Genomic DNA, 71,424 nt, shown 5'->3' on the forward strand with positions numbered 1-71,424 from the left:
GTAATGAAAACGATTCTTCACTCTAGGAATCCACTATCTATATTGGTCATACCCCTCTCTCTCTCTCTCTCTCTCTCTCTCTCTCTCTCTCTCTCTCTCTCTCTCTCTCTCTCTCTCCTTTTTAATTTAAAATTTTATAATGTTTATAATTTTTCTTACATATCTATTTTTTTATAAAATTTGTATTTTTGAAATCTATCAAACAATACTAATATCAGATATCAAATTATGTGTAAAAAAGTTTTTGAATTTTTAATCGACACTATTAATTATGAACTTGTACTGCCAATAATTATTGTAACACTATTAATTGTGAATTTACATATTTAATTACAAATTTAATACTATTAATTATTTATTTAACACTATTAATTACCATTTTAGACAAAAACTAACACTGTTATTTGTGAAATTACACTATTAATAATTAATTTAACATTGTTAACTGTTAAATGAATAATGTTAATTGTTTAATTTTAACATTATTAATTTTAAATTTAAACTGTTAATTGTTAATTTCAACACAATTATTATTTAAATAAATACTGTTAATTGTGCATTTATACTACTAATTGTTAATCTTAAATTATTAATTGTTAGATGAACATTATTAATTACTATAAATTAGATCGTTAACTGTAAAATTAGACAAAATAAAACAGACATTAAAAAATAAAAATTTTACTTTTTCATAATTTTATATACAATATTGGTCTTCTCATTAGTTAGATCTTTGTGAGTAGATATGTAAATTTTATAAAAAATAGAGGAAAGTGATTTTATCACTCCCTTTTTTTCTAACGGCACTCCCCACGTATCTCTATTAAGTGATTTATTTTGTGAAAGAATGAGAATACTATTAGAGAAAAAGGGAGGGACAAAATTACTTCCCAAAATAGATATGTAGAAAAAAGTTTAAAACATTTATAAAACTTTAAGCTTTAAAATAAAAGAGAGTAATGGAAGAGAGAGTGAGAGAAATAAGGAAGAGAGGAGGGAGAAATGGTGTAATATGAAAAGAGAGCGAGGAGAGGAGAGGAGAGGAGAGAGAAATAGTGTACGAAATAGAGAGAGAGAGAGAGAGAGAGAGAGAGAGAGAGAGATGAATCGTGGGCCGTAATGCACGTGCAATATATAGAGAGAGGAGAGAAAGATTAGGACTTTGTAGAAAAATACTTGTGTGCATTTGTCTACAAGGACCTAATAGGACAGAATTCAATCACATATGACCGGCCTGGAAGACCCCCCAAAATTTATCGTGGCGTTATCACTTGCCAAAAAAACATGAAAAAGAAAACATCCCGCCTAATCCTTGAAATGACTTTGTGTCGCAGTTCATGACTTGAGGTGTGATGGGTTTGTCACAACACATACAAACACAAGTTTGGATTCTGGATTAACGAACATGTATCCTGAACCTATAATTTCTATCACCAGGTACATAAGTAATAGCCGCAACCATATACATCAGAGTGTTTACCAGTTGGAAATGCTTTATAGATACCGGAAGTTTACATGCATATGCTCGAACTCGAATATGGTGTTCTTCACAATTTGTCGCATATGTTAACTATCAATTTCAAAACCTTGCAATAAGTTTTGAAACATGGTAATATAAACACTTCTTATAATCACGATCGGTACATTGTGATATATACAAATGAGAAAAGGATCAAGTGAGCATTTACATGAAATACGTGTTTGCCCATAGCCAGAACTGAAACTTTGTATTGTGGCAAAAGGGGTTCATGGTTCACTAGAAGATTCTGTTTTTTCTGCAGTCTTCTCTTCAAGCAACGGCGTCATGGGCGTCGTGTGTGACCCCGTGTTCGTGAGTTGATGCTCACTCTCTTCATCAAATCTATCGATACTGGGAAGAAAGATACCTGCCAAAGTATACAAAGATGAAGCATAATTACAGCCAGTTTGATACAGAGATGTCTAAAGAATTTTAGTTCTTTTGGGAAATCAGGTGCAGTTAAAGATTCATCGTCAGCCATGTTTTCACGAATAAGAAAAAAAGAAAATCCTATCACTTTGTAAATTCATGAAAACTTCATTCCAACTTTATGATAATTAATATGAAAGCATTTCATTTTGCTCCTCTTTGATGAAATTTCCATGTTGACGAAACTTGTGTTTAGGAGTGACAAAAATATTACCAATAACCCATATTCCAGCTGCCAGAAACAACACAGATGTCAGAACCAGAGCAGTCTCCCTCCAGTTGTTGACGTAATCCTGACGAATCATCCCAATTAGGCCATCAACTCATCAAATAACAGATGTGGGCATGATAGAGAAGAAAGCAATACCAACATTCATCAACTTGAGTCAAAAAAGAACCACCATTGATTAAGTATTACTCCAGTTTTGCAGCGATGTTATTAACTTTCTAAGTTGTGGTCATTATCAGAACCAAGTTGTAAGTAGTTTGGGCAGGTCAAGATTTATAGTTCCAATTCCTAAATGGAGGGAGATTCCTCAGTTATATATTCAAACAAGTAGAGGATTAAATGCTTTTTGTTTTTTTGAGGCTGCATTCTTTGTGTTATGAATAATCAATTTCGTGACTCTTTGGAACTTCCAAACACTTAGTAATAAGTACAAAGTAACCAAGAAAATAAGTTCATCCGTTTTCAAGATGCACGCCATGAAGTTGTTAAACGCAAACCTGGAAAACCCCAACAAGTGGAGAGGAAGGCACATCACCAAAGATGTGAATTGAGACAGTAGACATAGCCATGGAAATTGGTCTCATACTTGGTTTAACACAGTGAAGACATATATAATTGACAGGACCCTGCAATAGTTCACGGGTAAAATTTCAAAACCAAACAAGTATCCACAATTCCTGCATTGTATAGATGCTTAATTTCTTGATAAATACAACGGATTTAGTTGATCAATGGAAGAACATAGCTCATACAAATAGGCACAGGGCTTGCAACTCCAGTGGGGTAATTAAGTATGATTAATGAGATCAACACCACATACTGCAAGTAAACTAAGCTTGGTTAACTGTAGCTTTCAACGATAATGGGTATTTGACTACAAGGAATCAAAACCCTTTAGTGTTTGGAACAATTTTCTAGAAAGTTTCTCAAATTCCGACATTCCCTTCTCCGTGTATTTGCACTGAGCACAAATTCGGCATTATCATAGGAGGGTGTGAGATGCTTAGTTTGTGGATTTGATTCTTGTTTGTATGGGAAACCAAGAGTTACTTTCCTATGCAGTATGTTCTCAACATTGGAATAAAAAAAAACTTATGATCATATACTCAATACCCATCAGCACTTTGTACCCATGATTATATCTCATTTCCATCGAGATTGTCATCCAAGCTTAGCCTTAATACGATCATAAAATTTCATTTCCTTTCAACTCAATTTTAGTTGAACCCGACCCAATTTTGGACGAGGAAAGGATATTTGTAAATCTAATATTCCCAAAGAGTCTCATGACCACACAGTTTCCATCTCCCCTGTTAATTAGGGTAGTTTCTTTACTTGCATTAATACTTCTAGGCTATATATTTTGCTTTTAAACATTTATTGCATCCATTATTAAACTAGACCTAAAACGAAGACTTTTGGAAGATGATTAGGTACCAGCAATCGAACTGGCAACATTGACACCAAACCCCTTCCCACCTTGTACCATTTACCCTCAAGTTGGATTTCAAGCCAGGGACCGGCTTTACTTGGAGTCAATGTGATACCCCACATTGATTGAGAAAGATAAGATAGTCAAATGTGTAAAGAACCAAGTGGACTAGTTTTAGTAACATGGGCTTGAGCATTTGAACCACGTTGGTAGGCTCTTCATTGGCCAGTAAGGTACTTGAGGCGTGAGTCAATGAAGTTAGTTTCCCAATCGAACAAGGTGGCAACACTAGAAAAGGATATTTATTATAGAGCGATTGCAGTTCACAGTAACTGGGATTTCCAATACGTGAGACATGATGCTGAAGCAATGGCTGAACAAGACAACTTTTTTCTTTTAGAACCAACAAAAATGCATATCTGAATCCCTACACATGCATTGTCGTTGAGTCATGGAACAATTGAGAAAGAGGAAATCAAACACCTCACTCGTTTCAAAAAAATCTAGCAGCGTTTGGAACCACAAAAAAAAAAAATCCTACATGTTACAAACCATACGCGCTACTAAATTCAAATGGATAAAGCCAATGTATCTCTTCTTTAATAGGAAAATTACCTGAGTGGCAAATACAAGTAGTTCACCAATCGCGAAAAAAGCAAGGAAAGCATATAGGCTCTTAAAACAGAAAGCAGTAAAGCAAAATGCAGCCCCCAACAATGTTGTTGCAGAAAGAAGCTGCAAAAGTTCACAAGGACTTCAGTGATACAAATGATACAAACAACAAATATCCTGGTGCTCGTAAAATGAAAGTAATTCAACATAACTACAAGCGGCAAATAACAAATGCAGCAAGCGGGGTTAATGGTAAAACCTAAAAGCCTTTTTCTTCCGGTGGGCATTAATGTTCAGGGCAATACACCCACTGTTAGCAGCTTCGGAGAGCGAAGAATTGTCTTCATTTCTTTTATCTGTATCCCATAGATAAATGACAAGGACCGCAAACTAGAGCTTGGTCAATGGCATCTTGATTATCTTAATAGAATTCGAAGGATTTAAGTGCCATAATGTTTAGTTGAAATTCCCACTTGTAATAAATAGAGCATAGTGCAAGCAGTATCTTACCAATGAACAGTGTTTTCAAATCGGGATACATATCGTGTATCGGTTTTTCAATTATATAGTTCGTATCGAGATACGTATTGAAAGAGTTGGAGTTTCTATTGCGTAGGTGAACAATATTTTTGCAAGAGGATGAATACTAAAGACAAGAGTGGGAAGGAGAGTATTTGCATTGCACTTAAAACTCTTTTTTTTTTGGCTTGATACAAAATGATTAGAACACATCCCTATTTATACTACTCCACGGAAGACTCTAGTATAAAGATATTTTCATATAACATAAACTTTGAGATAATTCTAGAATTACACATGTGACTACTTCTCACCAAAAAAAAACTCTAAATATTTCACAAGGATATTCTAGAGCTTCCTAGAGCTAAATATTTTATAGTTTCTAAAAACTAGATATTTATATCTTTTTCGATAATATCTATCGTATTTGGGTTTTGTCCATTGGAGCTTTGTGAAAATACTAAATTTAATTTATGCTTCAATAGCATTAATCATAATTAATATATAATTAAAAAGTAGATACACTTAATAACACCAACAAACTATGCAGCTTACATTTAAAAACAAATTAAAATGCAAAATTTCAAGTCTGTGCCTAATACATTATGTTCCCTTTGTTAGGAAAAGTAAAGTCAGACAGAACACAATCGAAGTATGGTTCTTTCTTTTATACAAACCCTACATTGAGAATTTCTATCAAATAGTTTGAAAGATGGCACAACTAGATCAAAGGGCTTAGATTAATGCATTTGGGGTTCAGCTTCTTGAAATAAGGTCCGACTTTTTTCGAATAAGTAACCGTAGGATACGTACAGAATTAGGATACGCGTATAAATCATAGGATACGCGGTCGTATCGTATGATTTCTATACAAAAAAGATACATGATGGGATACGTATCATTCTTTGAAGGAGACAATACAAATCGTAGGATATGTATCGTGTATCGTAGGTTTTTAACAACTATGCCAATGAACTAGATTTACTCTTTCACACAGCAGGATTTTACAGCAAGTGCGTGACAAGTACTAGATGAGAATATTCCGGTTGTCATCCAAATCAATGCACATTACCCAATTCATAAAAGCCAGAAAAAGCATATATTTACACAAGTAGGCAAAAAATTTCATGGTTGACAATCAAACTATTTTCTGTTCAGATAAAAATATCATAGTGATCCCAACAATCCCACATGGTCCTCAATCTATTCAAGAACTAATTGGCCATTTAAAATATTATTATGGGGCTTCATTTCCCCATCGTATGTCTAAACAATTAAAAGTGAGGCGAGGACAATTTTAAGAAGACTTAAACTCATACTCCCTCCATCCCAAAATGATAGTCCGGTTCACAAAACGAGGACTTAAGAATTATACTAGTCGGTATTTTTGAAGAAAAATTTCATCAATTGAAAGAACTCAATGATATGTAGTAAATTGTCCAAAAAAAGTTTTAAGTTTCTCTTCAAAACACTGTATGATTTTTTTAAGTCCTCATTTTGCGAACCGGACTACCATTTTGGAGCGGAGGGAGTAGTACACAGGTTCAGTATATCAAAGCAATATAGTACTGATTAAAAAAAAAAAAAGTATATCAAAGTAGTATAGAAAGTGAATGCAAATAAATATGCAAAGAAAAACCAATCAGGAATACTAGCTGCGAAAAGGATAAAGCAAGACTTCAATAAACCAAATAAACATTCAGAAAGGAAACCTAAAGCCTGTCATTATTACTTACCTTAAAAGCATTGGGGATTGTGGCAGTCATTTTATCTAGAACATAACCTCCTGCTAGCGTTCCCAATATTCCACAGACAATTGTAAGTCCTCCAAAAATCAAATCAGCATCGGTCTATCAAAAGGTCCAAATAATAAGAATTATGTAAGTACCTTTACACATCTCTATTATGAAATTTAAACAAAGATGATGAGCACTGTACATATGGTTACATCTTCTTATCATATGAAAAGTACTTCAAAAATTTACCATGTGATAAATGTTATAACCAGCTTTTGGCCCCCAGTATGAATATGCACCTATGACAAAGTTGTACGCTATGTAACCTGCAAGCAGCCATTCAGAATAGAAGAATTAGCACAGACACCACATAGCAACATAGTTACTTCAGTTTCATATGCTAATTTATTGAGTATCTTCAATGACTATTTACTCTGTTTACACTTACCAAGACAACACCATAAAGGGAATAAAATTAGCCATTGAATTTAGGGTTTCATAGACAGTATCAAATAAGTGCTTATCTATGATAAACTATGCAGATAAATTAGCATGAAACTTCCAGGTAAAATGTGGTGAACAATATACCTAGAACATTGACGACATAAACCTTTTCAAGCAAAAGCACTTTAATATCTTTCAAAAATTGTGATAGCTCATCCAGATTAATGTATCCAAATTTTGACCTGCAATAGCAAATTAGATCCAAAAATTTAATCAATCCATACTGAGCTTGCACCATTGCAATTATCAAACTGTGAAATTCTGCAGCTTAAATGGCATTGGCTTTATGCACAAAATTGAGAGATTTGCTTCCAAGACAACATAAATGTATGCCCAACCATATGCAATTTAAAGAATAAAACATGTTCCTCGGAAAAAAAAAAAGAATAGAACATGCGCCAGGAGGGGAGCCCTCACTTGGAAGGTCCATTTGAGCTTTGATCTACGAAATCTGCCTTCATTGATAGCATGCCACCTGTACCGGTTGAATCACCTGTGTTCACACAAGAAAAAATTTATCAAATAATTATGGGGAAAGGAAACTAGAAATATAAATGTAGTCATGGAGAAAAGGTCAAGGCCACTGTCCCGCAATATTGCTAATAAGATATCACATGACTGAGGGAAAATGTTGAAGACTAAAGACAAGGAATTGGACAACCCAATGGGTTCAGATTTAATAATGGCCTGTTCACATATTTCGTAAGCAGTGTTCAACTGCAAAGAGAAAGATATGCAAATTATAATGACAGGATGTCGTTCACAGTGAACATAATAAGCAGCACCTTTAACTTCCGAGACAGCTGTCAGTGCTTTTCGAGATTCAACAGGAGAAAAACCTGTATCGACAAATTGTTCAGAATAGCTAGGAAATGCTAATAAATTGCATCAATGCAATAACTAAATTGCACACACCTTTCAACTGCAAAGGTTTCATAACGAAACCTAGAACAGCAAATGGAAACATCAAGATGGCCTCCCCAAAGAATGCAAAACGCCAATTGGAGTAATCTCCAACCTATACAAAAAGTAAAGCAAATTAAGAAACATCGTCACAAACAAGTGATGGAAACAAACAATTAGCAGTCACACAAACAGTTCACAATGTTATCATGCGTCCCTACTCCCTAGATAAAATGACCTATATAAAAAATATAACAAAAAAACCTTTATAAAAAAAACATGTTAAATTAGTGATGCGGACAAGTGAATGTACTGACCAATCCACCATAAACATAGCCAAGCGCAACTCCAGCTGGTATACACATGTAAAACATTGCAAGCCATGCTGTTTTCTGATACAAGGACAGTGATTAAGTGAGAAAAATATAAGAAAATAACATCCACCTAGCTGCTGACATAAAGCAGCCACCAAGAGGGTCAACATCAAACAGAGCAAGTCAAACATTACATAAGAATTCAATCTCAATGCAAGGTAGGACTACATATGGATCAGGGTACAAAAAAGTAGGGCAATTGGGTCTTCCACGTGTTTCCTTTGTCTTTAAATAAACAAGCTTTTGAAGCCAAAGTTTCAGTTTCCTAAGTGGAGATCCATGTCCAGTAATGTTGTTGCTTATTGGTCTGCACATAGCCATGTACCACTCATATACAAGAAACAAAAACTTTCAATTAACTGTTCCCATAAAATATGCTTCTTTTGAGATTTTGTGATGCAATCAAACACTAGGTAAATAACCAAAGGCTGCTAGGAGTGAACCGAATAAGTTATCTTCAACTTCTCAAGGAATAATGAACTTTTAGTCCTTTTAGTGCAGACGCATATGTATTGCCACTCAAAACCCCATTCTACAAGCCGAAGCCCTTCCTCTTCAGTTCCCCAAACCTCGTGCATACAAACAAGAAAACAGACCATGGTACTGTTCTGGGATACTTTTCAAGGCACCCAAAAAAGTCCCAAATCCATCAGTTTTTCCCCTAATCATAAGCTCTTCTACAACATTAGAAGCTCTAAACCTAATTGTATTACTATTCAAACCAAGCAGTAGTCAGCACCTAAAATTTTCAAAGAGCATATCGTTTTTCTTCGACACATCCACATGTCATCTTGCTTTCGTGTTTTGTCTTTGTGTTGAAATGGATCTCCTCCTCAAGTAACACTAAAAATGCATGTTATGACAGTGCGTTTTCCAGTCACCCCACTTATCTTTAATATTCATGGTTTTCCTTCCCCTAGTTCCTTCCGTTAGTCACCGTGTATACTTGAAAGCTCTGGGATAGAATTGAGAGACAAACCAGAAAGCGCTGCTTACCAATTAATTGTAGGAATAGGTGATCGACTGAATGGGAAGATTTATACTCTGCTCGCTTGGGTGCAGATTTTGCCACAACTGCCGAATACAAACATTCGCATTGGCATTCCCATGTAATTTATATGTCGACACATGCCCAAATTGGCATAGTATAGCATAGGATCACGAGATTTTAAAATCTATACTACCATAGTAAAAGGAAATATACAGCGTGATTCAATGATTTGAGGATGTGCATAGAAACACCCTATGCAAGATTACAGGACATTCTGGTATCATAAACAATTTTTAGCAGAGAGAACAAATATGATGCATAGTACAAATTAGGAAGCGCAAGAACCTGAGCCACTGGAGCATTATCATCAATGAATGGAGCTGCAAGGCTTATAAAAGAAGCTTCACCAACACCAACTAGCCTAAAAAGAACACAAATGGAAAATCACAAGGCATCATAATAAAGGAAGCAAGCCAATGAATTCGTATGTTACGTAACACAATTGGAAGATCATCCAAAGTAATACACCTACATGCGGCAGATAGTGATGGACCAGAAATCAAATGACAAACCACAACCAGCTGCAGCAAAAGTCCAAACAGACAACCCAACTCCAATAAGCCTGAATGGATTAACCCTGGAAAATTGGATTCAAAAAGAAAAAAAGCAAGTAAATTAGTCAGAACATATCTGCATCTAAATTACACTACCAAGGCTAGATAAAAGAAGTAAAGAAAGACATTCGATGCTGAGTTCTAGCAAATCCATAATGCTAGAAGCCAAAGGTTGAGTACTTTCCAGAATGTAAGTTTCAGCATCATCAAGAAAATAAGAAACTAAGCTCCACTCAAATTCATCAAACACAACACACAGCAACAACAACAACATAACATAACCCATCTAGTCCCCAATCATTGGGGGTATGGGCGGGGGATGATCGGAGACAGACCTAACCTTTGGGAATATATGCACAAAGTGGCTGCTCTCAGAATACCACTGAAACACTGGCCCCCCCAAAACCTCCAAGAACCGAGGAGCTACAGGGACATTTTGTTGTAGAACCATGCCCAGAGAGGGCAGACCCAGAGGCCCAAATTAATTTATGCACACATTACCATGCTTCCTTCATTGATAGTCTAGAGCATCGGTATGCACAACAAACACAACACACAGCAATACAAAGAAATCCCAACAGGAAGCTGGTCATCAAAACACGGCCAGTATATTACACTCTTGTTTCAAGCCTCCATACAAACTCAAGAATCAAAATCCTTGTTCCTGTATAAGAAAATTTCGCAGAGCATTGTTGGTTGAAATTGTCCATAATTCGATCGAAGAGTGATAATGGTGATACAATTAACAAGTTGACACTAGATGGCGACATCTAGTATTTCCAAGCAATAATAACATCAGAAACAGATTTAGTGGCTACCCCACTTTATATGAAGACTCGAGAAGAGTAATGCTGCCATTGGATCAGTGGGTAAACTACGTGCGTTTGGAACCTGAGGCCAACCAATCTGTGCATAGTATGCTAAAGGTTAGGTCTACATCAAATCTACCAATCCCAGACACCCACTAATGGATACCAGAACTGAGCGTACACTAATGATAATTCAAGCTTTAGCCAAGACGGGACTTACCTTTACAAATAAATTTGTTACCATCTATAATATTTTCAACAAATCGCAAACATGATTTCAAAATCCATGAAAAGTATAAACCCTTAAATGAATTTCATCCACTCTTATCTTCTTGCTCTGTCGTTCATATAGTTGTTGTTTTGATCCCATCTTGGTTACTTCTTAGTCACATTTGATGTTATTTGACCACTCCATTGACATGAGATCTTGTCAATGCTTACACTACCCAGCAATTTACTCAGTTCTACTGTTTTGAAAGATTGAAACTTGAGCGAGGAAAGAACCCTCATCCTTGAAAACATATGGCCCATGGAATGGTGCCAAGTGTAACCAATGCACAACAATAACTTTCTTACCTCTTCGCTAAGGATGCAAATATTGGAGATGCCACAAGAAGCCCGACCATGAAAGCAGAAGATAGAACGCCATCTTCAAAATTGTTCAAGTTAAAATCTCCCCTATATAAGACAAGACACTGAAAAAGCATCAAAAAGCAAAATTGGGGGAAAATAAACACCAATGAAATTGATAGATCTGGTGAAGAATACAACATTTAGAAGACGACAAAGGAAATAGTACAAGAAACAACCATCTGAAAGATTTGGTGAATAATACACAAAGGGTAATATCATTAAGGATAGATTTATGACAAGCTACAGCCCATGGATGTGAATTTGCCAAAAAAAAGGAATGAATAGAACATGAATGAACTTCACAGCCAAACAAAAAAATATATATCTGTACACACCACAACAGCAGTCTTTAGTACGAATCTTAAATCAAGTGCGATGGATAATGAATCTAAATCTCCAGCACAGACACCAAAAAGCCTTCAACAAATGCTCCAACCAATTAGGAAAAGGTTTAGTATTGGACACTATATCTCTCATAACAACTACTCCTTTGCGGTTTCTAGTATGTCCCCGATTGTCCAGGTTAGGTAAACTTGAACAATGCCAGTTCTGTCTTTAGAGAGGCATCTATAAGGTAAATACGAGAGATGTAGAATAGTTTGGCAGGCCAAAAAGTTTGGGTACGATTCCATGTGATATTTTATGCGAGAAGTATATGCAACAACTTTGACCAATATTCGTGTAAAATTAACAAAAATTATTCACAAATAACACAATTATTTTCGTAACTAGTACTAGCCAAAATAATTCATAACACTTAAGCTCTTACCATTAACATCCATTCACAACTGACTAGACTAATAAGTAACAAACACCATGAAAAGTCATAACAAATGAACACAAAAGTACGGAACAAATCAAACCATAAAAATTGCATAATGCATGAACCACGAAATTCGTACTAACTAACAAGAACTATTTTTAACTTCATCTTTCTACGGTACATACCTATGCAAAAAAAGTAGTATGTAACATTGCTACGGTCCACACCACATGCACCATAGCTGTTTCCTTTTTTTGCCAATATAATAGAATCAGCAACAAATAACTTTAGTCTTTACTTGCACTTGAAGTAAAGTTGCCAAAACAAATAACATAAAATGGCATAGAAGCAAGAATAAAAAGATGAAAATAATAGTACAAACACACTCAAAAACTATTCCAGATAAGACTTACTGAATTCCAGTACCAGATGTGCATGCACCGCTTTGTGTGCAAGTTCCACTACTACCATTTACACCATTACTTGCTATTGCTCCTCGGTCAACATAATTTATCAAGTTAATAACACAGAAGATCCCAAGTAACCTGCAAAGACGAGATTCAGAAAATCCAATCAACTTGTTGAAAACCTGCACACATTATATTAGAAACTTATCCGATATCTAAACAAACAAAAAGGAAATATGCAAAACGTATGGCGCATCAACATACATATACACACCTTAGATTCTTGACTCATTAATCTAAACTACTCAAATTTACATAACTACTCAAATTCAGTTCATACTATGTTAATGTTAGTTAAGACTTGTGGTGAAGTTTTGCTAGATTTTTCGGTAAGCAAGCATGCTTGTCAACCGAAAGAAAAATATTACAATGAAGCTCAAAACATGTACGGGGTACAACACAACCCAAAAGGATACACATCTCTCTGATAGAGAAAATCAATAAAAACACATCTGTTTTAAATGAAAACAAACCAAATAAAACCATAGAAAAGAACTTCAACAACCCCAGGTACCCACTTGGACCATAAAAAGAACTGGCAACAGGGGAACTAGTTGGAAGTCTGTAACACGTAGCAGCGTGCGCCACGTCCTTAATACAACTACACAAACCACTCTCTCCGGCACACCAAAACCATACAGACTCGAACGGTAGTCTCGAGCACAACACTCTGATCTAACTCCCAAGAGCATCCATCGTTGCCAGACAAGGAGTAAAGTCCAGCGCATGCAGGACAACCATTCTGCAGGCCAATCGAAGCCACCACTGAGCTCCAACTAGCTTTATGAAAGCCTGATTAGAGCCCAGAATCTGTTCAACACCCATAAACAAGGTTTCCAAAATTATACTGATTCAACTACTATTGACCTAAGCCATCCACAATGTAGAGTTTGAGGTCCAGACATTCAGCCAAAACTACCCGAAACCTCAAAAATTGAACAATCTCTTCCACGTGTGAGAAAATGGGGATTTCATAACCCTAACTGAATAATCTCCACAATTCACAACCAGCTTGCACGCACTTTGGACGAATCCCTACAGCCCACAGCCATTTCACACGCTTACGCGTGGGGTGAGGTGGCGTCAAAAGTTGCTGCAAGGGGGATCGTCATCGAACCTAACAAACCCTTAAGTCCCTGACCACCAAGCCAGCCCCTTGGGGTTATAACTCCTACTCTACGTCAGTTAAATGTTCCATTCTGTTGACAAACCAGATAAAATCCCTTGGTCAACGTACATCAAACTACCTATTCAAGACACCCAAATCAACAGCGAAATCGAACTAATCTCATCAGCACCAAATTCGCATAAGGGGGAAAAAACGAAGTTAACCGAAACCCGAGAAACGATTCTTTTCTCGTTTTTCTCGGTAACCAAACGGTAATTAACGGCGTACCTTTTGGGCGTGAACCATGAAGGCTGTGGAGATGATAATGCATTGGAGAATATCGCCATGTTTTCTCCGTGGTATCGGCCTGATTAGGGCTTGGTTCTTCGGATGGATTTGGTGATTCTTCTTCTACTGCCATTAAAGTCGAGTATATATATAGTAGGAGTATTGATAATTGAAAATTGCTATTCCCCCCCCTGACACACACACCCCCCCCCCCCCCGGCCCCACCTCCCTTTTCCCATTCTACCCCCTCTCTTCTCTCTCTCTCTCTCTTTTCTTTCTTTCTTTCTTTTTTTCTTTACCGTTTGGTTTTTTTTTTTTCTTTTTCTTTTCAGTTTCAGTTTCGTTTTTTTTTTTTCATTTTATTTTCAGTTTCGTTTTTTTTTTCATTTTATTTCCTTTTCGTTCTTTCCAGTTTGAATTTTTTTCTCTCTCTTTAAGAATAGGTTCAAGTCTAATTCTAGGCTTTGTAAAGTAATTGAGAGAAAAAAAAAGTGTTTTAATTGATCATGTTTATCCGACTGTTTTATTTTTATTTTTTTGACCTTTATAGATTAAAAAATATAGTTACTAAAATAAGTGTTTCAATTTTCAATCTGTTTGAACCGGTGCAAAGTTGTTATTTTTCTGATCATTTCATCCTAAATGGATCTAGTAAATTTTTGGCTCCAAGGCCTTTCAATGGACACCCTAAGAGAGTTTTGAAACTAAATAATGAGTCTTAGGGTATTTGTTGAAAGGCCTTAAACCAAAAAATTCATTATGACCATTTAAAATAAAATAATAATAAAAACGATCTTTGCTCTGATTTAACTGAATTGAAAATTAAAACACTTAATTCTTGAATTATATTTTTAAATATACAAATGGTGTATTTATAGAAATTAAATAAATAAGGTATAAGTAATTAAATAAAAAAATAAATGAAAAAATAGGTGGGACCCGGGGGGCTCAACTGCCCTCATTGGCACAGTAGCCCCTACGAAGCCCCTAAAACGTTTCCGTTTTAGTTATAAAAAAAATAGAAACCAGCCATTTGCAATCCTATGGAGTAGAGACGTGATTTGAAGCAACATACTACTGAATCAGTTAAGAGGATTTATGCTAAATAATAGTTAACAAATTTATTAAATTGTACTATAGTTAAAAAAAAGTAATCCTAAATATAACATTTGTATTTTGGATTAGTATGTCGTTTGCAAAATACATTTCGTAATTAGTTCCCGAACACTAATTGTAATCTTAATTGAAAATAGAATTTGAGTTAACCAAAAAAAAAAAAGAAGGGAGGTAAATGGGAAAAGAAACAAATAAAGAAAATAATTGAAAAAAAAAAAGATTCAAAGTGGAAGGAATAAAAGGAAATAAAGAGAAAAAAAACGAAAAAAAAAAATCCAGCCGAAAAGAAACAAAAAGAAAATAAAGAGGGAAAAAGAAAAAGGAAAAAAAAATAAATGGACGGAGGGGGGAAGCAGGAGAAGAAGAGAGAAAAAAAAAAGTAAATGGGAGGAGGGAGGGGCAGGAGAAGTAAAATGGAGGGAGGGGAGGGGGTAATATGGGAAATGGGGTGTGGGGCCGGGGGGGTGGGGTGTCAGGTGGGGGGAAAAAAAGCAGCCCTCATAATTATAGCGGATATTTTATTTGACCGGTAGCTTGGAAGGGATGTTCTCTGGTAGTGCTAATAACACAGATTTTTTACGCACGGATTTTTTATGCATAGATTGGAATGTGGGGCCCACTAAGAATCTCTCAAAAACGATCCAAGCCTTTCATTAAATTTAAAACATGGTTTGAAGGCACCCCATGAGAAATCAACTCAATCCACTTCCTATAAATACTCGAACCAATCATCCAACTTTTCGTTCAGTTTTTAGGATCTTAAAACTTGAATGAAAAGTTAGATGATTGGATCGAGTTCTTATAAGTAGCGGATCAAGCTGATTTTTTCAAAAAAACCCTTAAAAACATGTTTTAAATTTAATGAACAGCTCAAATTGGACTCTACATCTTAATCTATGCATGATCTGTGCGTGAAAAAACTGTGTGGACAGATTTACTGCTACCTAGCCATCAGCCGTGTTTTGTTGTTCGGTTCGTTGTTGTTGGGTTTCGCCACTTTTCTTTTTGAGTTTTTTGCAAAGGGAGCTGCTAGCACGGAGTCAGATCCTGTCCAGTATGGGGTTACCCTCCGGTCCGGTTCAGTTCGGCTTTTTGTGGGCCCTTTTTGGGTCCATAACAATAATCGGAACCGTTCACATTTTAGAGCTCGTTGAGACCAACGACGATACCAAAAATCACGTTGATCTAATACCGTTTGGTATCATTTCAAAATGTATTAAGTTTCGAAAAAAATTGTTGAAGGGTTGTAATCCTGTGTTTCTCACCTTTTTTTTAGACAACATTAATGCATTTTGAAATGATACCAAACGGTATTTGATCGACGTGATTTTTGGTATGGTCGTTGGTCTCGACGAGCTCTAAAATGTGAACGGTTCTGATCATTATTGTGGGCCCGGAAAGGGCCCACAAAAGGCCAAACTGGACGGGACTGGAAGGTAACATACTGGACGGGATCTGAACCCTGCTAGCACCGTGTGTGGGGCTCACCTCCACACAAAAAGTTGTTTGTAATACAAAAATGATATTTACACAACAATCTAAATACAACACCAAATACAACCTCTCATATACATGTGGGCTTCACACACACTACTATGTGTCGGCCCCACATATAATAGAAGAGTTTTTTATCTTTTTATTCTTTAAACTATAATTATTTTTTTTACTTAGTCCCTAAACTATCAATTTAATGATTTTATCCCCTTAATTAACGAATAGTTACCTACTTAGTCTAATAGATAACGGAAAATGCCACACAAGGCCCTGTTTGGAACCATGTAGAGCAAATACTTGATTATGAGATATTTAGAAATAAAAATTAATTATGACCCTTTTAAGATAAATTGATCAGAAAAATAAAATCTTCGCACCGATTCATACGAATTAAAAATTAGAGCGCTTAATTTTGTAACTCTATTTTTAATATACAAACAATCTAAATTCTATACAAGGAGCTCATCTTTTTGAAAATATATGCATGCGTCAGCCTCCATGAAATGCCACGTGAGGCCCATGATAAGAGCCCTAGGAAATAAAAATTAATTATGATCATTTAGGATAATATGATTAGAAAAGTAAGATTTTTGCACTGTTCAAACGGATTGAAAATTGAATCACTTAATTTTTTTGACAAGGTTTGTAAATTAAAAAATTAAGTGCTCCAATTTTTAATCAGTTTGAACCAGTGCGAAGATATTTTTTTTATTTATCATTTTATCCTAAAGAGTCATAATTAATTTTTATCTCTAGGACTCTCATAATCAAGTATCTGCTTACAAACAGGGCTTTACGTGTCGTTTTTTGTTCAAATTCCTGACTTTCGTTATCTATTAGACAAAGTAGGTAACGGTTTGATAGTTGAGAAGATGAAATTGTTAAATTGATAGTTTAGGGACTAAGTAGAGAAAATGAGCATAGTTTAGGGGATAAAAAGAAAAAAGAACTCTTAATATAATACATTTATTCGAGGATTCCATGAAAAATTAGCTCAATCTAATATATATATATATATATATATATATATATATATATAGATACTCGATCTAATCATTTAACTTTTCATTCATAGTGGAAAATATTTTTTTGAGGGTCCCCGTGAAAAATTTGTTTGTATCAAAAAAAATCCCGTGAAAAATCAAGTCAATCCGATAGCTTGATCCAATTATCTTCTTTTTTTTTTTTATATGCTATTGATTTTTCACGGGTTTTCGTAAAAATCAGTTCAATTCGATAGCTTGATCCAATCATCCTACTTTGTTTTGATATAAAAAGTTCGGTCTTGCTATTGTCTGCCCACTGGGCTGACCATAAACACACTAGAAGATAAGGAAAACACGTATTCATGTGTACTTTATACACCCTTTAATACATATTCACACACTTGCTATTGTTTACCCATTGGGCTGGTTTTAGAATTTTTCTAAAAAGTTAGATGATTAGATTGAGAGGTATCGGATTGAGTTGATTTTGCGATGAGGCGCTCGAAAAAATATTTTACATTTAATAAACAACTCGGATCGTTTGTGTGGGAGTAAGCCCACACCGTGATCTGTCCACAAAATCAGTGCAGTTAGACTTTCTGTGCAAAAGCAAATACAAACCCCCTTCACTTTGTTCATCTTTGGAAAATTAATAATCTTTAAGAAAACACAATTACCGCTCTTAAAATAAAATTATATGACATTCCAAAATATATAAAAACTTCACATTCTAAAAATGATTACTTCGATTTAAAAAATGTGACAAACGAGAAATTGTATATAAGAATTTTAAAAAAAGAGGACAAGCGAGACGGAGCTTGAATTAAGTTAATTAATCTTTAAGCCGGTGAGTATTTTATGTTTAGTGATTTTTTATTTTAATAAAATTACTATTTGGATTAAGCATTCGTCATAACGAAAATATGTGAAAAAATGAGTTGAAGTTGGGAAAAATTGAAAAAGACACACAAACTACTCGTTAAGATTTCTTTTCCTTTTTCCTTAATTATTTTTAGTATTTTGGTCTGAGTTCTTATTTTTAAAATCTTCATGATAAGACCAATGATTAAGTCAAAAAAAAAATACTACATGAAACTTACGAACATTAAAAAACAGTAGAAAAACTAGACCGTTTCTTTAATTTAGGACAAAAGGGCCTTAACTCATCAATTGACTCTTTGATATTGACATAAAATCTCGAACAATTAAAAATTAGGGGTCCAAAGTGTTAATCTAACTCTTCTAACAACACATTGACTTTCGTTAACTACATTTAAAACCTTGAAATGTCAAAAGTGCCGTTTAACAACTCCAGTACACATCCAAAAAGTTCAGTTCAAATTCTTCATAACAAATTCCAGTTTTGAGGGCAAACTTCCTCTCTCACCCAAACAACTCATCACTCATCAGAATAGAAAAACATACAACCGTAGTTTACATATCCGATGAATCATGGCATATTTTTATTTCTTCGACGATGTAGTATCATTCTAAGATATTCCAACACAAAATTGAAAAAAAAGAATCAAACAACCTGATGTGAACGACCGCTTTCTTGGAGCTCACTTTCTTGTTCGGAGCAGATTGACTCGAAATCAGTGACCGGCTTTAACAACTCCAGTACACATCTGAAAAGTTCAGTTCAAATTCTTCATAACAAAATCCATTTTGGTGCTATCTAAACAAACTTGCTCTTTCTCACCCAAACAACTTATCAGAATAGAAAAACATACAACTGTAGTTTACATATCAGATGAATCATGAGAGACTTTATTTCTTCGACGATGCAGTATCATTCTAAGCTATAAATACAAATGAAAAAGGACCCGGAAAAAAAGAAGACAGCAGTATCATTTTCAGATGTACAGATGAAAAAAGACCCATAAACAGCATGGTCGTCATAGGGGACAAATACAAGTCCACAGAACTTGTATGTGTAGTAGTTCAGAGCAGAGTGAAGACGATGAATACTACCCACGGAGCCATGGGTAGTATGTCTTTATTGCGGTTATCCTATGTTAATCTGGAACAAGAAATCAAATTACAAGCCTTCAACTTGAAGAATCTGCAGGAGTAAACTTGAGTGAAACGCTATTGACGCAATGACGTTCATCCGTTGGTGTACGGAAGCCTTCACCTTTAAACACATGGCCGAGATGCCCACCACAAGCTGCGCATGTAATTTCAACCCTCCTTCCATCTGGATCCGGCTGCGGGAAAAAGACAATACCATCTCTTATAAGAATGAAATCACTTGAAATGACAAACCGTAACAGAGGAGGAAACATGAGCTCACGTGACGATTTATGGCTCCGGGAAGACCATCAAAGAAAGCTGGCCATCCACAACCTGAGTCAAATTTAGTTGTGGACTTGTAGAGAGGAGTTCCACACCCAGCACAGGTATAGATTCCCTCGTCATACAACTTGTTGTATTCCCCAGTGCCTGGGTACCTGTGTAGAACTTGATTACATAAAGATTTACACAAATACGTGGTAAAAGAAAACAATTGAGCTCGTTCAGAAATAGTCATTTCAAGCTATTAAAGCTTGCCATATCACATTTTCAGATATCTAGATCAAAGATGAAGTCTAACACCAGCCAACTCAAACCCAACCTTCGTAAGATTCTTATTTTTCATTACTTTTTCCTTGCAATCAAACACAGTTTTGAGAGAACTATACATCCACGATATGATAACATAACCAGATTCAATTGGCCACTGACCTCTGGAAAAGATTCACCCCTTGTTTTAAGAGGAGAGTTTCAGTAAATAGAACTCCCAATATTTGATACAAAAATATACACGAAAACAAAATTAACACAAAATTAAGGGAGTGTAACGTGTATGTAAAAATATTAGGTAGATGTGGCAAACGGGCGGGTTTGGGTGGGTTAAAACGGGTTGTGGGTTGAATATGGGCGAGTCGAATACGGATCAATAATAGACGGGCTAAAACGGGTCGGGTCAAACATGGGTCAAGCCGTGCCCAAACCCATCTGACCTGACCTGTAAATTTTTTAATTTTATTTATTCACACTCTTGGTTAAAATTATTGTTATTTTTTGGATACTACAGTATAGGTATAGGAGAAAATATTTTGGATGCAAATGCTCAGATCCTCTCCAATAATATTTAACGGGGACAATTCTCGGTTTATTTCTCTCTCTCTCTCTCTCTCTCTCTCTCTCTCTCTCTCTCTCTCTCTCTCTCTCTCTCTCTCTGAGAGATCTGTCCTCCATTGAAAAATTCAGCCATGTCGTGGTGAACTTATTTGAGGCGATGAATCAGATGAGTGAAGAACACGATCAACGATCCAATTATCCCATTCTGAGGCGGTGTTGTATCGAGTGTGTTTCCTCTGTTTTCGTAAAAATAAAGTGCTGATTTTGTCCAACAAAACCTTTGCTAGTTTGATACCATAGTCAGTGAATACAGGGTGTAGGAGACACCCATGACCCGTCCAAACTTTCAGAACTATTACACTGATCCACTACTATCATTCTCTCTCCAAAAGCAAGATTTGCAGGGTTGGGTGGGCTGTGAGTGGGTAGAAGATGGATTTTCACTCTGAGATGGAGAAAGCGGTGAGCTTGGATTTTACGAGGAGAGAGAGAGAGAGAGAGAATCTGATCGAATAATGAAGACCGAGAATGTCTGGAGGATGGGGGGGTGAAGAATGGATGGGTTTTTTTAAGTTGGACTCATTTTCAACCCATCTAAACCCATAAAATCAGTTGGTTTATTAAGTTGGCCTAATTAAAACCCATATTTAAATATGGGTGGGTTTGAGCTAATTATAAATGGATGGATTTGGGTGAAACCATATTACTGGAACTAAATTGCCACCTCTAATATTAGGTATCAAAATTTTACTGAATAGGACACATCTAGCTCAGTTGCAATTATTGACACTCCTCATATGCCTGTATAAGGCTTCTTCTTCTGGTTCAAATTGCATATTGTTGGCCAACTAAAATATTCTAACCACCAAATCATTTCCCCAACACCCCAGTCCACATATCCGAATTACTTCTATCTACTATCAAATAACCTAAATTCTTCAATCTCTTTTGTTGGTCTCTGACTTCTTGTGCCTTCTTGTGCCTGTCTCAGCTCATCCTAACTCTCTCCTGCCAGCTATAGGCAGTATAAAAACACTAAAAGTAACATGCCTGACACAGCAAAGCAACAACAACGAGCTCTGGTTATCAGACCTATGCTCCTCAACGATTTGCAAAATTACCCATAAAAACATGCAGAAAACACAATCATCTCAATCAAAAACATCACATGCATATGGTTACCCGCGGTAGTTTCAATGTCTGTTGTACAAGGACCAAGATCCATCAATATCTAAAGTCAGGGGCATGGCTGGAAAAACAAGATCCCAATCACAATTTCTAAAGGCTTCTTTGAGGCTTAATTCTTGATTGTGCAATTTACCTTATGCTTAAAGATCCATGACATCCACATGGGATATGACAAACTAACTCAGACCCAGAAATATTCCATCCACGTATTGGTTTTAAGTAATCACCATTTTATTGTTTCTTTCTTATAAGCACACCAAAACCAAACTAAATCATACTTTGTGTCCTAATCAACTGAAGATAAAGACTTTTTCACCGTTCACCTCTGTCAAGGGCCCTGCGTTATGCTAAGTTTACGAATGTCGAAAATCCTTTTTCTACAAAAATATCCATGCCAATTTATGTCTTCTCCTCCTCTTTTCCTCACCATAGCATTCCCATTACCAGTTAGTTACTAACACTATACTCTTCCTGAAACCTTTACCTCATCATATCATCATTGTTATGCGGTCAACCACCTCAACCTACTTGTTCTCAATATGTCTTCAACTACCTCTACGCTGCCTTTCCCTCGTCATTTTTAATTCCCATACATATCCATCTCTCTCCTAAGCTTCCCATACATCTACCTTAACTGATGTGATATGTGTGAGTCTTGTCAGGTGTGTTAGTTTAGTGTCTACTCGTACACTAGTTGTCCATGAGTTCAGTTGAATCTCTCAGTCAATAAACCAATAATTAGGAGATCTAATAGTTAGCTTTCACAATTTGAACTTTCAAATTTGAGATCTTTCTTCATATTGTATCCACAGATTTGCACTCTCTCTCTACTACATTAAATTCCTTCACTACCTATACAAGAAGAGTGAGCTGAAATCGAACACAACAAACACCACGAATCCACATCAATTCAATAAGTAATTAGCATAAACAAGTATTAAGAGATCTACGAGTTAGCTTTCGACAAATTGCAAGTTCGAGATCTTTCTTCCAATTCTACCCATAGAAAAATGCATTTTCTCTCTCTACTACATTAAATTTCATCCCTTGCGTTTCCTAGTTATAACGGGTGTCCAGCTAGCTTACACGCACCTCAACTAATTGCAGGACAATTCTCACCCATATAGAGCACCCCAGCCTATAATAGTAATATCACCTGAAAATTCTATCATTAGCCATAGACCTCCAAATCCAACTTACAACATTATATAGAAGACTGAGATATAAATTCAATAAGTAATCATACTCGGTTCCTTTCTTCCTCAGAATCCGAAACTGCTCAGGCGACAGAACTGCCCTCCACTCCTCATCCGATTTCTGAACAGACCCAGGTGCAGCCATGGCTGTCACACTTCTCCCGAAGCTCCTCTGGTTCTGAGGGAACACCACGCCAAATCTAGACGCAGAAAATGTGGGCGTGGGGCTGAATCTGGGTTTCGACGAACGAGTTCTGAATTGGGTGTTGAGGGTCCTGCTGGGGGATGACTTTTGTAGGGATCGGGAGAGGTAGGTGGGATTGGAAAAAACTAGGGTTTTGGAATAAGAAAATGGTGGTATTCTGAGGATTTGAGAGCCCATTCGAGTTGTTCAATTTTGGGGGAATACCGATTGAGGATTGGAGATAATGCTAGCATGAGGTCGCGGTTCATCTTAGCCCACGATGTTCTCGAGTTCTTTTTTAGGGTGGAGGAGGGGACAATGTGAGGGTGACGATAGAGACTCTGGGTTAACAACATAGCACCACCACGTGGTGCTCTTTGCTCATATTATTCACTCGATAGGTGCTACGGGCACATCATTTCAATCACACCCTTCTCACGTATAGATGGAGTCTGTTCCAGTGGGATCCACTTGTATGTAAAAATAATGTGATTGAAGTGATGTGTCTCTAACATTTTGTATTCACTATGCAGTTTTATGGGGTCTATAAGTTTATATTGGGCTCCACAATCATGTACAGTGAATAATAATGTTAGAGCACCACGTGACAGAATTGTAAGAGTCAAGACCACCAAATTATTTTTTCTTTAGCGAGCTCAACCTCAATGAAAATTAAACGAGTTGAGCTCATTCACGAATCTTAATGTGTGAAAATATCATAAAATTTATGCTCCGGTACAAGTATGAAAAGAAAGATGTGACTAAAAAGATACTCCCTCCGTCCCATAATGTTTGGCATTTTCAGGAATGCGTGTCATTTTTAAATTGCATATATCTTTCAATCCAAAATGTTTTAGGCAATTTTTTGAACTTTGTATAATAGAATAAATTAAACTCTATCAAACAAGATCCATATTGCTTATAAAAAAATATCATGGATTAAAAGATATTGTTAATTTTTTCATAAAGCTGGAATAGTGAAAGTGCCCAACATTATGGGACGGAGAGAGTATTTTTTGGATTTTTATAGTCACTTTATCATTATATACTCCTTGTTAATAATCATTCAGACAGATACTAACCAAAATGTTTGTCGCATGGACACATCAGACATGACGATATAAAGATTACTCCCTCCATTTCAATTTGATAGTCCACTTTTCCTTTTTTGGGTGTTCCAAAATTAAAGTCCCATTTGGCAAGTCAACACAAAAAAGGATTCAACTTTCTCCTTTTACCCATCTTCAAAAAGAACAAAAATGTGTGTATGAGAGATAAAAAGAGAGTTGTATTCAATTTTGAATTCTTGAACTTAAATCTTGAAGGGAAATGATATTGGCACTTTAAAAATTAATGCAGGCACTTCAAAATTAGTGTAACTCCAAAGTCACTTTACTTTATTTTTTTGAGTACTTGCATCAATTTTTGGAGTGCCAATATCATTTTCCATCTTGAAATACCAGCCAACTTTGCCGCCCAAAACATCTTGAGATTTGTTACAGAGTACTTATTTCTCAGGAAACAACTGGTTTTCCATTTAAAGTGTACAAAAACAATTCCAAAATTGAGGGGCAAAATTGGAAGGCTAAAAATCTGTGCATGTAATAAATATTCTCTCTTAAAAAGTTGGAATCCCGGAGCGGGACTCACAAATTGGAACGGATGGAGTATTATTCAGTACTCCTAGGCCTCATTTAATATAAGTATTAGAGGGGTGGGATTCGTAAAGAGATGAAATTAAAATTGGGATTGGTAATGAGAAGGGATTGGTAAGAAGATGGGATTGGTGATGAGTATGTTTCTTTGAGATGAGATTAGATGATGTGATTATTAATATCATGTTTTGTTTCACATGGGATATGATTGGATTGATAGTATACATTTCCGTTTTTGCACTTTACATGAGATATGATTGGTAAGGAAATGAGATTAGTGAAGGCTATTTTCGTATTTGTGCATTGGCAAGAAGGGGATTTGATTGTTAATACCAAGTCTCCCAAGGTATTGTAATACCCTCCAATGAGGGGATTCACATGCCCATAGGACTAATAGCTCACACCTTCATTGTGAAAACAAACAAATGATTAGTAATCCTTTAACGGCCCGTTTGGATGGAGGATATGATTTTGGGTGGTTATAGAAAGAGTGTGGATATAAGAGTGAATATGTAAGGAGGATAGATATGTAAAGAAGGAGGACCCACCTCCTAAAAATGATGGATTTGTAATCCAGTGTTTGGATGATTTTTTTGGAAGAAGAATTTGGAGGGTGGATATGATGGGATAAGATGTGAAATGACTTTATTGCCCTCATTTTATTAATTTAATAATTTAATGGGTAATATAGGTTAATTTAATTAAAACTAAAATAAAAAAATGGATAAAAATAAATCAATTTAGGTAATTCATGTTTAAACCTTAATATTTTTTTTGAAAGAAAAAACGGATTAAAAGATAAAATATTTGTAAAATAATTCAATTATTAAGAAACTTATATGAAAAAACAGATTTCATTTTTTTTTTTAAATCTTCATAGTTGAAAAATTTGTAAAATAATTCAATTATTAAGAAACTTATATGAAAAACAGATTTCATATATATTTTTTTTAAATCTTCATAGTTGAATGGGAGGTAGATGGTTGTTGGATCATGTGAGTGGTAGTATAACCATGTGAGTAGTAGGTTCAACGAACCAACATATACAAAAAATTTCTATAAATAGATTTCATTTTTTTCTTCATCTTATCCCAAATATCATCCCTATTTTAATTTTTAGTTTGATATTCTCATTTTTTTGTTTTCATTTCAATGGCATGTCAGGAGTGGAGCGAGGAGGAGGAGGAGACGTTGTTAGAAAATCTTAAGAGCCTGGTAGATGGAGGAATTTGGCAAAATGAGAACAGATGGTTCATACTGGCATCCTTCGTAGTTTTGGAAACTCAAATGCGAGCTTTTTTTCCCAAATGTTGTATTACGAAATTTCATATCGAGGCAAAGATGAAGTAATGGAAGGCAAATTGTTTCCGACTACAAGACATGCTTCAGATTTCCGGATTTGGTTGGAATGAAAATGAAAATAGACAGGCGGTGGAGAATGAGGTTTGGAATGAATTTGTCAAAGTAAGTACTTTTGTTTTTAATGAACATTTATATACTCTTATTTATGAATAATTTGTCATATTTTCCATGTGTTATGTTTGTAGGTGAATCGACAATTTAGAAACATGAGGGACATGCAATTCCTCATGTTTAATCGATGGAGTCATTACTTCGTATGTTTCGGAGGTTGACGTTGAATGCTTGAAGAAGATCGTAGTTTGAATAAATGTTTGAAAAATAATTTATTGCTTTTTACCCTTGTAAGGTATCTCAAGTAGTCTAGACCACGTGACAAAATCGTAAGAGTCACGACCACCAAATTATTTTTTCTTTAGCGAGCTTGACCTCAATGAAAATTAAACGAGTTGAGCTCATTCACGAATCTTAATATGTGAAAATATCATAGAATTTATGATCTGGTACAAGTATAAAAAGAAAGATGTGACTAAAAAGATAATTTTTGGATTTTTATAGTCACTTTATCATTATATACTCCTTGTTAATAATCATTCAGACAGATACTAACCAAAATGTTTGTCGCATGGACCAGAGACGGATCTAGAGTTCGGCATACGGGGGCCAAGGCCCCCGCGTAGTTTCGGTTTTTTTTTCTCCAAATTTCAATATCAATATTAGTTGTATTTTGCTTGAACACATAAATATTGTGTTTTGTATCAGGTGTTATTTAAACATTTAAATGCTTTAGAATTAGAATTTGTCCATTTTTTGTCACAAAAACCAACTTCTCCCTCTGCTAGGAACAAAGAAAATTTACCCCGAAAGTACCCCAAAAACAGTAATCAATGGTTAAGATTCACTTTGATATGTGTGACCCAATCATCAAAGTGATTCTCAACCATTGATTACTGTTTTCGGGGTACTTTCGGGGTAAGTTTTTTTTGTATGTAGCATTCCCCTTTCTCATAAGTTATCCCTTCAATTATTAGTCTTATTTCTCTTTTTATCCCTCTCATTCATTACCCAGAAAACTTCTCTCAAAACCCAAATCAAACAAACAATTAAATTCTCAAACCTTGAAATTTTAGAATTTTGTTGTTTATAGTTCGGCCCCTGCGTGTAGGAAATTCTGGTTCCGTCTTTGGCATGAACACATCAGACATGATGATATAAAGATTATTATTCAGTACTCCTAGGCCTCGTTTAATAAAAGTATTAAAGGGGTGTGATTCGTAAAGATATGAGATTAAAATTGGGATTGATAATGAGAAGGGATTGGTGATGAGTATGTTTGTTCGAGATGAGATTAGATTATGTGATTATTAATATCATGTTTTGTTTCACATGGAATATGATTGGATTGATAGTATACATTTCCGTTTTTGCCCTTTACATGAGATAGGATTGGTAAGGAAATGAGATTAGTGAAGGCTATTTTCGTATTTGTGCATTGGCAAGAAGGGAATTGGATTGTTAATACCAAAAATCTCCCAAGGTATTGGTAATATCCTCTAATGAGGAGATTCACATGCCTATGGGACTAATAGCTCACACATTCATTGGGAAAATAAACAAGGGAAAATGACGGCCAATGACATGTTTTGATAATTAATATCCGCCAAAGACATTTTCAGCATTAACAATTGTTCTTAGCATGTTCTTGGAGGGTATTAATTATCAAAACACGTCCTGAACCGTCATTTTCCCAACAAGCAAATGATTAGTAATCCTTTAAAATTATCAGTCCAATCCCAAGGCCAAAAGAGATTAACAAACGGGCCCTAATGTTGCTATTGCCCAGGCCCGTTTTTTATCACACCGGAGTTACGGAGTACTAAGACTTCATTCCAAAAACCTTCTTAAAAAATAAGCAGCTTATTTTACATTTTCAAACTCAAAAATAATGTAAATGAAAAATAATATTTCAATTTTTTTGGCATCATATAAAAGATCTTATCGAGATCTTTCAAATAAAATCTATATTGCATATTTTTAGATTTCAATAAACCCATAATTTTTAGCTTGAAATTGCCTTCTTAAAAAATAAGAATTTTTTTTAAAGTTCCGGAAATGTTTGGGGAAATTGCCTTCTTAAAAAATAAGATCTAAATTTGGGGAAATGTTTTTTTTTTCGAATTTTCCATCCTAACTATGTGGAAGCAATTATATATATATATATATTTTCTCGAGGAATAGTATTCAGAGAAATATTTTCATGTTTTCCGGATTTTCCCCATTCAACTATGTGGAAGGAATTCATTTTTCTCAAGCAATACTATTTGGGAAAATGTTCGCGTTCTTCGGATTTCTCTTATTCTATCTATGTGAAAGGAATTCTTTTTTCTTCGAGGAGTACTATTTGCAAAAATGTTCGCATTTTTTAGGGGGCATTTGATAACCTTTTTGTTTTCAGTTTTTGATTTTCGTTTTTACTTTTTTGAAAAGTAATGAAGAAAACTTGTTTGGTAACAAGTTTCTACTTTGTATTTTTCATAATTTTTTTTAGAGTTTTTGTAAACTATGGAAACTATAAAAAGATGTTTTCCCCAAATTTTTTTTAGAAACATAAATATTACCAAACATGTTTTTTGTTTTTGTTTTTATGAAAACATAATTCTGTTTCTACTTCTAGTTTCTTAAAAATAAAAAAATGACTAGGTTACAAACGCGCCCTCCATTATAAGAGTATCCACAGTGGTATAATCAAAATAAAAAAGTTTATAAAGTTAGCAACATTTGCTCAAAAAGAGTTCAAATTGGAATAACCAAACTTAGAAACATCATAGCAACTCATCAAATTTTGGACATTGGATAATCAAAACTACCAACCTTTTGCCAATAATCAAATTTAATTGTCTTCACATTTCCTCAATCAAGTGCACCATCATCACACAAAAACCTTATTTCTTCCATTTTCAACATGTTTATAACAAAAATACTTTTAAAAACAGTTTTTTTTTTTTTTGCAAAAATAGTTTTTTTTACACTTTTTTTTTATTAAAATTGTTTTTCCCAAAAATTTTTTAAACAGTTTTTTTATTAAAACTTTTTCTATTCAAAAACTATTTTTTTAATCAAAATTTTTAAAAAACTATTTTCTCTTTTTCTAATAACCTATTTTTGTTAGTTTGAAAACTATTTTAAAAAAAAATTATTTTCTATGTCACAATTTTTAGATTTTATAAGTTAAAAATGTGATGTGGCAAGTTTTGGTTATTCAATTTTGATTGTACCATTGTGGATCTCTACATTGCTAACCTTAGCAACCCCTTAAATGGATAACTAAAAGATGATGTAGCAACTTTTGATTATCCATTTTCGATTATTCTACTGTGGATGCTCTAACTATGAGAAAAGAAGTAACCCAAGGTGTTTCTCAGATTTGATTCTCCTTATAAGCAAAATATTGGGGCCACCTCACCCACACATTGTGGGAGAGACTGTAGAGATTAATTCGAGATTCGCACAAGTTGCCCTTGGTTCACCTACATTATAAAAAAAAAACTAATCCGTTTGTTCTTAATTGATGGTCCGCTATTCTATTTTGAGATGTTTAAAAATTTTGGTCCCTTTTAAAAAATTAAATAACCAAAATTGGAAAGTTTCTAAAATTACCCTCATAAATATCTACCATTGTGATTGAAATAAGGGGTAATTTTGGAAAGTTACACGTTGAGATTGAAAGAGTATCCACGATGGCACAACGAAAAATTAAAAAATTTGTAAAGTTAGCAACGTTTGCTTAAAAAAAATGTTCATAATGGTATAATCTAATTTAGCAACCCCTTAACCAATAATCAAATTTTAGCTTTTATAACCAAACCTATCAACATTTTCTCTTTGAACAATCAAAGTTAGTGGGGTCTAATATTTCTCTCTCTCTCTCTCTCCTTCCATCACTATCAATAGACTCCATCCACTTACATTTATTTTCAACTTTCTTCACTAAAAATGACTTTTTGATTGCAATAAAACTAAGGATACCGTCCAAAAGGGACCCCGAACGGTTATTGATGGCGCGCTGGGTCCGCTCCGGCCACTGAACGATTGGGTTTACGCGAGAATCAATGGCATCCGATGTGTGTAGATGCTCGATACAAACGGCATCCGATGGGGTGTTTGGATGAAGCACCTACATATATCAGATGCCGTTTATTCTCACGATGGCCCACGGGGTTTTTTTTTATAGAATTTTTGGACGGTTCGGATCAGTTGTCCGGTAGCCGGAGTGGGCCCAGTGCGCCATCGGTAACCGTTTGGGGTCCCTTTCGGTCGGTGTCCTTAGCATCACTCTTTTGATTACGCACCATTGTGAGACTTTACAATGTTAATATTAACAACTTCTTAAATGAATAACAAAAAAATGAAGTGACAAATTTTAATTATCTAATTTTGATTATGCCAGTGGAGATAATATTTAACAGATGAGGCATGAGGAAGGAATTTTTTTATTTATTTTTATCTCCGGGAGTACTTTTGGAGAAATTTCCGCGTTTTTTGGGATTTCTCCTATTACAAGTAAATTTTTTTTTTTGGACCCGTCTTATTCCAATATGTGAAAAACGATTTCTTTTTCCTTGAGGAGTACTAGTATTTGTTGGGTAGTGATTTTGTCACACCCTTTTTTGATAATGTCACACACTGTAAGTGTATTTTTTGGTACAAAAATATATTTGCAAGGTGTGACATTATCAAAAAATGGTATGGCAAAATTATTTTCCTATTTGTTTGGGGGAAATGCCAAAAGCTCACGTTTTCCGGACTTTTTCCATTCCAATTTCCGACCAGAGAAAGTCAGCACGGATAACTTCTCCTAAGGTACCGAAGGGAATTGTACATACAATGTGCAGAAGGCGTGAGGGACCCAATTTTGGATTTCACACAAAAGATCCGAATGGTTCATTAATTTCAAAATAATCTTTTGGGTATCCTTGCCAAAAATCAGGTTAATTAGATATATGCAAGATTGATTCTGAATTTAGGATCTTAAAACTCTTGAGTAAAAACTTGAAAGAATGGGTAAACCTTTTACACATATTCAATTGAGGTGATTATTTGCAAACTACTTAAACAATTATTTAAAAATTAATGAACAGTTTAGATCTTTCGTGTGAAATTCTAAATTGGGTTCCACACGCCGTCAGTACATTGTATGTACGATTTGCGTCGGTACCTATATTGTGGGACTTAAAAAAAAAAAAAAAATCGGAGAAAGTCAGCAGAGGCGTGTGGGGACTGGGTTCAGAACGTGGTCAAATCTTTCGCACCAAATCCCCATCCCCCCACCAAATCCCTCCTCCTACTACTAGTTTCCTACTTTCCTCCTCTTCCGTCAAAATTGTCAAATCTTTCCCACCAAATCTCTATCCCCCACCAATTCCCTCCTACTATTACTAGTTTCCTCCTCTTCAATCAAATCTTTCGCACCAAATCCTCCCAACTCCACCAACCCCAACTTCAACCCAATCCTCTCTCTCTCTCTCTCTCTCTCTCTCTCTCTCTCCTCCTGCTCCGAAAACCTTCGCCCATTCTAGGGTTTCGAAGCTCGCTCTCATCCGCCCATTCTCGCCCTCGAATGGCGGCCTCGAGCGGCTTCACGATCTCTTTTGCCACGAAGATGGAGTCCAACTGCCTCCCCCATGCCCATCGCACTCTCTCTTCTTCGGTCGCCCATCTGCCTCCTTCGCCCGTTCGAGTCTTCAACAACAACCCGCTGAGGATCAAGACGGCGTCGTCCGACAGGGGATCCGCGTTTGTCCCCAGACGCGATGCGTTTGCTTCCAACGCTTTGGTTCGTGGGGATGAGGTGGGTATGAAGCCTATGAATTTCGCAGCTCTCGACATGCTCAAGACGTCTGCCGCCGACAGTGAGTCATATTCTTTGATTTCTGTTACTGTTTTTGTAGAAGTTATTTAATTCCGATTTTTTTTTCTTTTGTCCCCTTTAAACTATCCACATTTTTTTCTACTCCCTCCTTAAACTATGTAAACAACAATTTTGTCCCCTCGACTTTCTGTCTTGCAATCTATTTTGTCCAAAATTGGACGAAATTTTACCTAGGAATTGTAGAAAATTTTTACACTTTAATTCCTTAGTTTTATCCTTTTCTGCATTGCATCTCTGTGCTCCGGGGCGGACAGAATGGGGTGCCGGGATGCCTAGGCCCTTGCACAACTCTAAATATTCTCTGTTATTTTTTTAGTTTTTCAGGTTAATTTAGAAGAATTCTATGAGATTGGCCAGTGTGTGGAAAAAACCCCTGTAATTCTCATATAAGTAACAAATATTTTGGCCACTTGTGTAAAATAAAAGTACTGCTCTACGTATATACACACAAACTTAGTCCTACTAAGTAGCAATGTGTAAATCTATTAAATAGTTTTTGTTATAACTACAGAAATACACGTGGTTCTAGTCCCCGCGAAGTACCAATTTTGTGTTTGCTACTCTAAGACATATGTTCTGCTAATTGTTTGGATCACGATGTTGAGATCACGAGTAAAGCGTACCTAGGCGCACTACAAGAACCCTTGTCCCCATTATTGTGGATCCAGTCCATACGGGTCCTCTTCAGACTTTAAATGCTCCTGCTAGTGGACGGTGAAAGTGATCTCTCAGGGATTAGTTGAGTTGCACGTAAGTTGGTCCAGATACGGGAACCCAACGATGCTACGCCTGCGCGTAAGTTGTGAGTTCACCACCTAAATTCTTCCTTTTGACAAAACAGCCCGATGCAGAAGTCTTGGTCCTTACTCCTTAAAGAAATCTGACCATACGAAGAACAAATGAAAGAATCCAATTACTAATCCAGCATCCTGTCCTCAAATCATTTTTCTACTAGAAATAAGCCAAAAAAAGCTTGATCGTTCTTTCTTGGAGCATAAATCACGCAGAAGTGTCTGAATGTAAGACTTAGGATTCGGCATTTGTCCTCAAAGACTTCCTATTCTTGCACTATTTTACAATTTCTAGGCATCAAGGTTCATTGTTTTTCACTAGATCGAACAAAATGTGCTACAAACTTATTTATCGAGCTCATAAAACGGAGAGCAGACCTACATTTGCTCCTATGAATTCTCGGTCACTTACTTCTGCAAATCAGAGATAGTCCTTTCACGACCTTCAGTTTTACACGTCAAATATGTCATTTTGATGTGAATTATGAGGGTCTTATGTAGAATTCGAACCACCATTTTGTTGTGAATTATGAAGGAATGAATACCAAGTTTTGTTTGATACTAGCTTAAACGAAACCTGGTGTTCATGCCTTCTCGGACTCAGTGATTGATTTGCCACTATCGCAGGATTTGAACATTTCAGAAGTACTTGTGTTCCCTGGGTTTCGAGCTGTTACCACTAACACCAATGCTGACCAAAGAAAAGTAACAAGATTTGAAACAAAAAAAGGGAAAAAAGGATAGGAATTCTTTTTTGCTTGAATGTAGACTTCTAAAATTGCATATTTCTTTAACTACAAAGTTACATTGTGTATCAAATTTCCCTTTTCAGTTGTAGGATCACTCACGCCTAAGTGAATCCACATGGTAATAATCTGGGAGGCTGATTGTTAAATTCTATCGTTGTTGTTTTCGCAGGATATACAAAGGATAGGAGCTGTATTGTGGTCATAGGACTCAATGTTCACACAGCACCAGTCGAGATGCGAGAAAAACTTTCCATTCCCGAAGCACAATGGCCCCAAGCAATCAGTGAGCTTTGTGCTCTGAACCATATAGATGAAGCTGCTGTTCTTAGTACTTGTAACAGAATAGAGATATATGTCGTGGCTCTGTCTCAGCAGCGTGGGGTTAAAGAAGTAACCGATTGGATGTCAAAGGTACTCACCGCTTCTAAAAAAAGAAACAGAACAAGTGAAAAGGAGCAAAAAGTAAATAGCAACCCAAAACAACAAATGAAGTGATTTCCCATGTATCTTATATGGGGATTGGGAGCGCTTTTGATTTTAGTTGTTCTTTATGGTGATGAACCATGGTATGCAAACAAAACTTTGGCATCTTAGGTGTATAGGATTAGGCATATGGATTGCCAAAATGGAGTTGGTCCATGGTTTGAGAAGCAAAATTGTGACTACAGGGTGGTAGGAGTTAAGACTTGCCTAGCTCTTTAGCATTGCTCTTCGCAGTATCCAGGATGTTGTTTTGTATTTCTTTTTATTTCTTTTCGTCCACGATGGGTGGAAGACCATACATACAGAGGTAAATTAGTGTTAAGAATATCATACACTTGATGCCTTTTCGATAAAATTTTATTACTTACGAAAAAAAGAAAGAAAAAGAATATCAACACCAGAAGGGATGCACTAGGTGTAAACCATGCATCTCCATTATTTGCAATTAGAGCTGAACTAGGGTATCCATGCTTGATACTCAATATTTTACCTTTGTACCACACAACTAGATTATTTGTCTGTATGCAAACTCATTTGCATTCATTAAGTGAAAATATTGAAGTGACAATAATTTTTTCTATTGACCATATAGATGAAGCTGCTGTTCTTAGTACTTGTAACAGAATAGAGATATATGTCGTGGCTCTGTCTCAGCAGCGTGGGGTTAAAGAAGTAACTGAAAGAGAAAAGGAGCAAAAAGTAAATAGCAACCCAAAACAACAAATGAAATCATATGGGGATTGGGAGCGCTTTTGATTTGAGTTGTTCTTTATGTGGATGAACCCTGGTACGCAAACAAAACTTTGGCATCTTAGGTGCATAGTTTATCCATCTTGACACTCAATATTTTACCTTTGTACCACACAAATAGATTATTTGTCTGTATGCAAACTCATTCGCATACATTAAGTGAAAATATGGAAGTGACAATAATTTTTTCTATTGGCAGGTAAGTGGGGTTCCTGTTTCAGAGCTTTGTCAGCACCAGTTTCTACTGTATAACAAAGATGCAACAAACCACCTGTTTGAAGTATCTGCCGGCCTTGATTCTGTTGTTCTTGGAGAAGGGCAGATTCTCGCACAAGTAAAACAAGTTGTAAAATCCGGACAGGGAGTCCCAGGCTTTGGTAGGAAAGTCAGTGGGTTATTCAAGCATGCAATCACAGTAGGAAAGAGGGTTAGATCTGAAACTAATATATCCACAGGTTCAGTTTCAGTTAGTTCAGCTGCCGTAGACCTCGCTCTAATGAAGCTTCTGGAATCATCTTATGCTAATGTTAGAGTGTTGGTTGTTGGAGCTGGCAAAATGGGTAAACTTGTGATTAAACACTTAGTTGCCAGAGGGTGCACAAAAATGGTGGTTGTCAACAGAGCGGAGGACAAGGTTGCTGCCATTTGTCAGAATATTAAGGATGTTCAAATTACATATAAACCACTCTCGGAAATGTCTGCTTGTGCTGCGGAAGCTGATGTTGTTTTCACCAGCACCGCTTCAGAAACACCATTGTTCTTGAAAGAACAAGTTCAGACATTCCCACCTGTGAGTGATCAAATGGGAGGGAAGAGGCTATTCATTGATATATCCGTTCCTAGAAATGTGGAATCATGTGTTTCAGATCTTGAAACTGCATGCGTTTTCAATGTGGATGATCTCAAGGAAGTTGTGGAAGCTAACAAGGAGGATCGATTGAGGAAATCAATGGAAGCACAGGGAATTATCAAGGAGGAAGTGAAGCAGTTTGAGGCTTGGAAGGATTCTCTTGAGACTGTTCCGACAATCAAGAAGCTTCGGGCGTATGCGGAAAGAATTAGGGCCTCTGAGGTGGACAAGTGTTTGTCGAGGATGGGCGATGGCATCACCAAGGAGGAAAAGAGTGCTATTTATGATCTTAGTATGAGTATTGTGAATAAGCTCCTTCATGGTCCAATGCAGCACTTGAGATGTGATGGAAATGACAACCAGTCACTGAACGAGATACTTGCGAACATGCATGCTCTTAACAGAATATTTGGTCTTGACACGGATATGTCTGAATTGGAACAGAAGATTCGAGCCAAAATGGAACAGACACAAAAGTAAGCAAGCTGATGATAATCTCATTTGCGCTTGGCTTACACTACTAACCCAAATTTGAAGAAAGATGGGTGTTTGTTGCCATTTTCCCCTCTTCATTCATCAGCCGGAACTGTTGTTTCTTTTTGGGGTCCCCATAATTGTGATTCGGGACTATTACACATTTATACTGTTTAGGGAGTATACTAATTGTTACCCGGCATGTTAGTACTGCAGGTGAATTTCATAAGGTGAAGTTCACACGGTTGGAGAGAGAGAGAGAGAGAGAGAGAGTAAAAGAAATTTTTATAGGTACGCTTGGTTTGTGCTCCAAGCATTTTGTTGCTGTAGTTGATGAATGAATGACTCATGTCATTGCTGAGCTATTTTTACTTGTATTTAACCAATTCATTAATAAATGATTTTTATTTGTTTGATTCAGACATCAGCAGTGTTATTTTGTGCCATATTCTTCCCTTTTATATCTGTTGTCTTCTTGTCAATTTTGTCGGGATCACCTGACTTAGGTGTTCGGACAGTGGCTTATTTTGTCTTTATTCAAATTTTTTTCGTATCACTTGGCTTATTGTCATTTTTTTGGAGATTATTGTATCCTCACGACAAGAGGAATCTCAAAAGTAAATTTTTTTGACAGAAATCTATTTTTTTTTGAATAAAGACGAAAATAAATCAATAAGCCAATTTTTTCGTCTTTATTAAAAAAAATTGAATTTTGGTCAAAAAATTTTACTTTTTAGATTCCTCTTGTCATGAGGATGTAATAATCTCCAAAAAATTGATGATAAGCCAAGTGATACATAAAAAATTGAATAAGGACAAAAAATAAGCCACTATGGCTTATTTGTCCGAACGGTCATGCCATGACAAGCAACACTGTATAAAGGCTAGAGAAAAGGGCTAACCATAGCATAAAAAAAATACACAGCATAATATTTTGATTTGTTTACTAAGCTAATGATATCCGATCGACTTGACTTTTTAGGGAAATTATGAGACACGTCGGCCCTACAAAGTGAACGGTTCAGATCGTTTTTTTGAGCTCGGAACGCGGTCTGAATGAATGATAAAAAAAAAGTTGTATTGTTTTGGTACCAAATTCTGTTGACATTTGAATGAAATGGAGCACGACTGCATTTATCTAACTTCTACTACTCTCTCTTATTAACTTCAAGTGTTTGACATAACAGTATTGGGTAATGCATTAAAATGAGAGAAGACAAATCCTAGTTGAGAGTTCTAAATTTCAAGCTGCCACAGGCTCTGCTAATAAGGAGAGAAGAAATTGTAGTATGTCTACTTTTTTAGACAAAAAATTGGTTGTAAGAGCGTCTCCAAGAGGCTCCTTACTTCTCCATTTTCATCTCTTAGACGAGGCAAATCATCCAAAACCCTTGGCTGACAGCCTCATCTCTCAGCCAACTGCTACAGTACCACGCCAGCCCTGCCGAGGTACTGTAGCCTCTCTCTCTCTCTCTCTCTCTCTCTCTCTCTCTCCAATCTAGGTTTTCAGTGCTCCAGATGAACAATTCGATTTGGGTTTTTAGTGCTCCAAACGAAAAAAATCAATTTGGGTTTTCTGAGTTTTCTAATTTGGCGGCTGGGTTTTTCGTTCACAAGTTTTTCGTTCTGAGTTTTCAGTTCTAGTTTCTGATTAGAAGCTGGGAGTATGGTTGAAGTTTTGGCAGTGGTTGAATAGAAATGTACAATAATTTTTTTTATCTGATATGGAAGTGTGAAATTGATTGTGATTTTGAATTTTTTTTTTTTAAAGAATTTTGGGATTTGAGTAGGCATTTTGCTTAGGTTGTTGGGAGAGGGGTGTATTTTGTGACTAATCAAAATAGAATTTCGGTGTTTTGAGTAGTCAATTTGCTGAGAATGCCATTGAGACTGTTGGAGATGCTCTAAGGACTAAGGAGTATTGAGTACTAGCGAATGCCCGTGCCTGAAGGCACGGCTCAAACGATCAGCACATGCAAATAAATTATGAACTCACATGCAATATATCAACTCCTATTCAACGAATCCAACTATGCAAAAAACAATAACCTAAGCATATACATTGACATGTTTAACTTAAATCAGCAAATAAAGAACAAATAATTTTCTAATCCCTTTTGCTAAAACTTTAGTATTTCTGTTTAAGAATAGAAGAAGAAAAATAAAAATTGGTCAACCATATAAATCATCCACCCATTAGAGTAACACAACATAAAAAACTAACAAACATACCTATAACATCAACATAGAGAACTAACCAATTGTACTCCACAGTATAGTTGAATCCATAAGTTGTAGATGCCCAACTGCATAATAATAGTTATATTTTTTTTAATAAACAACTACATTCAACTATGAAGCTTTGTCTATCTTCAAAACTCCTACAAAGCTGTTTTCAACGGTAAAATAACTCCAGCCTTCCATCCGTGAAATTTCATCCTATCAGAGTCAAACCAAAGCTTTGTAAGAAAGCTACAGACATATTAGCTTCCAACGCAAATAGCATCTTATTAGAGCAGATAGTACACCCAATTTTAAAAAAATAGAAGTGGAAGCATACCCTCGAAAAGTATTCAAGGCCAGACCTCTACCACTTAATCATGCCTGGAAGTGATTCAAATAAAATTATGAGAGAACTCGAATTAACATGAATTCCTAGAACTTGAAATCAAATCTCACCATCAAAAGAGTATTCGGTTCACACCTAAAAGAAATAGACACAGAGGCACATTGATTTAACCAAGAACATGTAAACTTTTGAAGCTGAATTTTATCCTTCTATATTTTCAAGACACAAAACTCTAAAGCAAAATTTTTCTCAAATTGTGCCCAAAAGAGAGTAGAGAATAGAATCATTTATCGAGTCGTACTCAAAGCTAAAACAATAAAGTAATGATCGATGCCATATAAAAGTCAATATAGCACTTGATTTCAATGGCGTCCATAGCTTTCCCATTCACAACTTTGGGAATTATGTTCGATGGTGTCCATAGATTTTTCAATTCTTCATCAGTTGATTTCATAATAATTTCTATACTTTTTGGGAAATAAGGTCAAATTCTATTTTATTTTTTATTTTTAAATTTTTAGACAAATAGATATATTTAAGAGGAAAACCAATGGTAATAGCGTATAGGTAAAAGAAACCAAAGCAAACTATCAAAAATTAGAAGTAAAATTCACATCTACCTCTCAAACAAATTAACTGAATGACTTACCTATTCAGTGGTGTCCACAACATTTCTTTCTCCATTTCCTACTACCTGTGTATCGGTTATAGACTCAATAAATGCCACATCTTCTCAACTTTTGTTCCTTTTCCACAGGGTCATAAAAACAGGAGACGATATAATGAGATTTTAGGAGAGGTACCTGCAACCGAACAATGAGAAATTTGGACATTGAAAACTACTTTTCCCTAATTAATGCTCCACCAATTCCTTAAGGATCTAAAAAAGATAAAACAAAATGAAGTTTAAAGGAACCATGTATATATCTTGTTGTTTGTGTGTGTTTCAAGGATCTTATACATACAGTCAAACTTCCATGAGAAAAATGGTGTGCACTCCCCTTTAATCATGCGAAATGGTGACAAAAAGAAATATTTCAGTTTCTGACAAATACTTGGATGCCCCACCTGTTGTTACCACTTACCCGTTGTTGCTATAAAACACAGAGTCATGTGAAATCCTCTGACCTAATTAAGCAAGATACCAATGACAAATTAACAAATTTATCCCGACAAAAGTGTGCTGATGAGTTACCTGCTTAATGCCAGAATCATATGCTAGAGACATCTCTAGCTTTTGCTAAAATAAAACACATCAAGCTACAACATAAATTGGATTTTGTTAAGAGTAGAAGAACCCAATATAATTAAATTATTGTGTTACCAAAATATAATTGCGTTGATGTCTTATAAATTTGTTGCGTGAATTTGGTTGGGCTTGGTCCTCAAAAGAATAATTTTCTCTAGAATATTGGTTATTACATACAGTACATGTTTATTAGATGGGTTAGTAATATGATTTTTTTATGTACTCAATCCAAGACCCACAAATGAAGAAACCCATAAATGTTGTCCATTGTAATCCAACAAAAGGGGATAAGGTAGCAACATTCCTTCTACATAGCATGATTAAAGTGTAGCAATTGACAAAGCAAAAATAGTAGAAAATGAGCATAAGAAAAACTCTGCCGTTCTAAAAGGAAAAAAAAAATCAGCTAGATCAAACCATCAAAATACATGAAACTCAGCAAACCACCATGAGCATTGACACTACAATGCGATAAACAAAACCCACCAATCTTCCTTACAAACTCATGTCAAGAAACCTGGAATGAAGCATAAATCATGATAAAAGGAAAAGAAAAACTAAGGGAATAAGATCGGTAATAAAAAGAACAAATATGTAGTTTCCACATCATTGTTATTTCTCATACACTGAAGAAAAAAAAAACTAATTCGTATTTAATTTTTTTATTGTTCATATTTTCACACTCTCCCTGCATATATAGCACGGGTTGTATATACTCATGATTAAGATTAATAATCATGATTTTAAACTTTCGATTACGTCGGGCAATGTTAGGATTAATATTCTCACTATTCATCTTGTAAATGGGACACAATAAAACGAAGATACTTGCCGGAGACAAACAAACAAACGAAGAAGAATAGAATCGGAAGCAGTAGTGTAAATAACCAACTAACCTGGAATGGGTTGAAGTAGTGGCGTTGGTGGTAGACACGTCGAGGAGAGAGAGCAAGAGGAGGGGTAAAATACTTTTGGTTCTATAATTTTAGTAGAGAGGTAACTTCCAAAAATTTCCCATCCTTTTGGCGATTTCCGATTGTCGAATTGCTTCAATTGGTTTAAAAAAGAAATGTTTGTAATTTGTGTATTGGTCAGCCTGTGCTATCCCACAAATTGAGATAGGTATACGGTCAAATTGTTTCAATTGATTTGAAAATGGAAATGTTTTTGTATATATGTCTTATACTTAAAACGTGACTATAAATTATGCCTTAATTAATAGGATCCCACAAATTATGCCTTAATTAATGGATCCCACAAATTACGTTGTTTGGAAAGTTATCCCACAATTTAAGGAGTTAGCTAACATACGAAAAATTAAGAAAAGGGAGAGGAGGGTTATTCATGATTCTATCCGTATAAGCCAACGGTCTAGATTTATGCAGAGAGATAAATCTGGAGCATTGGTTATCTTTTGGATTCAAACACAGCTCTGTTTTATTATATAGATTATTAAGATCTATTATGTATATGTTATCTCCAGGGTCTTAGGGGCAACGGGAGGGGTTTTGAACTCTAGACCTGTATGAACATAATACAAGCTCTTAACCACTTGAGTTAGCTTGAAAGTTTAACCGAAGTACAGTATTCTTCTGCATTATTGACGGTAAGTAGTGTCTATGATTGGATGCTTAAAAGTTAAAATCTTCTGCATTATTGACGGTAAGTAGTGTCTATGATTGGATGCTTAAAAATTAAAATCAACTGGCTATTATAATAGCTCGTCACATGATCTCCCACAACGTATATTCTGGCTCATCTTCTTCTCTACTACTCCATTTATCTTTCTTCTTATTTAGGTTACTGTTAGCGAACATTCCTTAGTTTTTATGCTTGATTCTTGGACCTCCCTTTGAGAACTAGACTAGAAATACTGTTACCCAAAAGTTTCAATCGGGAGTCCAGAATACAAATTTTATTACATTTACACAAGAACTGAATTACAATATAATGAAATTACAAAACCGAAATGAGAACCGAAATACTGAATATGGATTTGTGAACCGAAACCTGTGTTGCACACGGTGTCCTTAAAACAGATTCACCGCCTACCGGAGGGTGTTGAGGTTGCTCGGCGTCTGTCTTCCAGGAGTGATCCAGCTCGGACCACGAACGTCGGAACACCACCGAAGAACGTCTTGGCGAACTAACTCAGCGTCTGTCTCTCTCTCACACTATATCAGAATGCTAGTGAATTCTTGGGTGAATTGGTGTAGAACTATGCTGTGAAATGCTCCTTTTATAGGCAGAGCTTGACCCTAATAATGCTGCCTGGCCTTCAATACGTGAAGTAAATGGCAGAATGAATGGGGGAAAAACCCCCACAATGAATAGAGGTAATCCCCACCATGAATATGGGGAAGTAAAGGCCACCCAATCCATTCAAATTTCCAACAAATACAACCACTTGAGCAAAGTCTTCAAGTTCATTCCTACTAAAAAAAAGTCCGCAGATGTAACTCCTGCAACTAAACTCTCTTAAGAGATTTTGGTGGGCTTATTTGTACGGATGGTCCTCAAAGTATTTTCAAAATGTCAATTTCGTTCCCATTATACAAAATGCGTCTATTAAGTCCCCAACGTTAACAATCCGCATTTAAAAGGTCCCTGAGCCAAACTCTGTTACCAGTTGCCGTAAAAAATGAGGGCATTATAGTCAAACCCCCTCCAATCCTCACTTTCCCTTTCTCTCTGCTATCAATGGCGATTTAAGACTTCTCCCCTTTTCTCCACCTCCACTGTGGTCCCAAAAATCAACCCTAAGAAGAAGAAGGTCACACAAAACTATGTCCTTTTTGGAAACTGACATACCTGAAGAATATCCTTAATGTTGATAACAACCACACCCTTCACTGGCTCCACATCCACCCACTTCTCCCCAAACTTCACCTGCAACACCCCCAACCTTATTCTGCACCAACCCCGGATCCTTTTCGAATTCCTCCAAATCTCAGCAATCCACAAAGCATAAAGAATTCCGGTAAAAAAAACACCAGATCCAACCAAGATAACCAATATTTTTTTCCATACCTTGTACACCAGAATGATATACACTAAGGCAGACAATAAGCGTAGCCATTAATGGTAGTGAGATTGTATACGTTCAGGTACACTGGAACATTTCCCATCTTTGTCTTCCTCGGGTAGTAACATTCTACACAACATTTTTTTTTCTTCAACAAAGTTTCCTCTCTACTTTTTTCCTTGGAATCCAAACACAAAGCTGGTGTAATAGGCCAATTCCTCTGATTTTTCGTTGGGGAGTGGAAGAAAAAATCATAGGAATTGCGGGGATGAATTGGGCATGGAATTTGTTGAGTTCCTGTTCTTTTCTCAATTTCTAGATCCATTAATGTTTTGGGTTTGCTTGTTGAAGAACATTTTTTTTGAACAGTGCTTGTTGAAGACCATGACGGCGGCGAGTGTGCGTCGGATGGTGCCATGCTTGGTGACCTGGAAGAACCCGATGGTGGAGGCGGCGCGTTTGCTTTGGTCGGTGAGGGTGGGTTTAGAGGCTTACAGGTTGATGACGGGGACGGTGGGGAAATGAATTAAGGGGAAAGTGGGGAATTGTGGGTGTTTGACTATAATGCCCTCGTTTTTGACGGCAACAGATAACAGAGTTTGGCCCAAGGACTTTGTAAACGCAGATTGCTAACATTGGGGACTCAATAGACGCGTTTTGTACAATAGAGATGAAATTGACATTTCAAAAATATTTTGGAGACCATCCGTACAAATAAGCCGATTTTGGTGGCACTATATAGTTGCCCTCTCAATCCATGTAGTGGTTAAGTCATATTCTCACCGGCATAAAAAATTAAAATAGTCAAATCTACACTCCAAACACGATATGTTACGTCCAAGGTTAGGAGGCACGTTCTTTTCAATCTATTGTGCTGACGCTCAAGAGGATGGCTTTAGAATCTCAATTTCTATACTAAAAATAAAGAAATTCTAAAAAAAAAATTAAAATAAACAAATAATCAAACGAGCTTGTTTAGTACGAGTATAAACTAGTAACGTAATTTTAGTGACTTTTCTATAAAAATAAATAAATAAATAAAACTACTAACAACAAATATGATTAAGAAAAAAAATACTAAATGCTTATTAGTCTTGATCTTGCTTATGATAATCAAAGCGGGACTTCCGAAGCCCTTCCTAATCTACAGTATCTAAACCCCAGGGTAGTTGAAAAAAAATTACAATGCGCAACATTGCTAGAGAGTATATAATTTTAGGGAAAAAAACTGTAATAGTCCTTGTAGTTAAGTGTTCGTGTCAATTTGGTCCCTGTAGTTATAATTGGCTCGATTTACACTCTGTACTTTCTATTTTGTTTCAATTCGGTCCAATTACTAATTTCCGTTAGTCCTTTAAATAGCAAAATCATATGGCCCTTTTTTTTGGGGTTAAAACAGATCCGTTTGGCTAAATAAGTCAATTTCCTTATTTTTTGTCCTTATTCAAATTTTTTTTCGTATGTATTAGTTTTTCGTCAATTTTTTGGGGGTTATTGCATCGTCATGACGAGAAGAATCTAAAAAGTAAAAAATTATTATCGAAATTCAATTTTTTTTGAATAAAGACAAAAAAATTGGCTTAGGTTTATTTTTCAACATTCCTGGTCAGGAATCAGTGCATGTGCCAAGTGTAGGAAAATGAATGGAATGACAAGGCACTATTTTTTGTAACCACTTGGGCTGTTAAGTTAGGTTTATTGTAACCTAGTTGAGTGGTTTGTTATGTCTATGTATTAGGTTATGACATGGTAAATTTGGAATTGAGTTTATACAATATTCTGACTTTTGGACATGGTTATTTATCATGTTGTGACTTTTGAATATGGTTCTATATGCATTTTCAGTACTATGTAGAAGAATAAGGCATCTCAGTATTTGTCCACAAGTTGAACATGTAGACAATATCAGTGGTTATGATGTCTCATGGCTGATCATGAAAATGCTGAATTCAATGGCAACTTTTTGTTGAAAATTATAACCAAATTTCTTCCCAAGTGCCTCCTTATCAATGGAGAATGGAAGAATGAGCAGTGTTTTGGTTCAGATATATATTAGGGCAAGAGGGGAATGAGTAACCCTATTCAGCTAAATAAGCCAACTGGCTTATTTTTTTTGTCCTTATTCAAATTTTTTTCGTATTTGTTAGTTTTTCGTCATTTTTTTTGAAATTATTGTATCGTCATAACAAGAGGAATCTAAAAAGTAAAAAATTACGATCGAAACCTTTTTTTTTTGAATAAAGACAAAAATAAGCCAATAAGCCAATTTTTTCGTCTTTATTCAAAAAAAATTGAATTTCGATCATAATTTTTTACTTTTTAGATTCCTCTCATCATGACGATGCAATAACCCCAAAAAAATTGACGAAAAAGTGAAAAACTAACAAATACAAAAAAAAATTCAATAAGGATAAAAAAATAAGCCAATTGGCTTATTTAGCCGAACGAGTCTATTTTAACCCCAAAAAAGGGGGGCATATGATTTTGTTGTTTAAAGGACTAACGGCGGACTAACGGAAGTTAGTAATTGGACCAAATTAAAACAAAATGAAAAATACAGAGTGTAAATCGAGCCAATTACAACTACAGGGACCAAATTGACACAAATACTTAACTACAGGGACTATTTCAATTTTTTCCCATAATTTTACTAGCGCTTGCTCGTGCCTACGGCACTACGCATCCCGGTAGTGCTATAGATACAGGCATTTTTTAATATATTTTTGTTTTTTTATGTCAACGCCAGAAGCCAAGCAATAGGTAAAAAGAATCGATGACATTTTTGTAATATATTTGTAAGAGTATGTGTGTTTTCTTAAGAGAGTTGAAGAACACACATCCGCCATTGGATCAAATGAATTTCAGTCATTCCTTCAACTTCTGTTTATGTGGTCCTGCACTCTTGTATTTTATTAGGTAGATATACGTATTAAAAAATAAATAAGAGTCTTTAATAAATAAGAGTCTTTATTAATGTCAATCCGAACACGATTTAAAAGCAAGTCGGAATAGTATCTAGATATTTGACACTTTTATGTTAAGAAACATTTTGACAAGAACCCAAAAAAATACAAATTTAAAATGACACTATACGAACACAACATGAATTGAACTTAAGAGCATAGTTCCTCGGTAATGGCACAACATGCATGTTGTACGCTATCTCGATCGTCCGTTTGGCTGAAAATTGTTCATTACCCAGATAGGATCTGAACCGTCGGATGATCGAACAGATAGGCGTGATCAATATGCATATGTGCACAAATGCACAGCAGGTCCCTCGGGTTCGTTGGAGGGCCACTCTACAAAATTGGGAAATTTTACCGAAGAGAAAAGGATACTTCACTCAGAATGGAGAAATTTTTCATTACTGCGTGGGTAATACGTGATGCCCGTTTGGACATTCGAGCTGTACGATATGATTTTGGATTTTGAATTTGGAGACAGAAATATGAGAGAAAAAGAGGAGGGGAGAGAGAAGATTTTAATTTGAGCTATTCAAAAGTGCATCGGATGGTTCAGGAGTGCTAAGCGGGCACCACGTGGGATATACCCATCAGGCACTAAAAAATTTCGGTTTTGGATATACCCACGTGGTGCCGCTCGGCAAATCTGGGCTATCCATTTCGGTTTTGGACGGTTCAGATTTGGAGAAAGAAAAAAGAGAGTGTTGAGGTAAGAGAAGAGAGTGGTTAAATCTCAGCCGTTTAATACACTTTTGAATGACCCGAATGTGTTGCTCCGGTATCACGTCAACCGGGTGACGTGGTACACACCCGACACTCATATTGGTTAAAATAATGTGTACCTCACCGCAAAATAATATCACACACTTATTTTTTCTTGCATGGATGGTAAACAAAATTGCACTAATTCTGGTCTCCTGTGCAAGGGATCTATCATCTCTCTCTCGGCTTCTCAGCTCCCCATCTCTCTCTAAGATCAGTCCGCGATCAAATCTTGCTCTTCTCTCCCTCTTCGAAGGCTCTACTACACCAAAGTCCGATCAGATTAAGGTATTCCTTCTTGCTTCTTGTTTCCTTCGCGAATTTCTCTCTTTTTTTCCTTTCTCCGCTTCGTTTCCCATCTGTTGTTCAGGATTTTCTTTTTGCGTCTTTATTGTTCAATTCTGTTATTGTTCTTAATTTCTTGTATTTTCTTTGCGAAATTTCTCATTTTCTCTGTACTTCGTCTGTCGTTCATTTCTTTTTCTTGTCGTAATTGCATGATTCTATTGGTTTTCATTTTTTTCGTTTCAGGATTTTTCTTATTATTCCCTGTTTGGCTGCTGAGAAAACTGAAAAGAAAAAGAAAGTCAAATAAATTTTATGTTTCGTTTTTTGCCCCTATATTATATTAGAGCATCCACAGTGGAATAATCATAACAAAATGTTGATAAGGTTAGCAATATTGCTCAAAAAAGTGCTCACGTTGGAATAACTAAAATTAGCAACTTCTTAACAACTCATTAAATTTTGACCCTTAAATAATCAAAATTAGCAACATTTTGCCAATTATCAAATTTTTTCTCTCGATCTAGTACATGAACATTACACAAAAATATTCTCTCTCTCTCAACAATGTTTTCAAAAAATAATTTTAAAAAACTGTAATTTTCAGATTTTTTCAGAAACTTTTTTTTTTACAAAAAATTATTTTTTCAAAATTTTTAAAAACTGTAAGTAAATAAAGTGTGTGTTTTGCAAAAAAAACTCTTTTACAGAATACTGTTTTTTTGGTAAACGATTTTTGAAATTTCAGAACTGTTTTTTACAAAAAATCTGTTTTTAAAAAACTGTATTTATAGTTTTTAAAATTTCAAAAACTGTTTGTGTAAATACAATTCTTTCAAAATTTCTCAAAACTGTATTTACAGTTTTTTTAAGCGAACCAAGTGCGTGTTTTTTGAAAAACTGTTTTTTGTTTCGAAAAACTGTTTTTTTTTTTTCGAAAACTTTTTTTTGCACAACTGCTTCTAACATAAACTGTTTTTTTTTCCCTTCAAAAACCGTTTTTTAAAAAATATGCGTGAAATGAAGAGAAAAGGTTTGTAGGGCCTATTGGTTTTGATTATGGGCAAAAAATGACCAATGTGGAATTTGACATTGTTAACTTTAGCAACCTCTAAATGGATAATCAAAATCTGATGTGGCATATTTTGATTATTCACATTTGTTTATTCCACTGCTGATGCTCTTAGACTCCATTGGTGGAGAATCCAGTTTCTTGTCAAGTTTCATGGATGAATGAAAACTGTAGAATTCAATACCTGGATTATCTTTGTTTTTATTTCCTGGAATTTGCTATCAATTCAACCTGTCTATGACCTTGTTTTGCTATGGTAGTAGCTTTTTTATTTATTTTTTGATCCGCATGGTAGTAGCTTTTTTAGATTCTTGATGAATTGACTTGACCTAATGGGTTAAGATACGGTCTAGAATTCTGTATCTATATGAATCTTTATCACTGTTACGTGGACTCGGGTACGATCATATGGGTATCAAGCGAAGTGTCACACCTTCCTAAACTTGAATATACGATGTTGAAAAGTTAGGTATGAGTATTGTACTATATTGTGCAGTTTTCTTAGGTGTATTTTGGAAATGTTTTAGATCTGTACTCAAAACTAAAGGGGACTAAAGAACATCAGAGTATCTTTCATCCATGCAAAATGTTATAAATGTGTCTTTTCTTGCCATTGTGAGCTTCTTTTTCGTTGAATATCATAGAATTAGTGTTAAGAGGATCCAAGAGTCTAAATTGGGTAGTCAGTGGTAACCTAAGTGCATTTAGCAGACTCCATGTGGATTACAGCATGAAGTTAGTTTGAGCATAAACTAGCACGGGTGTTCTTTAGTTGTTCTGTTAACATTTTTGAGCGGTGATATGTTTGTTGGTTGCAGGCAACAGCTAACTGCCTACGCCATGAAGAAAGGTAATATCCTGTCCTTAGACCTTCTGTTTTTTGGAACTTAGACACCCATACTGTCCTGACCTCGAGAAAGTTATAAGCAGAAAAAATTTCAATGCATATTGGTAATCCAAGTACTAGAAGCATTTAAAGCTAAAGATTTTGGTGGTTCCTAGTTCGAAGTAGTCCTCATCTTCATGAGTTTTTTCTTGTAACTTTTCTTTGGGCGGAGTTTACGATTTCTAGATGTGGTGCCTCCTCAACAGTTCGATGTTTGCAATTTTCCCTTGAAATGATAAATTTACATTTTTCTCTTTTGCACCAAGTTTTATTGTTACAGGACATCGTAATTGATAGTTACTAGTATTCAGATTCCACCGAATAAATTTTAGGTTGCACCATTTTTCTAATTTGCTGATAATTCGGTATCAGTCAAATAGAATTCCCTTGTGATGTCCCAAATGTAACTTATTACTTAAGCTGCATTTACTGACACCAACTATGAAATGGTTGTTGAATGTATTCTTATCACTAATAGGCTGACTTCTTTCAATTACTGATGTGGCAGATCACTAGCAGCTTACAATCTGACAATTGCAAATGCAATTATCTCAAATGACTAGAAATACGTATATAAAACACTCCTGTTGGACACACAAAAACCGAGTTAGTGTGGGCTATGTGTCCGATATTTTTAGTCGGACACTCACGTAAAAAAGCACATTTGGTATTCAAGTTTAATGAAGAAGTTTATTTGGTATCCAAGTTTAATGTAGAACTATGCATAAAACTCCCATATTATGCATGACATGATCTTTAACACCTTGTAAACACAATTGATCTCAGAAAATAAAACAATATATTTGATACGTTGGAGTGTCCTAGTGTCCATGGCATAAGAATTAAAGGAGTGTGACACTTAGGTACAAACCCGTAGCCGAAACCCAGGTCTGAGTCAAGGTTACTTAAGTTCTTCGAAATTACTAGTTATTTACCAGGATTTCTGTTACTTCATGTTATAGAAGGAACGCCGTGTTTTCCTACGTTTCCCTTGCACCATATATCTCCATCCCTTTCGTGCAACTCAAAACTTGATTTGTTCTTTGAATTGCTTGATAGGCTATTTGTTTGTGTCTTCCCATAAGGGTATGACTTCACTGATTCTTCATGTCACTATTGTTAGAATATAGTATTAGTAGTAGTCCCACATTGCTTAGTTTACTTATTTAATATGTGAGTCATCTATATAAATAAAATTGTTATGTGTTAGGGTTATTTAACACCCTATACACTTTTCCTATCCTTCCAAACAACATGGTATCAGAGCGGGTTCACCATCCACCTTAGATATACAAACAGCCACCGAAACCCTAAACCCTCACGCGATCTCTTTTCTGCATTACCCCACCACTTTGTCAGCCACAAACAGCCACCGAAACCCTAAATCGAAGCCACAAATCCTGTAAATCCAGAAATCCCAACCTTTGAAACCCTAAATCGAAGCCATAATCGAAGCCTTTGATGTTCGAACTCCATAACCGAAGCCCTAATCAAAGTTTCTGACCTTCGAAAGCTCCAAATCGTGGCCGAATCCCTCAAAATCGATTACCTAGTCCCTAAACTGTACTCGTTGGCGCCTAAATTGTACTCATCTGCCATAACCCAGTCACGGCGACCCTCGCCGGCAGTAGCCAAGTCTCCAAAATCTCCAAAACAACTCTCCTTCACTTTGAAAATCCTTGATCTCCATCCCCAAGGTGCCGACAACCTCTGAAATTCCGTAAGGAGCGTTCGAAATCATCACATCACTACTGGGTTATGTTCAAAACAGTCTGCATGTATTAGTTGGTTGCCTCTTATTACACGGCGATATATTTGCAATGAAATCTGATTCTGCTTCTGCTGTCTCTGTTGCTGTTGGTTCTTCATTTAGTCGTGGACATGGTCATAATTCTGGGTTTCCCAGTTGGGGTTTTGGCCATGCTTTTGGTGAGCGTGGTAACATACCTTGTTTTGTCGTCTATTTTGTTGAAGTTGGTGATTGTTGGTTGGTAATTGAAGTTGGTTGTTATTGGTCGTTGAAGTTGGTAGTTGAAATTGGTTTTGTTGATCATTGAAATTATTTCGTTGATTCATTGGTCGTTGAATTCGTTCGTTAATTCATTGGTTGGTTGAAAACGTTCGTTGGTCGTTGAATTCGTTCGTTGATTCATTGGTCATTGAAATCGTTCGTTGGTCGTTGAAATTATTTCGTTGAAGTCATTGAAATCGATGAAGTTGAAGTTGTTGAAGTCGTTTCGTTCGTTGAAATCGTTGAAGTCGTTCGTTGGTCGTTGCTATTTAAAGTTGTTCCATTGTTTTTAAGGTTGTTTTTCGTTATTGCTGTTAGCAGTTGAGGTAATTGTTTCGTTGGTTGATATGTAACAAGATGGAGAGTCTCAAGCTTGCGGGGGAGTGTTAGAATGTAGTATGAGTAGTAATATAGTATTAGTAGTAGTCCCACATTGCTTAGTTTACTTATTTGATATGTCAGTCATCTATATAAATAAGATTGTTATGTGTTAGGGTTATTTAACACCCTATACACTTTTCATATCCTTCCAAACAACAACTGTCACTTCCAAGTGACTAAAGTACCGTGTCAGACATTTTGAACAGTGTATGGGTTCTTATTTAGCATTCTGTCATATATTATTGTACAGAAATCCTAGCCGTACCGACCAATTTCAAACCGAAACCGTACCGATGGCCGCTCCGGGCTGTCTCCGGCCACCGGACGGCCGATCCGAGCCGTTCAAAAATTCTAAAAAAAAAAACCGAGTGGCCCTACGCGGGAATAAATGGCATCCGATGTGTGTAGGATGGTTAGATCGAGTACCCTATTTTTCGTGTATACTCGTGTATATATATATACGCGAAAAATAGGGTACTCGATCTAACCACCCTACACACATCGGATGCCATTTATTCTCGCGTGGGGCCCCTCGGTTTTTTTTTTTAGAATTTTTGAACGGCTCGGATCGGCCGTCCGGTGGCCGGAGACAGCCCGGAGCGGCCGTCGGTACGGTTTCGGTTTGAAATTGGTCGGTACGGCTAGCACTTCTCATTATTGTATCTGCATTGTTTTAGCTAACTATGCTGTAGCATACAAACTTACATTAGGTGGATTGAGTGTAAACTTGTATTGGTTTGGTTCTAAATTTGTGAATGGGTTGAACAAGTTCTCTGCAGTATGTCTTAAACACCGCCTAAAAGAGGAAATTGTTTATACAAGTTGTTTATGAAGATGTGTTTTTGCCTCTTCTGGTAATTTGGGGTCATGAAGGACTAGTGCGTGAAAGATGTTGAATTGCAAATCATGAGATGCTTTGATGTTGTGCTTGTGAATGCTCGATATGATGTACGTGCCAGTGCTTTCTGTTAACGCAGCTCCTAAGACCGGCATCTGCCTCACGGGGACAGCAGGAAGAGGAAGTAGTTGGCAGACCTTGATAGTCAAGACCCCCTATGGATCATGCACTGGATTCATACGGCCCGGAATCCAATGAAGCGATGGTTAACCCTTGAAGGGATAGTGAACCTTCTTTTTTGAGTGGTTACCATAGAACACAGAGACAGAGAGAAGTTCACGCTTTCTCCAACTTGCTCGCAGGTTGGCCCAATTTATTCTTATCTATATTCCTCAACTGGTACTTGATCATCATTATGTGAGAATCCCCTTTCTTTTGAAACGGAGTCTTACTCTCCCTCGAGGATAGACTATGTTTGTTATGATGAAGGTGTAAAATGTGAACTTATTCGTTTCCGTGAAGATTCCAGCAGCCTCATCAGAACATTTATCCAAGGTTCCAAGTCAAGCAGTGATTATATGCTTATTTACACCGAGGATAAGACTTGAAAGTTTTAAGATAGAATGTGTATACCATGCTTATGTTACAATTTTCACTCTTCACTGAATCAGTCTGAATAAAGATTCAAGAATAAATACATAACAATACCTGGATTCACCGGTGACACAGTTGAAAGCAATCATGTTCAAAATGCTTTTCATTGCTTGTTAACATTCAGCCTGTATTGTGAATAATCCAATTCGAGGTCCGTAATTTGAAGGTATCAGCTTAGGATGAGTTCAAGTAGTATTGCAGACATTATACCGAGAATTGTGTTATGAGGCTGACAGTTTTGATTCTGGTTTTAAATGACTCAGATTTGTTGCAATTCATGGGTCGATTTTTTCCTTATTGCTCGGTTGAGTTGAAAACTAGCACGGACAGTGATTGAAAAAGCGTGCCTAGGCGAGGCGAGGTGTGAGGCGACACTACAACACCTCAGGGGTGCAAGGCAAGTTGAGCTTAGAGGAGGCGAGTGACTAGTCGGTAAAACCTCGCCTAGTCGTGAGACGACGTAAAAAGCGCGACTAGGCGTCGGCGACCACCGTCGACCAAGCCCAGCCGTCGATGACCACCGTCGGCCACCCCCAGACGTCCGGCGACCCAACCCCTGTCCTCGCCGACCACCTTCAGGCATTTTCAGGCCACCGGCTACTTCGTTTGTATTCGACAAAGTCTGTGTACGAAGTTCAAAGGTATTTCGAACTCCGATCTGTCATATTTCGAACTGTTTGAGGCTGAAAACTCTTTCGAACCTTTGGGCATCGATTTGAACACTAATAAGTGATTTCGAGCAATGGGTGTTGGGTTTTGTGGGTTTTCGTTGTCTGACGTTGACTGGGTAAGCTCCGATCGTGGGTTTTTGTGGGTCTTATGGTCGCCGGTCTTCGGCGAGAGCTCACCAGAGTTCGGCGAGTGCAGCTGATCGTTTCTCGCCCTTTCTCTTCTCCTCTCACTCACACCCTGTCTCGATCTCTCCTTCTCTCTCGTATTATATGTATAACTATAACAATATATGTATGTTACAGAAGTCTGTACATATACCATGTATTAGTTTTATGAGCGTATTTTACATATTTTACTAGTATTGTATGTTGGATTGTTGGTTATTATGCAATATGGTGATGTTTATTCTTGTTTTGATGGTAGGAGTGAATATTGGTCATTTATGTGTTTATATTTCTTTTTTTTTGAACGCTTGCCTCGCTTCAATGAGGCGCTCGCCTCGCCTCGCTTCAATGAGGGCTTTGTCGCCTCGCGTTCGCCTCGGGTATTTAAATCACTGAGCACGGATAAATTTTATTCCAATAGGGAAAGCATTAGAATGCTAGAGTTACCTCAGTTAAGTAGTAAGAAACTTGGTTTATGTTGGTCATTATTTTAGTTGAGGGAAACATTTAAGCCCCTTGTTCAATCATATCAACTGAATATTGAATGCAGTTCTTTTTCCATGTCCTAGATTTAGTGTCCGAAGCATATACATTCAGTGTCGAATAAAAACAGACATGGATGGTGATCGTTGGTGCAGCACCTCAAGTTCCAGTGTAGACTTATCTCACAAGAAGCAGTCTATGGGAAGGTTTCTTGTCCAATCCCTGTGAGCTCTGGAAACCTGCAATCTGATTAATGGTACCTCTGTACACCATAATTCTCAGTTAGCTTAGAACCAGCTCACGTGGCCTGTGTTTGAACTTATATAGCCTACTTTCATGCCAGCATGAGGATCTTACAAGAACAAGGCAATGCTAAACCTGTTGCTTTTTTTTTTTTCAATAGCAAGTCCCGGCAGCATCGTTCCATGTGAACAATATATTGGAGTAAAGCCTTTGTCTGATATGCATGTGGTTTGACAAATGAGAATTAGTCGCTTTTACTGCTTTTATTTTGATTGTACTTCATGCAAAAACAGTATGGTTTTTTATTTTTTGCTGAAATTATGCATGTAATCTTCGAACTAAAATCTTATCTTTCAGATGTTTTTTTTTTTAATCTTGAGCTCTCTGTTACATTAATGAAATGGAAACCTTCCTAGTTCGCTTTTTACTTTTGCTATACTGAGTCATCTTTCTATTCAATTCCTACTTGCCAAGTGAGATCGAAGAGAAGTGAAAAGTGGATTGAAAACTTGGGCCTGGCTTATAATTCTTTGATTCTATGTTCGTAAGATACTATCCCTACCTTTTTCCTTCCTTTCTTCAGCTAACGTAACGTTCTCCTGTCATTTGTCTTGCAGGGTATTGTCAATTTAACTAGAAAATGGAGCTGAATACCATCAGAGATTCATTTGATCGAGTTACTAAGAAGCAAAAGTTGTCTACTTCCAAATCCCTGGAAGTAATAGACCAAATTGGCCATGAAATTGAACAGGCACTGGCAAATATCCACTCCATTCAAGGCTCCACCTCTCCAGCTGATCAGAAATCCATTCTCATGGAACTTAAAACCAAGCTGAATGCGATTGGCCCACACAACCAGCTAGAGGAATCCCAGAAGGAGCTAAACACAAACCTAAGCAAGTACCAGAAAACCCTTGATAAATATTTCAACCCTGACATTTCCAAAGCATACAGAAATGTTGACTACGACCCCCACATATTGAACCATATCATAGTAAGCCATTTTTACCGAGTGGGTTTCTTTGATGTCGCGGACTGCTTAATAACTGAGGCTGCAGAACCAGAGGCTGTTTCCATCAAATCACAATTTCTAGAGTTGCATAAAATATTGAAAGCTATGAGGGCTAGAGACCTTGAGCCTGCTCTCTACTGGACCTCCACCAACCGCGAATGCCTCAACCGGATCGGTTCAAATCTAGAACTGAAATTTCACAGGCTACAATATGTGGAGATTTTGCAGAGTGGGACACAAGCAGATGCGCTGAATTACGCCCGGAACCACCTTTCTCCTTTCGCTTCCCTTCACATGGACGAAATCCGGAAGCTCGTGGGTTGCCTTTTATGGGTAGGAAAGCTAGACAAATGCCCTTATTCGGAGTTATTCTCAGAAAACCATTGGGAGAAGTTGGCGGAAGAGTTGACTCGGCAGTTCTGCAGTTTCTTGGGGCAGTCCTATGAGAGCCCATTGAGTGTTGCAGTAGCCGCTGGAGTGGAAGGATTGCCAACGTTATTAAAGCTGACGAATGTCATGGCTGTTAAGAAGCAGGAGTGGTTGGCAATGAAACAACTGCCGGTGCCTGTGGATTTGGGTAAGGAGTTTCAGTTCCATTCAATATTTGTGTGTCCAGTTAGTAGGGAACAAGGGAATGAGGAGAATCCGCCTATGCTATTACCCTGCGGTCATGTTTTATGCAAGCAGTCTATTATGAAACTTTCCAAAAGCAGCACACGGACATTTAAGTGTCCATATTGTCCCCATGAGGCTTCAGTTGCACAGTGCAGGCAGCTTTATGTCTGATGCTCTCTCTCTCTCTCTCTCTGACTGAATATCTGGGTGTAGTGGTATTGAGGGTTCCGAAAATGGAAATACTCTGTGAATTCTTCTTCACGTTATATTGAATAGAATAAAGGAGCAAAGTTGTTTCTTGAGAACCATGTATAAAGCTTTGGTGGCGTGAAAAATTGGAAGATCTTATTTGATTTGAGAACTTGGTTATTTCTTGTATGGAGTAAGGTAAGGAGGTATAGCCACAGCTATGGTTTAGGTTTTCACTTTTCAGACTCTTGAAAGACGGCAGCTTCCCCTTTTGGGTAGAAGATGGCTTTGCCACAAATTGATACATATGGAACATAATTCATTAGTGAGACTAATTGTTTGGGGATGTATAATCCTATCAGACTAAAAGTGAGGATAAGTTTTACGCCCAACCGTATTCGGAATTAGCTCTGATGACATAATGGAATCCCATCGGACTGCCAATGAGGAGATTCGATACTACCACATTCTGCATTACGTTGTTTATCGCGTGTTTTATGGGGTGCAAATGTTAGGAATGCGGTTGCCCATTGTTAGGAATCAATCGAATGTCCAAATCCCACTAATCAAGCTGGCCCATACTTCTTATAGCTTATTTGTCTTTGACCTTGAGAAATTGTACAACTACGACCTTTAGTATTACTTCTGCGGTCTGTTTATTAGCATGTCAAAACCTGGAATGGTGTAGTAGCTCGCGCAACAATTGGTATGGTATATAATAGATTGTGCAACAATTGGGAAGGCGTAGTAGAGTCGATGGTATGGTATATAATAGATTGTGCAACAATTGGGAAGGCGTACTAGAGTCGATGATTTTGATCGGCAGCAGGCATTGTTACTATGTATAATACAGTAGTACTTTGTTCGGCAGCAGGCATTGTTACTATGTATAATAGTACGAGCAGATCTTATATCACTGGATTTTACTTCCCCCCAAGAATGGGTAAAGAAATGACTCCAAGAAATACTTACACGATTGCCACTCAATGGGTTCTCATTGACTTATGATGATGATGAACCGCTAATTTTGTACTGATGATCGGAAGTACATTGCCAGCTTCAAACGTGTTCAATTTGGACTTTTTCTGAAAAGGAGTCAAATTCAATATGGCTTTTAGCACAGAACATGAATTGAGCTCTACTAGGTTGACTTGTTTTATTCCTGCTTACACTTTGCTGCAGAACAGAATCCTCGTTGAGCCTGAGGCCCTAATGAAGAGGAGATATTTTTGCACCGCAAACATATGGATACACACAAATGAAACATAAAGAAACGGAAAATAAAAAATTACACCTCTCAACGAATCTTTAATAACACAAAACCAAGAAGAATTTCTTTGTTCTTCAGGCAACCGTATGCCATTTGTAATGAAAAGAGACTTGTTCGTATGTAGGATGTGATGTAATGATGACATCCGAAAGTTGCCTAAAATCCAAAAACCACATAATTCAACTCCATAGCTATTCTGTATCAGCCAAATATGGATTGTAGCCACATTGGTTGATGTCCTACGCCGTTCCATTCTGCCACCAAATAGACATTAACCAACCCCCTGGAGCAAAATTCAAATTGACTGAGAAACATCACCGTTGCAATGTCTCAGTAGTCTGCCAACCGAATCCCCATCTTGCTCACTGCTCGGGAATTTCGTTTCTCCTGATCTGCCCGAATTGTGAAATGGAAAATCCCTGATCGAATTTATGAAACTGATGAATTTTGCAAAACAAAAATTCCCCAATATGCATTTCAAAGACATCACCCGGTCTCTAGTCTTTGACGGATTAATAGTGACAGAATATCGACCCATGTGTCTGGGACACCCGGTAGGCACCAGTGCATGCAGTCCTGACCCCAGATTGCCACTGCATCCTTCTTTCCCAACCAAATTGCTGGGTGGGCATCTGCTCTAAACTCACTCAAATGAGTGAAATCAAGTAATTGAATATCAGTGCCTTGCAAAACCTCTCCAATTAGTTCATTCAGTTGTCTTGCTTCTTTGTTTGCTCCATTGTTGCTCGGATCAAACCACAAGTCAAGCTGTCAAGGGGTACAAGAGTTAAATTGCCGCATAAAAACAACACTTCTGAAGAAAACATTTCAAGTTTTGGGGAAAATTATAAAGGAAAATGGTGTCTGGTTCAGCCTCATGCTCAGGTAGGTCCCAGACTGAAATTTTCAGTAAGTTCCCATATTTTGGAGCCCAATGTGGTGGTCATTGCCTAGTTGAGATAGTCGCCTATTTGGTTGCATTTTTGAGAATCTGTTTTGTAGATTGTTTATAGAAATCTTTCTTCGATTATCATTTTCATATCTTGTTCTGTTTCAGAGCGGAATGCGTTTCGAGAATAGGAAAATAACTTTCTATTTGCCTAAAATTATGTTCTCTCTCAAAAACTAATTCTCAGAAAACATTTTCAAAACCACCACCAAGCATGCTTTCTATGCTCTTTGAGAACATACTAATTTTCAAATTTACTTTCTTGGTCGCCTGAGTCCCCCCTAAGGCACGGAAAGAAACACTGGCCGTGAGATATCCCATTTGCAAGTCCAAGAAAATCCTTTTTGAAAAAGACCGGACTTCAATTTCCATCAACAAAAGAAACTTGGTGATAGTAGCTGAGAGGCAATTATCAGTCCATACCTGGAGTTCCTCAAGGGGCTCATTGAACAAGCAACTACCATTTTGATTCCACTCGCCACCATGAAAGTGCCTTGGGGATTGCAAGCGCCAGAACTTGACGGTCTTTCTTGGAAATGCTTTTTGGATATAAGGAACCATATTCTCAAGGACAGCTTTAAGTCCATCCCGCATCTGAAGGGGTGGAACTATGGGTCGCCCGGCGTTATAGAAAACAAGAGGTGTCTCTTTTGGGAACTTGTCATAACCCCACCTAGACCCAAAAAAAGTAGGCAAGTAAATTCTCAATTTATTTATACAGCTACTATGGTTCAGACGTCATCAAACTTAGGAAAGATGCCACATTATGGAGACTATTGAACCAGCTAGCATTCGAAAGTGTGAGAATATTAGCAAGATACTACGTGCAGGATATGCATATGAATTAGCTAATAAAAAGATTTCTTCCCGATTCCTTTATGTTTTGCTGATACAAGCAATGATCCGACAGTTTTCGTTCTGGAAACATATTTAACACGAAGCTCATCAAGGAACAGATTCCCTCTACTATCAATTTTTACACTGTTGCGAGACATCAAACTGAATATAAAAGCAAAATTTCCTACATATGTTGCTGGGAATGTGGGTTGCAGCGCTACGAGGAACCAATAAGGGAATGGGAACAAACAAGAACGGAACTGGGTAGGCCACATTCCTAAAATACAATAGAACGATAGGCACAGGCTTCTATAGACTACCAAATAGAATGTTCTTCTTTCCAACAATAACCATCCAATAAGATACAAAAATACCTTTCTAATTATACATTTAAAACACCTTGCAAGGAGCATAATGACCAATTCTCCAACATATCCTCTTGCCAAAACACCAATTCTTTCTAGACTATTAGTTATCAGTCTTGATTTCTTGCAAAAACTCTACCATTGCTTTGGATTGTTAATTTGACCATTTTGGAACGACTTTATCACATTTCAGAAAGTGTGTTTCAAAACTTCATTCTCAAGAGCATTAGTGCTCCCTGGTGACGCAGTAAGTCCATAAATGAATGGCAGGCAACCCCTAGACCCCAATCTCCAAGCACTATCACCATCCCGTATAATGGGACCCTACTTATGCTAGTGTTCATATCATACAGTCTTCAGCATATTAGTTCTACTCTTCTACTTTTGATAATCAACAAAAAGAGAAACGGGAAATTACCAATGGCCGGTATTAAAAACAAGGACATCGTAGAAGTCGGTGATGTCAGCCCAGTCATCAGCCGGAATATCAACATCTACACGATATATTCCCTTCAACCCGTTGTGATTAGATACCGCTGACTGTGTTGGCTGCCACCTTATTAGATCAGTCATGAGCATGTTAGGTTGCTACAGAAAAAATTAGACAACAAAATCAACTAATTACAATATTCAAACAGAGGTTATTAAGCAATCAATTTAAAAGGCAAAGCATGACTAAATGAAAAAACAAAGTATTCCAAGTTCCAACTTATTATTACATCTGCTCCAAACCATCTAAATAGACTACTGTTCCATGTATTCATAGTCTCAGAAAACATTGCTAGTAGATCATTATGTTTAGTAACTTGAGTTAGAGAATCAGGGGTACCCAGGGGTGGCACTTGATTACTTACTAGGAAAAATAGGTGCTCGGTGGTTGATAACTGATAAGCAAACGATGACTTGTCCAAACAGATTCATGAACAGTGCAACATACTAAATATTTTCCATGCTGACTAACAACTAGAATCTTTTTTCGAAACAAATAGCACAAGACCAAATACTAAACAAAACTCCAACAAAACAAAGATGACTAACGAATAACGATACGAAAAGGAGTTCCATCACTACCATAAAGTTCACACATAAACTAGTGCTTATATCCCACAGCATCAATTCAGAACCAGTTAGACAATTTTGCCTCCACATTAGAACAATTCAATAATGAGAAGTGAAATAGCAATGCAATAAAATGAAACTCAGCATACATCACATAAACGTTTAAAACAAAGTTTCACCAAGGCGCATCAGATGAAGATTCAATTCATCATCCATGAATTAGCATATGCAGTAGACAAGACATTCAAAGAAAAATCCTGATTTCCTTACTCGTATTTCGCAAGCAACACAGCGCGATGGTATGCCACCGTAACATTGAACCGGGGAAAATAACCCCCCTTCCAAGCCCCCTTCCTCTTCCACTTCTTCGCACCCAAATCAGCACCCCTAAGCACACAAAGAAACGCCACCAAGAAATTCTCATTCAACGAGTCCCCAACGAACCCAATCCTCTTACCCCTCATCAAACCCAGAAACCCTAGCGCATCAACCCGCGGCAAATCGCACTTTTCGGGGACCCATTTCCACGAATTGATCCGACCCATCTTCTCTCTCCCGTTCCTCAGGCAGTTCCAGGCGTTCCTTTGGAAAGGGCAGGTGTCGTCGTACGTGGGTTTTCGATTTGGGTCGGTTTCCCAGCGGCCGTTGAAGAGGTTGCAGGGGGAGGGGATTGGGTGGTTGGAGGGTTGGGGTTTGGGTGGAGGAGGGGAGAGGAGAGGGAGGAGGGTGGAGTAGAGGACGATAAGGAGGCATGTCGGGATGAGGAGGAATTTGAAGAGAGGTGGTGTGAATTTGGGAGCCATGGTTGGTTAATGTTCCATTGTTACGTGGGAGTGAGAGAGATCTGTAGTAGTGGAAGCGGAGGAACGTCTGGTTTGGCCGATACCCGCAAGGCCGCAGCCGTGTTGTCGGGAATATTGCAGGGCAATGTATTTTTTTGGCAATGTATTACCACCCCCCCGCGTCCCCCGAGAGATACTTTTGTTTATTTATTTATTTTTTATTTTTTCATAGTTTATACATCAGCGGGCTATTGGCAGTGACATTCCAATTTATCCCCTTTGTACTTATATTTATAATTTTCAAATTTAAAAATAATAGATTTATTGAAATAAAAAAATATGTAATATAAATTTTATTAAATAGATTTCGATAGGATCTATCAAATTCTGTAAAAAAAATTAAAATTTATTTTCTTAAACTCATTATTTTTAAACTTGAAAATAAGTTCTTATTTTTTAAATACTTATTTGAGAATCTGGGACGGGGCCCATTTTAATTTTTTTTGCAGAATTTGATACATCTCATCAAGATTTATCAAATAAGATTCATATTGCATATTTTTTTATTTCAATAAGCCTACTATTTTTTAACTTGAAAATTGTAAATAAGTACTTATTTTTTAAGGAGCAAAAGCGGAACGGGTCACAGGGTCCAAAGGCTGTCTATAGCCTTGAAACCCACCATCGCTGATGAGCATTCAATATTGTAGATATTTGGTGCGACTAGTCCCATTTTATGTTGTTTTAACTTGCATTTATTTAGCTTTTATTTGATACTGCACGTAAGGTGTGTTTTTAGTGCTTTCAGGTAAAACGTGCAAATAAGGCGCATTTCAACGTTATGGATGGCTCAAGTGCTTCCAAGTACCCGAAGGCCCTGTCGGCCCCTTAAAATCTATCTAAGTATGAAAAAATGACTTTCTGAAATAGTATCGATTTTCGAGATTAAAAATGGCGGTAATTGATCCTTGAATTTTTCTAAGAGTAACTACGAAGTTGTAAGGTTTTATTTGAAGAGCAAAGTCATGTTTTGAGCCATTTTCTCTTGAGAAAAATGTGCAGTTTTCTGTTTTGTACTAAAAGTGGAGGGTTGACATTTTGATTTAAATGGAATCTTGAAATTCTGGTAATGCCATTGTTTCCAAATGAGGGATACTTTCTTATTTTCATTAAATAAATTAAAGTAAAAGAAAGGTTTAAAATGTAGCATTTACTTAAATTTAGAGAATGAAAATAAGATGCTGAGGAGCTGTGAAGTTGCTGGGAGCTGTTTGCTAAAGCTGAAGCCAACCTGAAATCTGCAGTTTTGAAGATTGTTATCGATAACATCCTCAATGGTATCGATACCATTTGCTCCATTTTGGTCCACAAGTTGTCCAGACCTGAGGGAATCGATAACATTTTGTTGGAGTTATCGATACCAATTTTCTCCGGGGGATCATTTCAAGGATGTTATCGATACCTTAGCCTATGGTATCGATAACTTTTGTCTCCTGCAGATATTTTTACTGCTTTTTGGACTTTCCATTTATGGAATACTTGCCACTTTTGGCAAGTTCAGGGATATTTTGTGGAGAGAAAATGCTGAGTTGTATAAATACTCTTCTCTCTCTCTCTTGAAAGGGAGGAGGTAGTTAGTTTAGGTTAGTCTTTCTCCATTAATGTCTTTCAAGCTTTTTTAGTTAAATCTTTCAAGAACACTTGTAAGTCTTTATCGTTTGTTAATTTTCCGTTTATTAAAGTTGTTTGTACGGATTAGATTCTTACTAATATCAAGTTTATTTTTGTTTTTATCGGTTAATCATGTTTTCATTTCCTAGTATAATTTCTAGCCTTTTCAATATGTGTGAGTAGTCAATAAGGCTTGGCCATGGAGGAATAACCCATTGTGACTTTGGTTAATCTTGTCTTTCTCAACTTAAGACTTGAGGTTTGGTTTGAAAATGTGAGTGGTTCGCCTTTTATGTAACAAAACTTGTCGATGTTAATCTCCGGTGATCATATGCTTGCACATATGGTTCCGTGAGCTATGTCTCGCCTCGTGTTTGCCAAAAGAACCAAAGAACTTGCTCGCTTTCCAAACCACGCTTCTAGTTCTTGACCTTGATATTTAGTTTGAATGCAAGTCTTGGTGTTGTTAATCTCCGGTGATCATGTGCTCGCTCACATGATTCCGAGAGCGATGTCACGCCTTGTGTTTAGCTTGTTATTCAAACTCTATATCAAGTCTAACTATTTTCATAGCTAAATCTTCCGGTTGATAGCCTATGCCGTGCGATTCAACCGTGTTTTCGTTGAGAATTGTTAGATGGCTTAAGTTACGGGCGTTAGTAACTCCATTGCCTTGCCGTCTTTAATTCTTAGTTAAAACTCATTTATAGTATTTTTCATAAGAGTATTTCTCCACCTTTCAAAAGAAAACCAAAAGTTGGCCGTTTAAACGCCGGAAACCCTTACATCTACAATCCGAACAAGCTATATTCGAGCTCCCTGTGGATCGACTCGGACTTTGTCGCTATACTATGCAAATCTTTAGTTGTAGTCCGATTAATAAATAATTGAATTTGACGGCCGTTTGGTAAATTTCAACGACTACCGAATGGGCGCATCACTCGCCCCTCTCGAGACTCGAACTCCTACTTCCATTGAGAGAGGAAGGTGAACTTACCAACTTGACAAGCTTGGTTTGCTCAGAGATGCTTATTCACGGAGCTCCGTGAATAAGTGGAAAATAGAACCCGCACGATCTCACCTGTTTGTTTCGGCAAAATATAGTTCGAATTTAAAAAAAAACCTCTTCCACCAAATAGTTTTTTTTTTAAATCCGAACCGTTCAAAACACTTTTGGATGTGCGCGATTCAACTCCGTAAAAATTGAGTGAATAAGTTTTTCTCATTAACCCAAAAAGATACCCCCAAAACTATTGATGATGATTAGGCAGTACAAAAGGAATTTAATGTATCTCAAATGACATAACCAAAATTGAATAATCAAAACTTGTCACCTTATTTTTTTGTTATCCATTTAAAGGGTTGTTAAGATTAACAATATAAAGTCTCACAATAATTCATAATCAAAAATTCATTTTTAGTAGGGAGGAATAGAGAAAGTTGGGAATAAATGTAATTAGGTGCGACCTTGGCTCTGTTAGATATTTTGACACTTTTCCGGGGTTGTCCAAATTCTCCATTGGTGTCTTTGCTATATCGACTCTGTTTGATTGTAATGGGTAGGTTCGTAGGGGATAGTTGCTCGCTCGATACTCCTCTCATTTTCTGCGCCAAGTTGACCGCTGCGAATTCGATCATATTGCGTGAGAGATAAAAGCATTTCACTATACATCATGCATATTAGCTCAAGCATAAACTCAAGCAAGTTTCTTTTGGCCACACTGTTTTTTTATGCTCAAGCATCTCTTACTCGCTCGAGCAACTTTGATCGAGTCTTTATATACCAATTTCTCTTCAATTTTGCACGATTGTCTTTCCCATAAAACTCTCCGAAAATTTGATATCGTTACGCGACTTTCTTTTCTGGAGTGTACAAATAAAGATCACGTTTGCCTCTTCAGAAATTCGGTGAGATTTTGCTTTCCATTCTTGCATCATTAAAAGATTTTCGGTCAACAAAAAATATAAGTATGAAAGGGGTTGTGCAGCCATAGGGAGGTAACTCTCATGTGAAAGAGTTTTTTTTATACAAACGAAAGAAAGGGCTGCTCGACTGTTTTGGTTTTCCGGGCGAGAGATTTTGTTTGTTAATAAAGAAAAAGAATGGGGTGCAAGGTAGTGGGGTGATTTTGGTGTGCAGCCCATATTCCATTTTTGTTGTTCTTGCCTCGTGCATCTTTGGCGCTGTTTGGGTTGTCTAGATCATGTTTTTCATCATATCATTTATCCATTCATTGTTCGTGGTTTTTGGTGCCGTTTGCTATCGTGACTGAATCTTTGGGAGATTGATTCGGAACCGGTTGAATCCGGAGATAGGGCGTGAAGTCCGTAGTGCATCTATTGGATCTTGAAGAAGCTCTGGGAGCATTGGAGATTTGCGAGAATAGGTAAATGCTTGGGTAAGGTTTTTGCTATTTCACAATCTGTACTTCTTTTCGATTAATAGAATAAAATAGTAGTGTTAGGCCGTGATTTTGGCTTAGGATTATTTAGGACCCTAAGTTTTTCCTAAGTTTTTTCACGTAAATCGTGTGTCTCTTGTCACAAGATTTTTATTCTACTGCAGTACTTGATTTTTGGTTTGGATTAATTGAGATAATCAACCCGTTCATCTATATTAATTTTTAAATCAGAAAATTGGTATTTATTTATTTATTTTTATCAAAACTCCTATTCACCCCCTTCTAAGATTAGATTGAACGCTTCCGCATAATTGCACTATTGATAGTGATTGATAATTTTATTATCTTGAAAACTTAATTACTGATATTGAAATCAATGGGATCTACGACAAAATGACCCTCTCCCTTTTCTCTCCCTTCTCCCAAATGGCTCATATTTCTCGATTTTTTGTGTGAATATAGTTATTTTTTTAAGTACAACGATCACATATCTATATTTTTAAAAACAACCATAAAAAAGATTAACTATGCACCTTTTGGGGTATTGGCTAAGTCAAAAAAATTCAGCATGGCAACCTATAGGTTGTTGGTTGAGTTGGAAGACATCCATTTATATATTTAATGTCACATATTACGTCTATACGCTCATCGATAAATAGTTATTGAACATATTTCTTTACCTTATGTGCCCAAAAAAAAAAAAGTTCTGTACTTTTTTACGTAAATAAGGAGGTTACTTTTTAAATATGACCAATTTTCACTTATGCAAAAAAAGTGATCGTAAAAAGAAAAAATTGCACTCTATTTTTTCATGAAAATGTCCTAGTGTTTCAAAATACACATAGTACAATTTTCAAATCAAAGCACAATAACAGATGAATTTTGAAGTGCATATGAAAAAAAATAAGGTGCGAAAGTTATTTTGACAAAGGGAAATGGTCATATACGTACATTGTCTATATCTATACCAATAATGTGCCATACTCATTCATTTTCGTACATATTAAACTGTTCTTCTATGATACTAGTAAGATCATGTAAACCTAGGACCACCCAATTGATATTGTTTCGTAATGGAAGCTAACGGAATTTTAACTGTAAAGGGGACATTGAAACTTGACCGATAGTGCGAGGGCTTGAAAAGTGAAATTAAAAGTATAAGGGACAAAGTGACACTAATCATAAAGTGCAGGGGTGAAAAGTGTACTTTATCCGCTTGTTTGGTTGGAAGAATAGGATTAAGTGGGATTATATGGTCAAGAAATTATAAGTGATGAGACTAGGGCGCTGCTATTCGCAGCTTTTTATTTTCTCTCATAGCTCGTTAAATTTTTTTAATTATACTCGACAGTTAATTATCGAAATTGAGATATATTTTCAGCATCCAATTACCGAAATATAATATTTTTTTCAACAGCTATTTACCGAAAATGTATTTTCGGCAGTTGTTTACCGAAAATTGAACATATTTTCGACATGTAGTTACCAAAATATAATCTTGTTTTCAACAGCTATTTACCGAAATGTTATGTATGATTTTCAATAACCATTTACCGAAATGTAGTGGGCTATGAGAGAAAATAAAGGGCTGCGAATAGCTGCGCTCTGAGACTAAATAGTTCAAGGTCTATTATTTTTTTAAATAGCAAAAAATTTTCTATTAATATTTGAATAAGCATTACAAAGATTAAAATGAACAAGGATTAACGACATCACATCTCTAAATAAAGTCTAAGAACAATTATGAGCCAATCCAAGACCTAAAGAGAGAAGAACCTAGATAGATTGACAAGATGTCAAGCAGGGGTGTCAAATGGGCGAGTTTGGGTCAAAATGAGCAAGTTGTAAGTGGGTTGGGTCTTTAATGGGTCAATATTTTAATAGGTCAATGACCTATTTAGACCCATTAATGAGTTCAATTACCTATACCCAACCCAACTCATTTATTTAAAATTAAACCCGACCTGCCCATTAACCCAATTATATACTATATACTAAAATTTTAAAATGACTAAAATACCCATATACACTGTAATGATCATATTACTCCCATACATTTAAATGACTAAAATACCCATGCACAAAAAAATTACCATACTATCCATATATACTAGAATGACCAAATTAAACAAAAATGTCTACCGCCGCTCTGTTTCACAGCTCTCTCCATTGTTTTCAATCTCCGGATTGTAAAAGACTCTTCTAGGGTTGGAAGAGATTTTTCAAAATTTGTACTATTGATTGCCGAGACGGATGGGAGATTGAGTGCTGCGGTGGGGGAGCGACACTGCTGAAAGGGGAAAAAAAAGTCAATTTTTTTTTACTTAAAAATGATTATTTCCCAAAATATTTGGATAAAAGTAAAAAAAAATTACTTTTCCGATTCGTTTCGTCAAAACGAATCAAATAGTCAAAAAAGATTAGCACAAAATGAACAATTGCGAAAAAGATTGAATAATGACAAAAAGTACTAAAAGAGAAATAACCATTTTGAGAACTTCGGTTACTTAGTTAGGGGGTGCTTGAGAACCTATTTTTGAACCAAAATAGCTTTTGGTTCAGGAAATTTTTCATACACTTATTAGATTTCTCCATTCGGGACAAATCAATAAATAAATAATAAAAAAAAACTCAAAACTATTAACAAATGTGAAAGAAAAAAATTTGAGTACAAACAAATCAATACGTTCTAGCGGTACAGTCATGGACCACGTCGATCGTCTCAAAGTCTAGACCTGACTAGACAAGGTACAGAATGGGTTTAGGGGGTTTAATTGGAGTCGTTCCACTGTTTTTTTAGTGGGTTATATGCATGTCTTATTGGGTCATTTAAGTTGATCCAATTGATACTTAATTGAAAACCATTAATAGATAGGTTAGATGTGTTAAGATCCATTCTAACCCAACTTATAAATGGGTTGGGTTGGATCTATTTTTTAATTGATGAATTTGAGTTTGTTAATGGATTTGAATTCAATTTGTCACCCCTTATTGTCAACCAAGGTAACACCAATTGGGCCGAAGCCCATACACCTAATAGGTTGGAACACTAATGGGCCGAAGCCCTAAACAAAGCGCAACCCTAAAAAAAAAACCCAAGACTCCAAACCCAACCAACACCCCCAATCGCTGCCACCCTGCATCTAGGGGTGCAAACGATTCGAGCCGTTCGCGAGCGGCTCGAAGCTCGGCTCTGCTCGGTTCGAGACACAAACGAACGAGCTTGAGCTAAAATGTTGGGCTCGTTTGATAAACGAACCGAGCTCGAGCTCATCGAAACTCGGCTCGAATTGGCTCGCGAGCCCAACTCTATATATATATATATATATATATATATATATATATATATATATATATATATATATATATATATATTACATATTTATATTTATTCATAAACGAGCCGAGCGAGCCGAGCTCGAACTCTGTAAATACATCTCGAGCCGAGCTCGAGCTTGAGTCCTGCTGTTCGTCACGAGCTCGAGCCGAGCTCAAGCCAACTAAATTTTTGGCGAGCCAAGCTCGAACACTCTAAAACTCGGCTCGGCTCGTTTGCAGCCCCACCTGCATCCACCCGCCAGCCGATTTCCTCCACAACCACCAACCATACCCACACCAGCAGGAGCCACCCTTCCAAACGCAATCCAACCCTCCAAAGTAGGCAGCTCAACCACTGTGCTCCACCAGTAGCCTCATCCAAAAGGACGAAGCCAATAGACGACGCAGGTTGCAGAAAACGAAACACAAGTAGCGGACTAGAACCACACGCTATTAGGCAAATACCAAAACCACCCATCAGTGAATCCAGCAGGATCTCGCAACAACACCCAATTGAAACTCCACCCCCACAAAATCCACAGTGCCGTTAGGCAAGTAACTGGAGACGCCCATTAGAGAATTTGGCAGGATCTTGCCGGAAAGTAGGTAAAGAAAGAGAAAGGAAAAACCGAAACAAAAGGGCTGTGGAATAGAAAGGGGAAACGAGGGGGAGAGAGAGATAGGGAGAAGAGAGAGGGAGAGGAGGAGATGCTCAGAGGGAGGGAAAGAGGAGGCGCCCCCAGCGGAATCCTAGCTGGCAAAAATCAAAGAGAGGGGGGAGAGGGTTTATATAAAGAAGGGATGGAAAGGAGAGAAACCATTCGCCTTGTTTGCTTGTGTGCTATTGTGCATGGGATTACATAAGAGACAAGTCTTATCCTAACTATCCCATGTTTGTTGGAAGACCTTCGTACAAGGATTAATGGCTTAATTTACTATCTTGTCCCTATTGCAATTGGTTATCCCAGTTATATTTCTTCAGCATAAAAAAATGCAAACCATCAAAACCATAAAATTCTGCAAACCATTAACCTCACCTCCAATCAACGGGTGAATAACAATCCTAGATGCACGCATCTTCTATATACAACCATATAATGATATGCATATAAGAACGAGTCGAAGCAAGTGCTATAGTCATTTTTCATCCCCATTATAGAATTCTATGCTTCAGTGGGGATGAAAAATGGCAAAGTTCCATATGTATGAAGATGTATATTTCCATCACTAAATAACAATAGCTATATTTGACGCCTCAGCAAAATAGTGTGAATTCACAAAAGATGATAAACAAATGGATGCTTCTACCATGGCCCGACGGCAAATATATGATAATTTTTTTGAAAAGTTAATTTTTTTTTAAAAGTCCGTTGTAGAGAATAGAGTCCTATTTTACAGCTAACTACTTTCTAGTTGACTAATTTTTCTTTCTACTGAGTAATTTTTGGTGTCATTTTTTAGGGGTGTTCAAGAAAACCGTCCAAACCGTAAAACTGGTTCGATCCGGACAGAACCATCCTATTTTGGTCCGGTTCTGTGATTTTACGGTCAGATAATGGTTCCAAAAAAATAAGAACCGTTGATTTTGGTTCGGTTACTGATTCTCAATTAATCAACCGTGGTTAGAACCGAACTGAACCGTTTAAAACTAAGATAAATATAGATATACATATGTGTGTAATTATATGTGTTTGAATTTTTTAGGTTAATCTTTTCCTTGCTAAACTTAATTTATTTAGAGATGAAATTTCATTTATTAGTAAAATTTTTATTTTCTTCATTTCTTTCCTATTCCAGCAGATTATCTTCCTATTTCTTTAATTTTATAAGTTCATATTTTGTTAATAAGTGTTTAGATGCTTATTGGATAGAATCGGAACCGAACCAAAACCGAACCGGTCTTGAGGTTTGGTTTTGGTTAGGTTCCATGTATATATTGATTAGGTTTTGGCTCTCGATTTTCTAGAATCATTTGAAATGGTCCGGTTACTGATTTTATAGAAAATCAGACCAATCCGAACCGTGTACACCTAGGGTTGCATACAAACCGAGCCGCTCGCAGCTCTGCTCGTTAATGGCTCGTTCAAGCTTGGCTCGGAAGTTAAATGAATGAGCTCGAGTTGATTTTTTCAGCTCGTTTAGTAAAAGAGCCAAGCTCGAGCTAGGATAAGCTCGGCTTGAGTCGGCTCAAGAGCCGGGATATATATACTTAAATTTAGGATTTTTATTGTTATCTCATAATTTGTTCTTTTCGTTTTCACTTTCTAGTCAACCAAGGGAGGGGAGAGCACACTAGTACACCCCCGCTCCATAAGAAAATGAAAGATATATACCTTCACAATCAAAATATTTTTGGTTGTATTAGGTTTTTGCGAGGATATATATACATTTTTCGTTGGTTCGTTGAGGCTCGTGAACAAGCTCAATCTCGAGTC

The 71,424-nt window shown here is 36.6% G+C and overlaps 5 protein-coding genes and 1 long non-coding RNA gene across 15 annotated transcripts; 2 read left to right on the forward strand and 4 right to left on the reverse strand.

Moving 5' to 3' along the window:
* Positions 1–1,475: 1,475 nt before the first annotated feature.
* Positions 1,476–14,087, reverse strand: LOC131328023 (probable sphingolipid transporter spinster homolog 2). Its single transcript, XM_058361142.1, has 16 exons — positions 13,931–14,087; positions 12,481–12,612; positions 11,248–11,349; positions 9,781–9,885; positions 9,594–9,669; positions 8,201–8,275; positions 7,896–7,998; positions 7,766–7,819; positions 7,398–7,473; positions 7,065–7,162; positions 6,726–6,802; positions 6,477–6,590; positions 4,225–4,344; positions 2,675–2,803; positions 2,163–2,241; positions 1,476–1,886 (listed from the first exon to the last, which is right to left on the reverse strand). The coding sequence occupies exons 1-16, from the start codon at positions 13,987–13,989 to the stop codon at positions 1,747–1,749; spliced, it is 1,539 nt and encodes a 512-aa protein (XP_058217125.1). The 5' UTR covers positions 13,990–14,087; the 3' UTR covers positions 1,476–1,746.
* A 5,185-nt stretch (positions 14,088–19,272) lies between these two features.
* On the reverse strand, positions 19,273–23,569 carry LOC131328024 (peptide methionine sulfoxide reductase B5-like). The gene is made up of 3 exons (XM_058361143.1): positions 23,087–23,569; positions 19,823–19,979; positions 19,273–19,736 (listed from the first exon to the last, which is right to left on the reverse strand). Exons 1-3 carry the CDS (start codon positions 23,416–23,418, stop codon positions 19,578–19,580), a joined length of 648 nt encoding a protein of 215 aa, XP_058217126.1. The 5' UTR covers positions 23,419–23,569; the 3' UTR covers positions 19,273–19,577.
* An 8,093-nt stretch (positions 23,570–31,662) lies between these two features.
* LOC131328025 (glutamyl-tRNA reductase 2-like) lies at positions 31,663–36,680 on the forward strand. Its single transcript, XM_058361144.1, has 3 exons — positions 31,663–32,143; positions 33,873–34,114; positions 35,136–36,680. Exons 1-3 carry the CDS (start codon positions 31,852–31,854, stop codon positions 36,264–36,266), a joined length of 1,665 nt encoding a protein of 554 aa, XP_058217127.1. The 5' UTR covers positions 31,663–31,851; the 3' UTR covers positions 36,267–36,680.
* Positions 36,681–39,422: 2,742 nt separating this feature from the next.
* LOC131328027 (uncharacterized) lies at positions 39,423–40,105 on the reverse strand. Its single transcript, XR_009200336.1, has 3 exons — positions 39,795–40,105; positions 39,633–39,709; positions 39,423–39,523 (listed from the first exon to the last, which is right to left on the reverse strand). It is a non-coding gene; the product is annotated as an uncharacterized LOC131328027 (long non-coding RNA).
* A 6,836-nt stretch (positions 40,106–46,941) lies between these two features.
* LOC131328028 (protein RMD5 homolog) lies at positions 46,942–56,665 on the forward strand. Of its 10 annotated transcripts, XM_058361149.1 has the most exons (5): positions 46,974–47,119; positions 49,007–49,038; positions 52,236–52,666; positions 53,222–53,599; positions 55,138–56,665. In XM_058361149.1, exon 5 carries the CDS (start codon positions 55,161–55,163, stop codon positions 56,316–56,318), a length of 1,158 nt encoding a protein of 385 aa, XP_058217132.1. In that variant the 5' UTR covers positions 46,974–47,119; positions 49,007–49,038; positions 52,236–52,666; positions 53,222–53,599; positions 55,138–55,160; the 3' UTR covers positions 56,319–56,665. The 10 variants fall into 10 exon arrangements, with proteins under 10 accessions (XP_058217134.1, XP_058217130.1, XP_058217137.1 ...); XM_058361154.1 differs by lacking the exons at positions 52,236–52,666; positions 53,222–53,599 and adding an exon at positions 54,364–54,533 and having other exon boundaries at positions 46,951–47,119; XM_058361148.1 differs by lacking the exon at positions 52,236–52,666 and having other exon boundaries at positions 46,966–47,119.
* A 918-nt stretch (positions 56,666–57,583) lies between these two features.
* On the reverse strand, positions 57,584–61,749 carry LOC131328030 (protein trichome birefringence-like 12). The gene is made up of 4 exons (XM_058361156.1): positions 61,087–61,749; positions 60,176–60,313; positions 58,979–59,228; positions 57,584–58,374 (listed from the first exon to the last, which is right to left on the reverse strand). Exons 1-4 carry the CDS (start codon positions 61,617–61,619, stop codon positions 58,093–58,095), a joined length of 1,203 nt encoding a protein of 400 aa, XP_058217139.1. The 5' UTR covers positions 61,620–61,749; the 3' UTR covers positions 57,584–58,092.
* Positions 61,750–71,424: the final 9,675 nt, after the last annotated feature.

The sequence above is a fragment of the Rhododendron vialii genome, chromosome 5a, assembly GCF_030253575.1.
Source record: "Rhododendron vialii isolate Sample 1 chromosome 5a, ASM3025357v1".
NCBI classification, from domain to species: domain Eukaryota; kingdom Viridiplantae; phylum Streptophyta; class Magnoliopsida; order Ericales; family Ericaceae; genus Rhododendron; species Rhododendron vialii.

Coding starts and splice junctions, on each gene's coding strand:
- LOC131328030 (XM_058361156.1), bottom strand. CDS start 61,619: ATGGCTCCCAAATTCACACCACCTCTCTTCAAATTCCTCCTCATCCCG. Junction 59,229..60,175: donor GTTTTTAATACCGGCCATTG/GTAATTTCCCGT, acceptor TTTTGGGTCTAG/GTGGGGTTATGACAAGTTCC. Junction 58,375..58,978: donor AGCCCCTTGAGGAACTCCAG/GTATGGACTGAT, acceptor ACCCCTTGACAG/CTTGACTTGTGGTTTGATCC.
- LOC131328025 (XM_058361144.1), top strand. CDS start 31,852: ATGGCGGCCTCGAGCGGCTTCACGATCTCTTTTGCCACGAAGATGGAG. Junction 32,144..33,872: donor CAAGACGTCTGCCGCCGACA/GTGAGTCATATT, acceptor TTGTTTTCGCAG/GATATACAAAGGATAGGAGC. Junction 34,115..35,135: donor TAACCGATTGGATGTCAAAG/GTACTCACCGCT, acceptor TTCTATTGGCAG/GTAAGTGGGGTTCCTGTTTC.
- LOC131328023 (XM_058361142.1), bottom strand. CDS start 13,989: ATGGCGATATTCTCCAATGCATTATCATCTCCACAGCCTTCATGGTTC. Junction 9,670..9,780: donor TCCATCACTATCTGCCGCAT/GTAGGTGTATTA, acceptor TGTTCTTTTTAG/GCTAGTTGGTGTTGGTGAAG. Junction 2,804..4,224: donor TACTTGTATTTGCCACTCAG/GTAATTTTCCTA, acceptor GAACTATTGCAG/GGTCCTGTCAATTATATATG.
- LOC131328028 (XM_058361151.1), top strand. CDS start 55,161: ATGGAGCTGAATACCATCAGAGATTCATTTGATCGAGTTACTAAGAAG.
- LOC131328024 (XM_058361143.1), bottom strand. CDS start 23,418: ATGGGCTCTCAAATCCTCAGAATACCACCATTTTCTTATTCCAAAACC. Junction 19,980..23,086: donor CTGAGGAAGAAAGGAACCGA/GTATGATTACTT, acceptor AGTTCTACACAG/GTACCCAGGCACTGGGGAAT. Junction 19,737..19,822: donor CCGGAGCCATAAATCGTCAC/GTGAGCTCATGT, acceptor TTTTTCCCGCAG/CCGGATCCAGATGGAAGGAG.